We start from the raw sequence: 72,089 nt of genomic DNA, 5'->3' as shown, positions 1-72,089 counted from the left end.
TAAATGTACCTTACGTAAGATTGTGTACAGCACGGTGTTCTGAAAACAAATTAGCACGGTAGAACATAATCCAATCATATAGTTAGTACTCACGAGCTCCGGAATCTCCATGCGTAGCAGGTCAAGCAGGTCCAGCTCACAGTCAATGATATCCACACAGAGGTGTGTCAGCTGCTGGGTGGTGTGTTGGACCTGGGTGGTGAGCCGAACACAACTGCATACACTAGCCCAATGCAGCTGATGCTACTGCAGGGGTTATGAGGCTAAGGGGTTCGTAGGAGGGATATCTGAATACTGAGAGTCCCCTGAACTGGGGTATTACTGTGAGAGTCTGTTTATTTGCAGTCTGCTGCTAATTCCCAAATCCCCATAGGTTTTTTTCTGGGGATTGTGGCTGCATTTCAGCCACTATAATGTCTGGAGGATTCCTGAGTGGTCTGTAGTATTTCTGTGGATCTCATAATTCCTTATGGGGTCAGAAATAGGTTTACTGGCCCAATTGGAATCCGCAGGCCTCTCATAATGAAGGTGATAGCAAGCAATCACGTGACTTATCAACAAGATATTACCTGGTAAAACTGATGATATGTGCTGTAGGAGGAAATGTGGTATTTTATGCTTCTGCAGCATACAGAAGTCGCATGACATCCGTTTTATGTTTCGTCATTTGCATTCCAATACAGAATGACCCTTTTTTTATTTATTTTTCCCAACAAGGACAAATACTTTTCCCACTGGAGAAACCCCTACCGTATTGGCCCACTAGAGGGTACCTGGTTACTCTTTCATTCCTCTTGACAGGGAAAAATCTCCAGCTATTTCTAGGGTGGAACAGGGTCATAAATGTGTTTGTGAATGTTGTATAACTAACAGGTTTTTGGTAGTTCACAAACTATTGAGACTGACCATACCTTGAAATGCCCACTTCTCAATCCTTTCATGTGATTTTCTTCAGTGTAATATCACTCAATTGCTTAATATGATACAACAACTAACTTAGCAGTCAAAAATGAATTCAACTTGCAAAGTTCTTTCTTTATATTGATTGTTTATATTTTGCCGACATCAACCCTAAGAACTGAAACAAAGAACTTTCAGTGAAAATTAAAACAAAAACTGCTAAAAAACAGATTGTCCATTTAAGCGTAGCACTCCAATAATGGATATCAAATTCCCACTAAACAAACCCCAGAAGAGATGCAGGGTGTAGAAACATCCTTTCTCATAGGATACTTATATATCTATTGTAAAAATGGAATCCTTACAACGACCTAAAAAAGTGAAAACTATATAATTGAAAAGCTATTGTGTTATGTAATATTGTTAAAAAATTAAATGCAACCACACAGAAGATGATTGAAGGCATTGAGCATCATGTTAGACACGTAGGGCCTATAGATATCGACTAGACATGGTGCATTTTTGTCTTTTCAACCTGCGCTGGTGCAGAAATTGCTGCCATGCGCTAAGGGTGCAAGGGTGCCTACTTTGTGGAGGTAAATGGGACCCTTAAGTGTCTCACTACTTGTGCCCTAGATTTCTCTCCATTAATTCTAGTAATCAGTGTCAATGTTTACAGGAGTTGCATGTGGAACAGTGAGGTTCCCTTGAGTAAACGAGGAATTAACAGGGAAATAAGTATATGAAGTCCCTATTCACCCACTAATTCCTAATTTCCCCATGGAGCATCTCCTGAGATTTTTTAACTTCTTTTATCAGTCACAGTTACTGGGTGAAACAATACTAATTCATTGTTTCCCAGGGATCTCTTATTTCCGATGGATACGATGGAACCAGTAGAACATTTTGCCTTCCCCATGAGCTCACAATCTAGGCTTTAGTGGGAGAGTCACAAAAGTATTTTCCTGATCGTTCCAGGTACAGATGAGGGAAAATAAATCTTTACGTCTCCAATTAAAAATTATCAAATGGAATCTGTTTGTGAATATTATGTGTGGTGGATGTCAAATTTGTATTTCCAACGTACAGTTCCTTCTTGTGCAAAGTTTTTAAGATATTTATACATTTTTGTGGTATTAAAATATGCTGTAACTAATTCTGGGTATAAAGCAAATCGGTAAAAGAAAAATATAACTATGCCAAACCCACTTTTTAAGGATATTAACCTTTGGTATGCTTTGAAAATACTCATTTGGAAAAAAAAATCTTTAAACAGCATAACAACTTAAACTTACCTCTGGATTTTAAAACACTCAAAACATATTAAGGCTTGTAGTATCCTGTTTCATTTTTTAAATAACACAAATTTAAAAAACTCTGCAAATTTAAATGAAACTCTTCATTAAACAACAGCATGGACACCAGTTCTGAATTGGTTTGTGAAAGAGGACAGACTCCTATTTGAGAAGATTTTGTCTTCCTTCATGCCTGCCCTTTTCCAAGTTGTAAGAAACTGGGCTCGTTGCAGTTACCCTCCACACTTTTTGCGTTCATTTAGACTACTGGTGCTGTAATTTTGATCTGAAAAGTGCACTGAGGTCTGCTAATCGGACCTCAGTGCCAGTGCTCTTTCCCTTAAATTGTAGTGTGATTTTGAAAACCCAATTAGCAAGGACTTTATCAATCCCATAACGCCCTAGTAAATGCAGCCAGTGGTACCCAGGGCAGGGATGGTAATGGGGTCACCAGGGCTGTAGCACTGATTATGCCACCCTGCTTTACCCAAGTGAAAGGAAACTCAGCAGAGTTGCAATGTCAGCCTGCATGAGCAGTTTGTCTGCTAGAGTTGAACTCTGTCCACAACTGGTGCAGGCAAAGTATCTTAGTAGACATCAGTCACCCCTAAAGCAGGCCTCCTATAGCCCAGGAGACAGGGTGCAGTGTGTTATGAGTGAGGATCTATATGCATGAGCATTTTTGGCCCTGAAAGAGCATTTAAAACATAATTCTACCGCAAGTGACCAGTGGTTTATAGGATAACATGGACAGGCTCCCGGGCAAACTCCAGATGCCCAGCTCCACGATGGCCCGACTGATTTCCCCCATGTTTGGTGTCAAACAACATGATTTTTCACCCTGAGCATGAATCTTGTGCCCAAGGTTACCTAGCATACACCCTGGTGGCATCCTTAGAAGATGCCCACCAAGTCGACCATTTTCTCTTGCCTTTGGGTGCTCCTCTGAACTGGTTGCCACCAAGACAAGAGTCTGCCCTCCTGCTGCTTGTGCTAGCATGCACCCCAGGACAGAGCCAAAGGACGTGAGCAGGAAGTAGGTCACACCTCAACCCCCCATGATGGCTAATCAAGGTGGTGAGCCTCAAAGGCTTATATCACCCTTGATATGCAATCTATTCTCCCCTGCTCAAGTACAAAGCCCTTCCCCCGTCCAGGCTGCGAGGCTGCAAAATTAGTTATGCAGGAGGCGTACACCTCCAAGAGGCTAGCCACACTTGTAGAGTTGGCTAGGAGGTCTGTACAGCCAAGAACATGTTCTGCTATCTTGACAAACCCTGAATTGGGGGTTTCTGGGTAGAAAAGTAAGGTTCTTTCAGAGGAAGTCATAACTTAATGGGCAGACTCACCGCAAAGGACCAGTAGCCCATTGGCCACTGTCCGTCACACCCTTAAAGCCCCAAAAGTAGAATTTAAGTAGCAGAACCTCAGATTTGCATCCAAGAGGAGGCACAGAAAAGATACCATCGCCGACAACAGAACTTTGGACTCCACCACAGAGCAAAGAAAGGTCACTTAAATGCCCTGAAAAGGCCATATATGTGTGCCTGTGACAAAAGCTCATTGGTCCTAGCAAGAGGGACTCAGGTGGACCTCAGAAACTGAAGAAGACTCCTGTGACTGGTGGGACCAGTTACCTGCCACCTGCAGAGGAATGGCTATGCTGTGTCATAAGAAGTGCAACTCATCGGGCCCCTTTTGAATGAGCCCAAAGAAAATTAGTGACCTGTACCCAGAAATTGTTGTGAGGGTCACACCGTTTCAAGCCTCTATACTACTCTCCTCGACCTCCAGTCAATGAATTACCCTGGGTAAGGTAGAAAGGTACTCTCTATAAAAACTTGTTCTAGTGACCCCTCAGACCTTAACTCTAGGTAGGTTCCATGGAACTCACCCCACAAGTGATCAATTGCACACTGTGCGTTTCCCCATTGACTTCAATGGTATTCCTTTGAAAATTAAAAGGGCATCTATTTTATACACTTTAAAAATCCACAACCCCAGTTGTATGTGGGATACAAAGTTTTTTTGTTTCCAAATTAGGATAAACATCGCCTTTACTTTTCTGTATTGGTGTTGGATTTCTTTCGAGTCATGTCAATTAGTGATCGTCCATGTTGGTATTGTGAAATGCTTTACACATGTTCCTCTAAGTAGCCTGACAGGTCTTTGCTACTCTACCAGGACTGGGCTGAGGGTTACTGTTCTGTGTAATGTATTAGTATTACATGGTAAGAAATCCCAGTCATACCTCATAATATTACCACCTTGATACAAAAGTCCATAGCCCAATTAGACCATATGATCAGGCCCTTGGCATGCACATTATCCAGTTCTAATGACTGAAGAACATACTGTGTATGTCCTACCTTTCTATAGACATTATGCATGTCATGACTGCAATGAATGTCATTTAGCTAAGTCTTGTGAGAACTGGAAACCCTTGTGCCTAAGATGCCTTAGCCCATAATAATAGTTTTTACATTCACCGACTGAATGAAGGTCCCTGGCCCTAAGAAATGTGTTTAGCCACTGTAAAGCCTTTACTACTGAAGGTAGAGAGGGTGCTCACACAAAGCAATGCAAATTAGCACTGCACCTGTGGAACTTTACAATGATTCTTGAATTGAGCACTGTTTGAAATGACCATCTTTTGTGTGGTATTCCCCAGACTTTTGCTTTGACTGTTTTTGTTGGCTATAGAGTTCTGTACACAGTACCCCTGCTAACTAGAGGTACAGTGCTTGTGCTCTCCCTTTTAACATGATGAAGTTGATATACATCATGCTGGCCCTTTACTTTCATATACGTCCCAGGTCAATGGTAACAAATATACCCAGAGTCTGTAAGTTAAATGTCACCAGTGGGCTACAGCACATATTGTGTCATCCACTGCAGTGATACAACAGGCACTTACCTGAGACTTCCGATTGTGGCCTGGCAGAGAAGTTTTTAAACAGCCAAATCGACCTGTCAAAATAAACACTTTTGACAGGCCTAAACTTTCCTTTTAAATATTAATGTCACTCTTAAGGTAGAGCATAGTGCCCATAAAAGCAGGGTACATTACACTATAAAGCACTATAAAGCTTGACAAATAAACGTTTAATGTTGCATTTGTCCATACAGCGAAATAGTCCAAATGCTAATGTTAGAAATGGGGTTTCAGCTGTGTCTATGGAGGAACCACAATCCTAGTCAGGGGAATTTACAAGCATATCTTAATTTTACCTGTGCTCACCCTCTGGTATCTAGGCACAGAGCAGTCAGGCTTAACTTAAGAGGCTATGAGTAAAGTATTAGTACAACACTTCAAACAGTAAAACCATGAAAAAACCACACAAAAAGACACCATACCTGGTTAGAAAAGTAGAACTTAGGTTAATAAATAAGACAAGGATAAAATGACAAAATTCCAATACGTAGAACTTGAGTTATGGATTTTTAAAGAATAAACTGTAAAACATTGCTTAGAAGCAAAGAAGTAACAAACAGTTAGACCAGGGCAAAGTCAAAAGTTAGGGCCCACCGTGACGGGTGTGGGCCAGCTACAGGGCTTAGACTTGGCCTGCTGAAAAGTACCTGAGTTGCATCATCATCAAAGATGAGATGCAGGGTGCACAAGAGGTGCTGCAATTGTGGTCCATACATTTAGGTTGATGTGTGGGTTCGAGCAATTGCGGCAAGGCACTGACGGCGATGCACACAGTACAAGCAATGCACTGGTGCTGATCCTTGCAATGGCAGTGATGCATCAGTGTTGATCCTCGCAAAGGCGGCAAGGTGTCCACAGTAGAAGTGATGACCAGGTTCTGGGCTTCGTATCAACAGCACTGTACTTGTTCTGAGCTCTGTGTCAGTAATGATGTGTGGATTGTGCTGGCAATGCATTTTAGGCCCACATCCAAAGGTCCAGGACTGGATGGGCACCACTTGGCAATACATACCCACAACTGGCAGAGCCCAGGCAGAGCCCAGGTGCAGAGGTAGATGAGTTGGAAGTCTTTTATGTCCCTGAGTCTTTAGAAAACAGGAGACCAGTCATCAGGCCTTCGCAGACATACTGGGTGTTGGGCTCAAGTGATGTGGGTCTAGACCTTCTTAGCCAGGCAAAGAGGGCAGCAGGCAGCAGGTAAGCAAAGCAAGAAAGCAGTTCTTATGGAGCAGTGGTCCAGCAGAGTGTGAGTTCTTTGGAAGCACATCAGACCTTCTTAGCTGAATATCCAGAGATCCTGAATTATACTGAAGGGTCTGAGGTCCAGTTCTTATACCTAATGGTGACTTTGACATGGGGAAGATTTCTAAGGAGTCTTTGAAATGCACAGAGGTCCTCTCTTCCTGCTCTGGCTCCATACTCACTTCATGGAGCGCATACAGCCCTCTGTGTGGGAACACGACACAGCCTATTCAGGTGTAAGTGTGATGCTGGAGCTCACTCCTCCCTCCCATCCTGCCAGGATGGCCCATTATGTCACACCTAAGCTCCCATTGTGTGTTACTGTCAAGGCCCAGCAAAGGCCCATGCAAAGCCTAGTGGTCAACCACCCAGACAAGTGATCAAAGACAGGCTGCAAACACACAGGGCTAAGAACAGGAAAATGCCAACTTTCAAAAAGTGCAATTTTCAAAATTGTAACAATAAATCTGACTTTACAATTAAAGAGTAGATCTACCTCATCCCAATCAGGAATTACAGTTTATTAAATTTAAAAAGGAATCCCTGATGTTATTCTATGGGGGTGGTCTCACAATAGTCAAAAATGAATTTGGGAGTTTTTCACTACCAGGACATGTAAAACATAAATGTAAATGTCTTACCTTTTAATTCGAAAGCACCCTGCCCTAGGGGCTACCAAATACCTACCTTAGGGTTGACTTATATGTAATGAAAGTGATGTTTAAGGTTTGGCAAGGGGTTTTAAATGCCAAGTCTACATGGTGGTGTCACTCTGCACTCAGGCTGCAATGGCAGGCCTAGGACATGTTTTATAAGGCTATGTAAGTGGGTGGCACTATCAGTGCCTTGGACCCACTAGTAGCATTTAATTTACCAGCGCAGGGGCACATGTGGTGTTCTTTACTAGGGACTTAAAAGTAAATTAAATGTGCCAGTTAGGTATATACCAATCAAACCATGTTTAGGGGAGTGAGAACAAGTACCTTAGCACTGGTTAGCAGTGGTAAAGTGCATAGAGTCCTAACGTAAACTAAACAATTTCAGCAAAATTTGAGACAATCAGGCAAAATGTTTAGGGGAACCACTCTAAGGCTGACAGGTCTAACGTATATTTCTGTGGCGGGTCTGGTTGCTTTCATGAAGGAACAATTGAATAAATGATTACACCTTCTAATGCAAAGTTCAGTTTGGTAGTAGCTAAAGGAATATTTCATGGGTTCTTTTTAAGAATTAAATGAAATCCAATTTAATGATAAAGTGAAATTGTGCCTAACTATTAAGCAAACAGTATTTTAGGAACATCACCTTTTTCCCTGCCTAAGGCATCTAAGGCCTTTCGGTAAGTAGTCCAACTCTCACCTAAAAGTAGATGGCTCCAGTGTAATGAGGTGTGAATTGCTCTTAGGACAGGGACAAAGGGTGTTGGGAGGTTTTGTCCTTTCCTTGACAGAATGTTTTGGGGGCTGTTCCCAGGTGGACTTCAAAGTAGATCTACTGTTGTCATAGGCAGATGTGATTCACACGGAGGCCTGCCCTCTCTATTGTCCCTTTAGTTAGGCTGGCATCAACCCTGCAAGAGTGGGAGCTGCCGCCATAACTGGCTTAGAGTGACCACAGGGAAGGGTTTGCCAGTTTCCAGTGCCATACTTCTGGGTGGTTACAGGGACATCAGACCAGAGGAAGGAAGTTTCTGCCTTGATGGATTCAGGTAGAAAGAAAAACTGTGGGAGAGTTAACTGAAAACATAACGAAAGTGTTGCAAAAGTGAGTAGGGTTACCCTTAACACAGTTTACCCCTTTGGTTAGGAAGTGGGCAGGACTTTTCCTGTACCCACAGACTGGCCCTGAGCAGAAATTTGGAATTCCCAATACCCTACTCATTACATTGCTAGACCTGAGAAAATATCAAAAGAGGGCTGACCTACTGCCTGAAGACCTGGGAAGACTGAATCGGCTTTTCCTGTACCCAGGACCCCAGAAGTAAATCCAAGGGTCATAGGGCTGTATTCCTGTTTGAGCTACAGGAATAGAACAGGCATCAAGAGGCCTTTTCCAAGCTTATCTCCCTGGATTCTGCTGATGGGCTATGGTACAGTGAGTCTTGGCCTCCTAGTGCTGTCTCCAAGGTCCTGGACACTTGGCTGTGGTCGAAGTGCACTCCCCTCTGCTAACCCTGAAACCTGGAATGTTTTTGCCAACTTTTTCCCTGCAACCCAATGTGGGATTGGAACCAACCTCCCAAGTTGATCCACAGAAGGAGCATCACAAGTGGGACCGAATTCCCTGCAGCTCCTGTTACATTCTTCTCTTGATGCCAGAGTCCACTGACACCAAGCCTTCATTTGCTCCAGCCTGCAGGACATCGATCTCCAGAACACTTTCTAAGTCTGATGTATAAAGCTTCATCAGTGCCAGCATCCGATCAATGGTGAGAATCTTTGGGACAAGAAAGTTAAACTTTTCTCTCTCAGAGCTTTTCCCACCAGAGCTCCACCCCAACTCTGAAGTGTGTCAACACCAATTGCACAACATTAATTGTGGAGATAGTTTTTTGATCTAGGCAAACCTGGTCTATGTATCTGATCCAATCTGCACACTGTCAGCATTAGAACTTATCTTTGTACAATACTTGTGCAACCTGATGACAGCAGTTGGCACTTAAGGCCTTTTGGTGCTATTTTTAAATACAAAATAAAAATAAAAATCATAACCCCAATTCTACCTTTTGGAATTTTGTCTTTGTGTAATTTCATTCATTAAAACATTCTCTATAATTCTAAATTGGTTTGGGATTTTTTTGTGTTTTGACTTCAGTACTGTTTGAGTAATGCATAAATACTTTTCACATTGCATATAAGTTAAGCCTGACTGCTTTGTGCCATAGCTATAGGAAGTTGAACGCAGATTTAATTAACTGACTTTAGTGTTTCACCTGAACAGGAAATGTGGTTATTACTTGAGTTGGTTTCTCATCCCTCTCAGCTAATAACCCAATTTCTGATGTGTTTTTTCATTGGTGAGATCTAGGACTTATGTTTTGCAGTACCACTCAGTGGTTTAAGCTAAAACAAAAAATCCCTTTTTATAATCTGACATCAAAATACATTTTTGATGTTTAAAATATTCTTTCATTTTTTTTGGTCCTTTTTAATTTTTTCCTAAATTGACACCTTTGCTCAAGTCCTTGCTGCAACTTTTGTGGAGGAATAGATGTGTATCAGAGAAACACAGAGAGCCTGAACACAACAGATACGAGGAAGCTATGTAAGGAAAGAGGGCTGAAGGTTGCAAACTGGCCTACAAAATTGGGGTACCAGACCATGGAAGGAATTCTGCCTGCTACTATACAGGAACAAGAGGATGATGAGGGAGAAGACAAGGAGGGAGAGATAGAGGAAGAGAGGTATGCCTCTACAGAGGCTCCAGTGACAGGGGAAAATAAGACCATACTCTGCCTTGTTCAGAGGAAAGAGTGGTTTGTCTTTTTGCAGCCTGACTTCGGCTGAGCTAGAGAACAGTCAAGAAGAGGGTTCTTAAGGTACAACTGGCACATCTTGCCCTGAAATAAAAAAAAAAATGTTTCCTGTTAAAGAAAAGAAGATGGTCTTGGCAGCTGGGGAGAAAAAGACATCTGCAGAAATAGCACTGGAGGAAAAAAGATTAACCATGGTCTTGGAGGAGAGGAAGGCTTGTCTGGCCTATGAGGGGGTCAGAGAGAGCTGAACCTGAGAACCAAGAGGATATTTGAGTCCAGTGAGGATGCTGGATGTGACAATGAAGTGTCCAAAGGAGTTAAAAGGGTCCACATCCCCAAAGACATGGTGCCTAGCTTTCTGATGGGAGATGACTTAAACAAGTTGTTTGAGGCCTATGATTTGGGCTTGTGCATGCACATAGTCCCAGAGGAGGACTGGGGAAGCATATGGCCACTACAGGGCGGGACATCTTATTGTCCCTTGAAAAAGCTGACAACATGAGATATTTTTAGTTACCTAATTCTGATCACAGAAAGGTACCACCCATGATCAGTGATAGCCTGAAGCAACCCCACCGGTCATTGGTTGTTTTTGTGGATTATTCCAGTAAGGCACTAGATGGTTGGGTTAATAACAGCAAGATAAATAATTGTGATGGGTTTTACAATTTGATAATGAGGGAGCAATTTTTTGGTAATTGTTATACAGAAGTGCGTAAAACGTATTGATTCTAAGCTCACAGTCTCCGGAGATTTTGGAAAGAAAGCTGACGTCTAGATTAGTGCCAGAGTGTCCAAAAAGGTATCTGAGGGATGTCCCAGGAAGGGTGGACAGGGTCCCTAGCCACAGAAGATGGCAGGCTGTGAAAAACTGAAGGAGTTCTCTAAATGCCCCCAAGATAGTTTTCAGAGGAAGAAATCACATTCTAATCCTGACCATAAGAAGCAAGGCTTTAGCTGTAAGAAATCCACATCCTTTTCCAGCCCAAGTGCTATGAGTGTTACCAGTCAGTGCAGAAGAAGTGGGGTGCCATCTTCTGCAGCAGGAAACGGAACCTGACTGCTGGGCCTTCCCCAGATAGTACCAGTGTAAGGTGGGTGAGGAGATAGCCCCAGTTAGTTCCTGGTGGGGAGTACAGAGGTTATCCTAGTGTCCCTGGTTGACGGAGACATGGTGCTTAATCCTCACATGCCTTATAACACTAAAAAGCAAAGGCGGGAGATCACCATTGCTGCAGCGCCATGAAATCCTAGCTATTACTTTAAACTGAATAGTGGATTCTGCGCAAGAGGTCAATGGATTGACATGACAACACATTGAGGGGATGTCAATAATGAGTAATGTAATAATCAACAGTAATCAATATATTCAAGGATCTGAACCTCAAACAATAATCACACCAGTTTCTTAAGAAGAATTATACATTTATTTCCCTAAATTAACAATGCTAATGTCACGAAAATAACTCTCAAACACAAATGATAAGCATATAGAATCAATAGTGGCTGATTAGAACGTCTTATATATCTGAGTTTAATCAAAACAATCAAGCAAATAGGTTCAAGTATCATAACACTGAATAATAACACTAGAATTGGCAACAAAGGTAAAGTATACATTAATACAAACAAACAAAGAGTGTCAATATGAATCTTGAGCATATGAAGGTTGATTCCCTCACTAACCACAAATTAGCATGAACATGTTGGACTTCATGTAAAAAAATGTAGAAACACAAATTTAGAAAATCACACTAGCTCGGATTATTATAAAAAACATTATTGTCATTATTATGCAGCAATTAAACTATAACTTGCAGCTGGTGCCTGCAAAAGAGACACATATATCAATGCAATTTCATATATTACCCATAGAACATCAACATGCAGCAAAGGGACACCATCAGGTAAGTCTTTAGAGAATCGGAACTATCGACAGCTAAACCCACACTGCCAATATGACTCAAACCACCATCAAAAATAAGAAGAACCCACTCTAGAAAATCCTAGCCATATTAATCTTCAAGAAGTTTATGATTGGTCAGTACATGGGTGGTTTACTATTCAACCAATAGTCGTTCTAATTGATACCCTAAAACACAATGACATTGACAATAACCAAGACACATTCATAACAGTAACTTTTCCTCTTCTGTCTTCTCTTCTCAGGAAGAAACGTCTCATCTTGCAAAATTTACTTTGATACTCGAGGGAGAAACCACATATTAGTGACAATTTCAAACAATAGAACATTGAAACTTGTGTAATGACTTAATAAGTCTGACCTTGTAAGACATAATGCAGCAACCCACTAGGGGTAGCTGTATACACATTTATTAAGCTATTAAGCACACTCTTTTATGTAGGCATTCAGCAATGGAAAATAACTATAACTTAAGCTAGAATTATGCTTAGCCAGAGAACAAAAATTAATTTTGGCAACCATTTACAAACGTCACCCGTTTTCGCATGTTAATTCACCAAATGATTAATACATTGGAAATCATTAATAAAATATATTAGAACATTCACACTCTCTCACCATCAACAGGAAGAGGGTGGAGGCTCTTAGAGACACAGGAGCCAGCATGACTACTCATGTTGTGAGGTGTCATCTGGTTTCCTCAGAACGGGTTAATATCCGTGATTTAGTCCACCAGGTTAAGATATCTGATAATCAGACAAGACATGGCCCTGTGGCTTTGGTTTTCCTAGAATAGTGGGGGTGAATCTGAAGTTCTCTAAGAGTATCTATGAGCCCAGCAATGCAAGTTGATTGTCTGCTGGGGAACGACATTGTGCACACAATAGGGAATGACATAGAGCACACTTTCTGGAAGGAAGTGGAGCTCCGTTCTCATCTGCAGATGTTGGGATTGCCTAAGTGGGTGCTAGTGACCATATAGTAAATGGCCTGCCAGCAGGGCCCAGATATCTGCCAGGAAGAAGAGGGGCAGGAAGCATATGAAACCCAGACTGGAGGTTTCCACAGTCAGGTGAGGCTGACAACCTACAAATAAAAACATTACTTCCCTGGGAGACATGTCTGAGCTAGCTGGATGACAAGCAGCAGGGGCACAGTCCCAGGCAGAGTTGTGCACGATGCAGAAGTGTCCCACTCCTGAGGGCCTATGGTGACAGGCCAAGGACCAGAGAAATGGCAACACCTCTCTTAATCAACACATCTATTGGGAGTATAGTCCCCTGTGCACCTAAGATAACTGTGCCTGACTCAATCTGTGTGTTGGTGGTCCACAAGTGCTATCAGGCCTTCCTACTGGAGCTTGCTCATGATATCCCACGGGCAGGACAGCTGGGGCAGGCCAAAACCATTGAATGACTGGTCACCAACTTTTTGTGGCCTCAAATGATCCACTGAGATGAATTCTGTAGGTCCTGTGTTACCTACCAGGCCCGTGGTGAGTCTAGGGCAAATGATGAGGAGCCTCCTGGTACTTTTCTCATGGGTAGAATACCTTTTGAAAAGGTGGGAATTTACATTATTGGTCCTCTAGAAACCACGACAACCCTAGGCAACAGATTCATGCTGGCCTAGGTGAACCATGCCACAAGGCACCCTGAGGGCATATACCTGAGGTGTGTGACTGTGCACATGGTGGGCCGGCACTGGTGGAGATATATGCCCATCTGTGTTTCCCAAAGGAGGTTGTGTATGACAGGGGCACCAGCTTCATGTCTGTCTACATGAAGACCATGTCAGAGGAGAGTGGGGGTAGCCTAAAAGTTCTCCACTCCATACCCCTCACTGACCAATGGGCTTGTTGAAAGGTTAAACAATACCATAAAGTGCACAATTATGGGTCTCTTAGAGCCCATGAGATATACATGGGATGTCTAGTTGCAATACCTTCTTTTTGCCTACAGGAAACTGCCTCAGAAGGGAATGGATTTCATCTCCTTTGAACTTCTGTTTGACCATTCTGTCAGAAGACTTTTCAGTCTTGTCAAGGAGGGGTGGGAGCAAGCTTCCAAGAAACCTGCTCTGTGGAGAGCTTATGGAAACGGGCTACTGAGAATCTAGAGGCCAGCCAGGAGGTGATCAAGCAGTGGTACAACCAGAGGTCAAAGAGAGGAAATGGGAGGTCATTTTACTGGTGTTGTCTTGTGTTTGACTTTATTACTGTTTAAGCACTGCGTACTTTACAAAATGCCTCTAAGTTAGGCCTGACTGCTTTGTGCCATAGAGATCAAGGGATTGAGCTTAGGTTCATTTTATGACTTTAGTGGTTCACCATGACAAGGACTGTGGTTAGTAGGTGAGTTATGGTTTCACCCTTCTCAACTAATAACCCAGTGTCTTACAAAACCATCACAAAACGTTAGTAAAAGAACATCTACATATGAAAGAGTGCACAATACATCTCATTATTGTATATAAACTGTTATAGGGTAAGGAAGGACCACTATAACCCTACTGAGTCTACAGATCTGATTTTGTTTCCCATACACCTCAGAATATCTGCAATAGTAGAAACATTACTTTGCAGGTAGCCAACCAGGAAGTCAGCCTAGATTTAAATATGATTTCACAAACCATTTTATGTACCAAACAGTTATATTAATATATTTTTGATAATTTGAGTAAATGATTTATATTAAGCCATAAATGGATATTCCTCTCAGTTATTACTTCTTTAATGTAAAGTTACATATTGATGTATAAAATACTTTCTATTGTCTCGAGAAAATATATTTTACAAGAACGTGAGCAGCAAATGCAAATTTGGTGACTGTTAGAAATGGGGTCTCTGGATGGCAGTCAGTTTGCACTCTGTCCAAGCAGCGACCCTCACTCTAGTCAGGGCAATGGAGTATGCAGGAGTGCACATTTTCTAATGTTTTCTTAATGATTTCAAATGCACTAATCATTGGTGAATTAACTTGTGAAAACAGGTAACTTTTGTAAATGGTCGCATGACTCATTTTTTCTTCTCTGTCTCAGCAAAAGTTAGTTAAAATTGTGATTATTTTCCGTTGCTCAATGCTTACAGATAAGTGTGATTAGTAGCTTATAAATGTGTAAATAGCTACCTCTAGTGGGTTGCTGCATTATGGTGGTCATTACAACCCTGGCGGACGGTGTTAAAGCGGCGGTAAAAAAATAGAAATTACAACCGTGGGGGAAACCGCCAGCAAAGACAGCCACTTTAACACTCCGACCGCCACGGCGGTACAAACAAACAGCGCGGTGGTCACCACCAACAGACAGGCGGAAGACAATGTACAGCCCAAACTATTATGAAAGGCCAATCCGCCACCTTTTCCGGGGCGGTTACACCGCGGATAAAAACACGGCGGAAACAGGAATTTCGAAGGGAAAACGCTCACCTCTACACACCCCACGAGGAACAAGGACACCATGGAACCGGAACTCCAAATCATACCTGCGATAGTCTTCCTGCTCCTCTACCAGGAGCACGAACGCCGGCGGCGAAGACCACGGTGAGTACTGCACCTACGACACAGGGGAGGGGGAGGGAAAAAACAGGGACACACACACGCAACACCCCCACCCTCGCCCACTACAACACACACACTAATGCATATCAATACATCACAGTTACACCCCCCCGAATCCCCCCCAGAAGAATGCAAAGACCAAAGAAAATGAGTGTAACCATCGGAATATATTACAAACAAGTAGGCAGAAATATATATATATACACCATTAACAAAATATATACCAGGCATAGTAGTCCAGGTACTGCACAAAGAAAGTCGGTGGAACACTGGGACCACACGGTATGGGCGAGGTCCACACAAGATCCCCGACTATGATGGAGAGAACACTGCAGGGGCATCAGACAGCAAGAAAACAGGCACCTCAGGGGGAGGGAGAGGGGTGGCACCTCAGCCGCTTGAGTGCACAACGCCAAATCCACGAGGGGGCCACATGCCCACTGTTCAATCTTGGGGAGTGCAAAGCCACAGTCTCTCAAGTCTCTACAGTGGGTGGGTTGCCCACTGTTCAATCCTGGGGAGTGCAAAGCCACAGTCTCTCAAGTCTCTACAGTGGGTAGTTTGCCCACTGTTCCATTCTGGGGAGTGCAAAGCCACAGTCTCTCAAGTCTCTAGAGTGGGTGGTTTGCCCACTGTTCAATTCTGGGGAGTGCAAAGCCACAGTCTCTCAAGTCTATACAGTGGGTGGGTTGCCCACTGCCATATCCTGGGGAGTGTAAAGCCACAGTCTCTCAATTCTCTACAGTGGGTAAGTTGCCCACTGCCATATCCTGGGGAGTTCAAAGCCACAGTCTCTCAAGTCTCTCAAGTGGGTGGGTTGCCCACTGCCATACCCTGGGGAGTGCAAAGCCACAGTCTCTCAAGTGCATAACAGTCTCCACTGGTTCGGGAGGGGGCATAGTGCCCAGAGTGCTTCATCCTGTGAAGGACAGAGGTAGTGGATGGATGTCTCCACTGGTTCTGGAGGGGGACTGGTGCCCAGAGTGCTTCATCCTGTGAAGGACAGAGGTAGTGGATGGATGTCTCCACTGGTTCTGGAGGGGGACTGGTGCCCAGAGTGCATCACTCACCCCGTAACGGACCCAGTTGCCTCAGTGCCCCTGCCGCTCATGGGCTAGCGGTGCTTGATTTTGCGGTGCCCTGTTCAGCCGTGCTTGAGTTGGCGGTGCCCTGTTCAGTGGTGCTTGAGTTGGTGGTGCCCTGTTCAGCGTTGCTTGAGTTGGCGGTGCCCTGTTCAGCGGTTCTTGATTTGGCGGTGCACTGTTCAGCGGGGCTTGTGCTGGCGGTACTTCATGGCCCAGCGGGGCTGGTGCTGGCAGTCCTTCATAGATCAGCTGGGCTGGTGCTGGCAGTGGCCTCCTGGGCAGCTGTGCTGGGGCTGGCGGTGGCCTCCTGGGCAACTGTGCTGGGGCTGGCGGTGGCAGTGGCCTCCTGGGCAGCTGGGCTGGGGCTGGCGGTGGCCTCCTGGGCAGCTGTGCTGGGGCTGGCGGTGGCCTCCTGGGCAGCTGGGCTGGGGCTAGCAGTGGCATCCTGGGCAGCTTGGCTGGGGCTGGCAGTGGCCTCCTGAGCAGCTGGGCTGTGGCTGGCGGTGGGCTCCTGGGCAGCTGTGCTGGGGCTGGCAGTGGCCTCCTGGGCAGCTGTGCTGGGGCTGGCGGTGGCCTCCTGGGCAGCTGGGCTGGGGCTGGCGGTGGCCTCCTGGGCAGCTGAGCTGGGGCTGGCGGTGGCCTCCTGAGCAGCTGTGCTGGGGCTGGCGATGGCCTCCTGGGCAGCTGGGCTGGGGCTGGCGGTGGCCCCCTGGGCAGCTGTGCTGGTGCTAGCGGTGGCCTCCTGGGCAGCTGGGCTGGGGCTGGCGGTGGCTCCTGGGCAGCCGGGCTGGGGATGGCGGTGGCCTCCTGGGCAGCGGGGATGATGGCGGTCTTCTCCACCATGCAGCTCTTCCCAGACTTGCTGGGTTTCTTGTGGCCCTTCCCCACCTTAGAAGGTGTCACAGCTGACTTCACACTCCCAACTGGACCCCTGGGAGCGGCTTTGGTGGCTGGAGTCTTCCCCTTCTCCCGTCGGGCACTGGCCAACTTCAGATGCTTCACAGGTGGGGGACTGTCTGTGCTGTGGCTCCGTGCCACACTGGCTGTCCTGGTGGCCGATGCACTCCACATACCGGTGACTACAGGCACCACTGGTCCCGAAGTTGTTGTGGCTGAGGTGCTACTTCGGGAACTATGAGATGGACGGGTCGGGGAGGTGTGGGAAAAAGGTCAAGGCTGGACAGGAAAAGGTTTTGGGACACACTGGGACGGGTAGCTGGAGGGGGTTTGGGAGTGGAGGAAGAGGTGGTGGTAGTAGGAGGTATACGTTTGGTGACTTTGAGTGCAGGTGCATGTGCTGGAGGCTGTTGTGAGGTGGATGGCTGTTGGGTGGGTGTGTGTCTGCGTGTGTGTATCTTGGGAGGGGGCGTCACAGACACACTGGGAGAGGACACAGGGGATGTGTGAATGGTAGTGGGGGTGGTGACTGCACGTGAGCGGGGTGTGCTGGTGAGGGACGTAGTGGCTGTAGAGGTAGTGCATGCAGGTGTGAGTGTAGACGAGACTGGGAGGGAGGAGGGAGATGACGAGTAGGGGGACACAGTGGAGGCAGTGGATGTTGGGGTGTCTGCATGTGTGTGTTGCTTGCGTGAGTGCCTGTGGGATGTGTGGTGCTTATGTTTGCCTGAGCTTCCCTTGTGTGTTGACGTGTGTGCAGGCTGGTCTGATGGTGTGCTTGGGATAGGCAGAGGTACAGGGGATTGGGTCTGGGTGGAGGAAGTTGGAGGGGGGAGGCTAGAGACGGGGACAATGGCTGCCATCATTGCTGAGGCCAGAGTTTGAAAAGCTCGGTGAAGGGCCGCCTGACCAGAATGAATGCCCTCCAGGAATGCATTAGTTTGTTGCAACTGCCTTTCTACACCCTGGATGGCATTCAAAATGGTAGACTGCCCAACAGTGAGGGACCTGAGGAGGTCAATGGCCTCCTCACTGAGGGCAGCAGGGGTGACTGGGGCAGGGCCTGAGGTGCCTGGCACGAAGGTGATGCCCACCCTCCTGGGTGAGCGGGCACGGGGCGAAGGCTGAGGGGCTGCCAGGAGGGTGGTGCTGGTGGGGGGGGTGGCAGCTGTACCTGTAGATGCGGGGGAACAGATGTTGCCGCCACCACAGGGAGCTCCCATCAGAGGACGAGTCCGTGTCGCTGGTGTCAGCTCCTGTCCCCGCCGTGAAGCTCCCCTCGCCCTCCGTCCCACTGGTGAATTCCGAGTCCGTAGTCTCGCCTCCAGTGCCATGTGGGATGCAGCTCACTCGTGCTCCGGTGCCACTGCTCCTCCACCTGATGATGCTAATGCACACAAGAACAGGGAGACCACAAAAAGGGGGGGACGACAGAAGAAAGACATGTTGAGTGCATGGATTACCGCTACCATTGGCGGACAAGACAGGCACAGAAGCCCCCTGCACTACGCCTCGCTCTTGGGCTCCACTGTTCAATTCCTGGGAAATGGCCTACAAGGCTATGGACGACATCTGCACACATAGATGACACAGAGGCATGAATAGCTGTACTTGCCACTTTACAGAGGTGGGCTGGGGTGCCACATGGCCTGCCTTACGGAGGGACCTTGCCTACGAAACTCGCCCTGGCCTAGGGAAACCCACAGCCCTCCTCCCCCACCCAGACAACTCCACTGCGCGCAAAGTCAGCAGAATGAGAGTTCACCTCCCCACTTGTGTCTGCTGTGATGCCCTCAAGCGCCCATCCAACTCCGGGTAGGCCACCGCCAGGATCCTGAACATCAGGGGGGTCATGGTGCGACGGGCACCCTCCCACGTTGGGAGGCCATCCCCAGCTGAGCCTCCGCCGTCTTCTTGCTCCAACGGCGAATGTCCTCCCATCTTTTACGGCAGTGGGTGCTACGTCTGTGGTAGACCCCCAGGGTCCGGACGTCCTTGGCGATGGCACGCCAAATATCTTTCTTCTGGTGGGCGCTGACCTACATGAAATGTACAGGGGAAGAAGAGAAGTCATTACCAACTGCACCGTCAAAGTGATTGGCCCCCATCCCTACCCTTGCCATGTGGCACATGCATTCACCGTCTTTCATGCACGCAGCACTCTGCCCCCTTCCTTCTTACATCCAGCCCTCTCCACACAGGCATAGCCCATACAACATGCTCCCTGTGTACTTACCTGTTTGTCTGGAGGACCGTAGAGTAGCGTGTACTGGGGGAGGACCCCATCCACAAGCTTCTCCAACTCCTCCGATGTGAACGCAGGGGCCCTTTCCCCAGACGCACAAGCCATTGTCTCTTCCAGACCGAGGTCACAGCAGCACTTGCAGTGTAGGTCCTCTCCTGTTGAAGATCAGGTATCGAGTGATTGAACAGATAGAAAATGGGGGTCACGTCCGCGGCGGTGCGTACCGTCACCACCGGCGTACATCGTCATTGGCTCCTGGGACCCATAGGGTCCAATGTTAACCAATGCAGCATTGCGCTGCGGTCTTCGACCGCCTACCGCAACAGTGTACAATGCCAGCGCAGTTACCTCACATCCCATTGTCCCACTTTACAGGTCAGGCAGCCGCCATTTCAGGGGCCCACATGGCTTCATTTTCAACTGCGTCACACATACCTAGGCCTAGTCTCAACACACATACAGGCCACCTTTTGTGTATGGTTGGTGTTCTGGGTAGACTGTGGGTACGTACCTCTGAGTTGTTTGACTCTGTGCTTGCTGTTGTCCTTCATAGGCACCGTCTGCTGGGACATGTGAGGAGATAGCGGCATCCTCCGGTGTACCGACCGTTGGAGGACCTGTCGACAATGGAGGAGCGACATTTGATAATCACCTACAGGCTTGATCGTGCCACAATCCAGGAACTGTGTACCCAGTTGGAGCCAGACCTGATGTCAGCAATCCGCCATCCCACAGGAATCCCCCCTCAAGTGCAGGTGCTGTCAGTGCTCCATTTCCTTGCAAGTGGCTCTTTTCAAACAACTGTGGCCATGGCATCTGGGATGTCCCAGCCTATGTTTTCCAACGTATTGTCCAGAGTGTTGTCTGCCCTTCGGAAACACATGCGGAGCTACATCGTTTTCCCTCAGGTGGAGGATTTGCCTACAGTGAAAGGTGATTTCTATGCCCAGGGACATATCCCCAACATCATAGGTGCCATTGATGTTGGACAGGAGTGAACAGGTTTACAGGAACCGGAAGAGTTATCATTCTATGAATGTATAGATGGTATGTTTGGCAGACCAGTACATCCCCCATGTGAATGCCATGTTCCCTGGCTCAGTGCATGATGCCTACATCCTGCAGAATAGCAGCATCCCTTATGTGATGGGTCAACTCCAGAGGCACAGTGAGTGGCTAATAGGTGAGCACCTGGAAGCAAGTCAGTGGGAATGGTTGTCTGGGTCTGGGGTTATCCCTCCAGGTTAGTGTGTGTCTAACAGTTGCCCCTCACCATTTGCAGGTGACTCTGGTTAACCCAACCTGTCATGGCTACTGACCCCAGTGAGGAATCCCAGGACCAGGGCAGAGGAACGCTACAATGAGTCCCATGGGCGAACTAGTAGGGTGATCGAGCGGATCTTCGGCCTCCTGAAGGCCAGGTTCAGGTGCCTCCATATGACAGGTGGATCCCTATTCTACTCACCAAAGAAGGTGTGCCAGATCATCGTGGCCTGCTGTATGCTTCACAACTTGGCTTTCCGATGCCAGGTGCCTTTTCTGCAGGAGGATGGTCCAGATGGCGGTGTTGTTGCCGCTGTGGAGCCTGTGGACAGTGATGAGGAGGAAGCAGAGGAAGAAGACATGCACAACAGGGACTCAGTGATCCAGCAATATTTCCAGTGAGACACAGGTAAGAATACAATCCTGCCTAGTACATGTACTTTAACACTACTACCTCTCTCCTGTCTGTCGTTTTCACCCAGTGTATGGTCACTGAGTTGTCACTTTTCCTTACGGTTTCACAGATGTGGGTCCCACTGTGTGACATCTGCTTAGATTCCTCATGGACTAGAGCTGTGTGACATAGGTTTGTTGACATTACTATTTAAAAAACATTTTGTCACTGTAATTGCTAATACACTATTTCGAAATCACAGACAGACTCCAGATCATTTTGTGCTTTAGGTGTGTTTATTTAAATGCTCAAAATTGGAGGGGGTAGTGAAATGGTGAGGGGTGATGGCGGACGAGTGTCCATGGCAGAGTCCATTCTATTAGTCTCACAGGTGCATTGCCCATATGGGCATAGGAAGTGGAGCTGGGGCAGTTTAATTATGGACAGGGTGACAAAGTGGGACAGTATGATGACAATCAGGGTGGTCTCATTTCTTGGCGGGGGTCTTGGCATCGTTCTCTGTCTTGTTCCTGGATCTCAGGGACCGTTTGCGGGGTGGTTCTCCCTCTGCAGGGGGTGGGGTGCTGGTGTGGTGGTCCTGTGGCGGGGCGTCCTGTCCACTAGCGCTGGCGGAGGTGGTGGGCAGTTCATCGTCCATGCTAGTGTCAGGGGCCCCTTGTAGTGCCACAGTGTCTCTCCTGATGTTGAGTAGTTCCTTCAGCACCCCTACGATGGTGCCCAGGGTGGAGCTGATGGTTCTGAGTTCCTCCCTAAAGCCCATATACTGTTCCTCCTGCATGCGCTGGGTCTCCTGAAACTTGGCCAGTACCGTTGCCATTGTCTCCTGGGAGTGGTGGTAGGCTCCCATGATGGAGGAGAGGGCCTCGTGGAGAGTGGGTTCCCTTGGCCTGTCCGCCCCCTGTCACACGGCAGCCCTCCCAGTTCCCCTGTGCTCCAGTGCCTCCGTCCCCCGGACCGTGTGCCCACTATCACTGCCCCCAGGTCCCTGTTGTTGTTGGGGTGGTGGGTTATCCTGGGTTCCCTGTAGTGGTGGACACACAGCTGATTGACGTGTCCTGGGGACGGAGGAATGGGCCCGCTGGGTGGGTGCTGTGCTGGTGTTTCCAGAGGGGGAAGGTCTGTGGTGGCCTGTGCCTGTGTGAGGGGAACCGACTGTCCAGAGGTCCCCGATGGTCCGGGCTGGTCATCTAGATCCAGTTGGACAGAGTTGCTGTCATCACTGTGGGTCTCTTCTGTTGGTGGTGTGGACATGTGTGGACCCTCCTGTCCGGTGACATTGGGTAGGGGTCCTGCAGGGGTATAAAAAGATGTTTATTAAATCTGTGTGTCTAATGGTGTGCAATGGGTGGGTGACCATGTACCCCAGTGCTAGCATTCCTGTGTGGGAGCTTGTGTGATGATGGTTTAGGGGGGTGTATGGCTATGTGTAGTGGACATGCTTTGGTGATGGGTGTCCATGCTTTGTTGTTGCATGCAGGGCTTGGTGTTGGGATGGGTGGTTTGAGATGTTGGGACATTTGTGAGGAGTTGGGGTGCTGAGGTTGAGGGTGGGGGTATGTGATAGCATGCAGGTAGGGTGGGGGATGTAATAGTAAAGCTTTGACTTACCAGAGTCCATTCCTCCACCTACTCCTGCGAGGCCCTCAGGATGCAGAATCGCCAAGACCTGCTCCTCCCATGTTGTTAGTTGTGGGGGTCCGCCGCCAGTCTGCTGAACCGCCAGGTGGTATCTTGAGACCATGGAACGCACCTTCCCCTGTAGGTCGTTCCACCTCTTCTTGATGTCCTCCCGATTTCTTGGGTTCTGTCCCACTGCGTTGACCCTGTCCACTATTCTTTGCCATAGCTCCATCTTCCTAGCTATGGAGGTGTGCTTCATCTGTGATCCGAATAGCTGTGGCTCTACCCGGACGATTTCCTCCACCATGACCCTGAGCTCCTCCTCCGAGAACCTGGGGTTTCTTTGCCGTGCCATGGGGTGGTGTAGGTGATGTGTGGGGTGGAGTGTGTGGTGATAATTGTGGTGATATGTAGTGGTGTGTTGTGTGAGGTGCGTTGAAGTTGTGTGGGTGATGGTGTTGTGTGCCTGTGGATGCTGTTGTTTTTGCTGGTGGTGTCTCTCTCTGGCCTTCTTTCAGAATTTTTTGTCGTGGGGGTCTGTGGGTGATGTGGGTGTGTGTTTTATATTGTAATGGGTGTGTGGGAGTGGTGTGTGTATGTGTATCAGGTGTGTGTATTTAGAATTGTCCAATGTGGCTGTGTTTTGTAAGAGTGTGTGTATTTTGAGCGCAGCGGTGTGTACCGCCAATGGAATATCGCGGTTGAAAGACCGCCGCGTGGATTTGTGTGTCGTGAGAGTGTGGGCGTATTTCTGTTGGCGTGACGGTGTCGGTTTTGTTTTCGCCAGTTTATCACTGACCTTTGGTGTGGTGGACTTGTGTGGGTGTCTGACTTTTGGCGGATTCCGAGATGTGGGTCATAATAGCTGTGGCGGAATTCCGCGGCCGCGGCGGTGTGTTGGCGGTCTTCTGCACAGCGGTAAGCGCCTTTTACCGCTAATGTTGTAATGACCGCCTATGTCTTACAAGGTCAGATTTATTAAGTCATTATATGAGTTTGAATGTTCTATTGTTTGAAATTGTCACTAATACATGGTTTCTTCTTCGAGGATGGAAGTAGATGTTGCAAGTTGATATGTTTCTTCCTGAGAAAAGAAGTTTAGATGAGATGGATCAATGGAGTCACAGACAAGATGGAAGAGGAAAAGTTACTGTTATGATTAACCCCTGGTCAATGTCGACTTTACTGTATTTTAGGTTATCTAATAAAATATCTATTGTTTGAATCGTAAACCACCCCATGTACTGACCATTCATAGATTTTTCAAAATGTAATATAACGATCTGAGTAGAATTTTCTGGGGTCATTCTTTTTTTATACTTTTCTAAATGGTGGTTTGAGTCATATTAGCAATGTGGGTTTAGCTGTCGATAGGCCCGATTCACTGAAGAATTACCTGATGGTGTCCCCTTGCTGAAGTGGACTGCATGTTGTTTTTCTATGGGTAATGTATGAAATTGCATTGATATATGTGTCTCTTTTGTTTTTGTTTTGCATGCATCAACTGCAACTTATAGTTTAATTGCTGCATAATAATAAAGTATTTTTTTAATAACCTGAGCTCATAACATTTTTCTAAATTTGTGTTTCTAAATTCTTTTTACATGAAGTCCAACATGTTAATGCTAATTTGTTGTTAGTGAGGGAATTTAGCGTCACATGCTCATGAATTATATTGACATTCTTTGATCGTTTACACAAATGTATACTTTTCCTTTGTTGCCAATCTTAGTGTTATTAATCAGTGTTATGATACTTGAGATTATTTGTTTGATTGCTTTGATTAAACTCAGAAATATCAGAAAATTTTATCAGCCATTATTGATTCTATATGCTCATCATTTAAGTTTGAGAGTTATTTTCGTGACATTAGCATTGTTAGTATAAGGAAATAAATTCACAAATGGTCTTAATAAACCAGTGTTGTTATTGTTTGACATTTAGATCTCTGAATACTTTGGTTATTGTGGATGACTATATTATTTATATTGACATCCCTCAAACCTATGTTGCGTTGATCCATTGGCTTCTAGCGCAAAATCCACTATTCAGTTTGAAGTAATAGCTAGGATTCCTTGGCACTGCAGCAAGTAACACACTTAGATAACCCCTGCTTGCCCCCTTGATAGCTAGGCACAAGCAGTCAGGCGTATCTCAGAAGCAATGAGTAAAGTATTTGTACCAACACACAGAGGAATGCAGTGAAAACACTACAAAATAGACACCATATCAGTTTAGAAATCTAGGCAATATTTAACTAAATCAAACAAGAACAAAATGACAAAAATCCAACATACACTAATCAAGATAATCTTACTCCATCAAAAACAAGGGACACGTTGATTTTACACAAAATACCTGGTTTGCGTTCCAAATAAAGCTGCACGACGGGCAAGAATGCATCGGAAAAGTCAGCGATGTGTTGAATCCTTACTTGCAAGTGAGGCCGTGAGTCATTTCTTCTCCAGTCAGGTAGGCGATGTGTCATTTTTCTCTCTTGCAAGAGAGCGATGCGTAAATTTCCAGACAGGGCACCTCAGATCCACACCGATTTACGATGACTTCGACACCCAGGGATTATGCGTGTGAAATCCGGTTGCACAGAGTTAGAAAACCGCGCTCGTGGGGTATGCATCATTATCAGCAGCCGCATTCTGTGCATGGATTTCAGCTCTTGTTCTGCCAACTTCCCCTTTCAAGGTCCTAGGGACTAGATAGGACACCATTTGATAGGGCATGTGTCTCAGCAGAGAGTTTAGGTGCTGGCAGAGGAAGGCTTTGATGGCCCTCAGACTTCAAAACAGGAGGCAAGCTCAGTTTGAGCCTTTGGAGATTCTTCACAAGCAGGAATACACAGCAAAATCCAGAGTTTGTCCCCTTTCACAGCCAGAAGCAGCAACTGCAGGATAGCCCAACAAAGCACAGTCCCAGCCTGGGGCAGCACTTCTCCTCAGTTCTTCAGCTGTTCTCCTTGGCAGAGGTTCCTCTTTGTTCCCAAAGTGATCTAAAGTCTGTGGTTTTGGGTCCTCTAGTTATACCCCTTTCTGCCTTTGAAATAGGCACACTTCACAGGAAAGTCTATGTTGTTCACAAGATCCTGGCTTGCCCAGGTCAGGCCCCAGACACACACCAGGGGGGTGGAGACAGCATTGTGAGAGGACAGACACAACCCATTCATGTGTGAGTGACCACTCTTTCCTCCACTCTATCAGATGGGCCATCAGGATATGCAGGCTACACTCCAGCTCCATTTGTGTCACTGTCTAGAGGAGATTCACAAACAGCCCAACTGTCAGTCTGACCCAGACAGGGAATCCACAAACGGGCAGAGCCACAGAATGGTTCAAACAAGAAAATGCCTAATTCCCTAAGAGGCATTTTCAAACCAACAATCTAAAAGCCAACTTCACTAAAAGATGTATTTTTATTTTGTGAATTCAGACACCTCAAACTCCACATTTCCATCTCCTCTCAAAGGGAAACTTCACTTTAAGGATATTTAAAGGCAGCACCATGTTAATCTATGAGAGAGCTAGGCCTTGCAACAGTGAAAACCCAATTTGGCAATATTTCACTGACATGTAAAACACATCAGTACATATCCCACCTTTAACATACACTGCACCCTACCCATGGGGCTACCTAGGGCATACCTTAGGGGTGCCTTACATGTATAAAAGGGGACGGTTTGGGCCTGGCAAGTGGGTTCACTTGCCAGGTCAAATTGGCAGTTTAAAACTGCACAAACAGACACTGCATGGGCAGGTCTGAGCCGTATTTACAGGGCTATTACTGTGGGTGGCACAACCAGTATTGCAGGCCCACTAGTGGCATTTGATTTAGAGGCCCTGGGCACCTCTAGTGCACTTAACTAGGGACCTACTAGTAATTCAAATGTGACAGTCATGGAAAAGCAAATTACACATACATTTTACACAGGAGCACTTGTCAAAATATGGGAAGCACAAGCAAAAAAGACAGGGGAGAACAGCCAAGGATGCCAGGTCCAACAGTGACACATCTGGTAATGTTTCCCTCTCTTAATCACTGTACACCTCACATTACAATATCACTCTTTTGGAATAGCTATCTTATGGACTAATTTATTGACTATAACTGCACCTCGGTTTTTATTTAAATTAAATATCTAAATTAAATATTTTTTTCAAAAGATTAACAATATAATGTATGTTGTATTTCCTCTTCATGACATTGTTTTCTGTGCTTATTCACATATTTCATTGTTACAAATTGCAGAAATATGGTATTTATTCCTGAACATTTCGCAAGGGTGAAATTCCAAAAGCACTAAATGTACTCCTCGACCTGTAAGTGCGAATTTAGCTGTGAAAACAAACCAGGAAATGATTTCATGTTGTAGTGGGTAGCTCTATAAATCCAACAGATTACTTTAACATTTCACACTCACATCATTCAACACTGTGCAATATGAAAATGAAAAGCCCTACAATGCAGAAACAAAACCTGAGCCTGAGTCACGCTAATTTTGCTTGTGTGTATTGGATTTGACTAATTATCCTTTTCAAAAAGTAAGACCATTTTACCTTCCAGTAAATGCACAGTGTCAAGAGCCTGCGTGAATGACGTATTTACTTACTGGAATCCTCCTTTATTACGAGTCCTTTAGTTTACTGTCAGAACCTGTAGGCAGTGAGGCCTGTCATCCTTCACGCGCTGCTGTATTGTCCTGTGATACGCTTGTTCAAATGTCTTCCCTACAGTGTGGCGCAGAAAGCAGACAACCCCACCGCACACCTTTCACGTAGTCCACCAAAACTGTTCTCAAGAAGAGATTTCAAACTCATAGTGATTCTTTGAAAATAACCAAAATAATCGAGTTACTCCCAGGTCGCCCCTCTCATCACTTTCATCACAGTGTTAGCATTCTAGAACTTTATCAAATGTCTTTAAATGCTCGGAAAAAATGTAATTTATGAAATCTGGTTTCATGCGAAAAAAAATGCGTCCTGGATGTTATGACCTACCAAACCTTGAAGCAAAACATTAGACGGCGTAGGCTCCTCTGTGTACAATCTGCAGAAGAACCATTGACATTGGTAAATGTTTCTGATTTATTAGAGGTGGCTAAAACATTCTGCTTTGCCAGTTTTGCCCACTTTGCGCTCTGCTTGGAGTTCGGAGTTCTGGCAAAACTCTGCCAACTGCCACATGATGTTGTTTTTTCTTTCATGCAGCACAAGCCAGGAATTTTCATCTGCTTGTGTGATTTTCGAGTGCAAGAACGTTTCCTGGTGATATTTCACAACATTGATGGTGAGCACAGGTTATTGACGTTTGTGTTGAGAAAGCTGCCACTCGAGTAGAAAATCTACTTGAGCAGCAGAAAGAAGCAGCACCCTCTGGCATGCCTTTTGTGCTGATTTTAAAGGCTGTCTCTAGCGCAGGTGTCTTTAATAAAATTTCTTAGTGAGTATGTGTTTTGAATAATACATTTATGTAGACAATGAAATAACGTGGAAAAATAATGCATGCATTTGAAAATGTGACTTTGAAGAATGGCCACTGTTGTTAACGAAATGTACTGATCAATGACTAATACTTAAGAAATATTAAATATGTGTTAGACTAATGCAGTAATATGTCATATTAAGGGTTATGAAGTATGCTTTAAACTTTAATAATTGTAGGCCTTAACTTAGCAAATGTCTTGGCCTATTTTGTCAGGCCTCATGAAGAAGCTGTATTTCTTAACATTTAATAAAAAGTGAATTAAACTGTGAAATGTCCATTGTATTGTTAAATGTGCTCATAATGAAAGCTTTTCCTGTGAACCGACTGCTAAAAGATGATGTTCTTGCTGATGCAACTGAGAGAGCGTAGTTTAAATATTACATATTAGATGTGAAATACTTATACCTAACAATGCTGCATACAAGAACGATCACAAAATATTATTCGCTTGGATGTATTCTTAACGCAATTATAAGTATGAAGTTGCTATTGTACACATACACTAATGTCGACTATAAGAAATAATTGCTTGCATTATGATTAATTAAATATGTTAACACCTACGAAGATTACGTTTATTAGAATCCATAAGTCTTAAGTTAGCGTGAGCCGAAAAACTGAGTCGTGTAGCTCTCATAATAAAGCATATTTTTCTGTTTCTTCAGTGTGCTGACTCGCAAAAGGCCATGACCCAGTATGTGTTCTTTTCTTTGTTTTATGTTGCAAGTCATGCTCCGTTCTCATCCGCATGCTAGCTGTTTTAGTATAAGTTTTATACGCTTTGCAACAAATATGGAAACTTTCAAGGACAATCGACCATGGAAAAGAGAACTTTTGACCTGAAGAACGTGCCAGAGAATGAAGTAACCCCAGATGTGCCACCTACGAAAAACGTCAATTATGAAGACCAATCAAAGAGTTATAAATTATCGTGGGGTGACAATTGTATTACCTAATGTATAATTTGATAGGCTAAAGATATTGGGGTATAGCGATTATCCAATAGAATTTTGGGGGAAGGTATTGCGAAAAAGGGATTAAAACCCATGACACAGAAGACTCAAAAAAGGAGGTAGGGAATGATATCGATTGCATCCAGAAACTCTGTCACTCTGTTTGGTGATTTGAGACTTAGACAAAACCATCCTCATCCATAGACTGCCCCATTACACTTTCCCTCCTTATGAGGGAAGTGCCCCCTGTCCTTAGATGAAATAGACTGTTGGCGCTCTAACTGATGTCCTGAAGACGAAGACTGATCCTGTATGCTGACTCATTCCGAGGAGAGTAATTATGACAATTGCTATCGTAATTTGTCTATCTGCTTTTCCTTTCTAGGTACCAACTGCTGTATTTTTGGATAGAGACCTTAGTCAGATGTTTTCCAAATTTGTGTCCAAAATTATTTTGCATGAAGTCCAACATGCTGATGCTAATCAGTGGTTAGGCTAGGTGATCACTTGACTGACGCAAATAGACATGACTGACATTGTGCTATGCTGAACTGAGACGTATATGATATCCTATGCACTCTGATCTATGCATATCTGATTCTCTTATATTTGTGATCTTTGCATTATTGAAGTCTTATCATAGCCGTCGAGTTGTGATTTTGCTCATTTGCTTCTTGGTTTTGATATTGACACTTCTATTATTAGATTGTAATCAATAGGGAATAAAATTCACAAAACTTCAAATACAGGTGTGGTTATTCATGACTGAAAGGTCATGGTTGCGTCAACAGTTTAATCAATGTCTAAAGTAAAGTATATTGTGGTGATATATGTTGATAACATCATTGACATAGTGCTTGACATATTGATCAGTTATCTCGTTCTACGGTGTCTCACCACTGGGTCAAAAGATTCATCGGCCTAAAACGAGTCCTAATGTGTATAAATTTAACATAAAGGGACGCGTCAACAGTTTGGTAGCAGAGCGACGGTTTGGCCCTTGGGGGCCCTAGGACGGAGATTCATTGTTTAATTTGTTTTTTTGTGATAATGCATTTTCGGAGGTATGATGGGTTTCTAAGTTCACCATGGCTTTCCCGGGATCTCGGAGCCTGCCTAAATGAGTTGGGAATGTTCTCGGCGCCATAGAGTGTGTGATTAGGGTCTCTGCGCTTGCCTAAGCTCACGCATTTTTGCAGGTGATTGTGAAAATATGTGGGTATTTAGGCCAAATTAAGTGTTATTTAGCAGGAGCGGGCGTACTCCATAGTATGAGAGTAGGGAAGTCGGCGTACTTCGGCGTAGTTTGAGCTATAATGTGTGTATGAAACCTTCGATGGAGATTTGACAAATTCTAAAGTGCACTAGAAGGAGTCATTGACAAGTCGAGAGTAGAATTTGCGGGTCGAATTCTGCTTGAGTATGCAGGAACTGATAAGGAGAGAGTAGCGGCTGAGGCTTCAAGTGAAATCTCTGTAAAGTTGTGTTGTCATTTTAAGGTGCTCGCAATAATTTGCATTAGTCTGTGTGAATTATAGGGGTTTAGTGAGGAGCGGACAAGCCGCAAGACTTTGTCAGCTGCAGTGTGTGTGAGTGTGACGTCAGTGGTGCAGCGCTGAGATAGGTCAGATGTCGAGAGGGGTCGCGCACGGATTGGCTGCCGTCCCTGAGAGGCAATAAGTTGAGAAAGGCAGGTGAAGAGTGTCCTGGGAACTAAGCCATTTCTGGTTAAAACACTAAATAAGAAAATTGCAAAAATGAATTTTGTCAAAGCATTCAAAAGCGCTCTAAAGGGAGATGTATATATTGTTGCAACTGATGGGGAACCTACACCACCTGAGGGTACTCCAACTTATGCAGTTATGGAAGAGAACAGTGTTGCACCTTGTTTATGGATGAAACAGTGGCGCAAATTAACAGAAAAGGAGGGGTGTTTAGCGTTCCCAGAACATGGGACGTTTAACCCAAAGGTACTAGAAAATTTGAGGTGGATGTTAAGTACGCAGAAACCACCTCCAAGACCGGCACAATATGAGGCTTTGGAGATTTGGGACTTGATGGCTCTATAACATAGACAAGAAAGGTTTCAGAGAAGACTGAGAAGGACAGAAAAATCATATGCAGAGGCTAGGTGGGAAAATGAGAGCAAAATGTGGAGACGGGGAATTGTAGACGGGTTGAAGTTATTCCCAGCGATAACACAAGGAGAAGAAACGCAGGGAAAGAAAGCCTGCTGTAAAACCGACAAAGACTCAGGCAAATCTAAAGAGAATAAAAGATCCTGGGAAGAGGAAGATGATTCAGACGATGAGGAATTTATGGATAGATTGTTACATGATCGTCCGCCACCATATGCGGTGAGCGACAGTGCTCCAAGTACTAGCTTGGATCCTGGGAACCAGACGCAGGAAAAGGGAGTTACTGATACGGTACAGACTAGCGATACAGCTTTGATACAGAATGGTGTCAGTGTACCCACTGCACCAGACATGCCGATACAGTTACAGCCTCCACCACAGATAAAGAGAATCTACCCAGATGTTCCAGTACTTGAGACTACTACGAATTTGATTGTGCCGCCAGACCCGATATATACAAAGCCAAAGCTAATACAGATTGAATCGACTCCGAAATTAATGTCTCAACCACCACCACAGCTGATACCAGGGTATAACCCTGTAGCGGGACCACCGTTAGTACCTGTTCCGGGTACATTGGAACAGACCTATGGTGTTGAGGCTCCAAGAGGTCTGGGTCCAGGTCAGACACCTGCCGCAATATCGTTACCCATTACTGTTGGACCCCCAGTGCCATTATATGCACAAGGTAAAACAGGGGTGTGTGACCAGGGAGTGATGACTCAGGAGGCAATAAGAGGAGGGTCTATGGGAACCCCACAGATAATGTCCCCTGGAGAGCAAGTAAATGAACCACCGAGACCCTTAATGGACCTTAGTCCAGTGGGGGCACCTCTCGAAGGAATGCGTCAAGCAGGGTTGGGAGTTCTAACTCCCCAAACCATGAGTACGAATACCTCACATTCTCCAATGATACATGCAGGGAACATTTCACTACAGGGTTTTACAGTTCCACAGTTAAATGAATGGTTGGAAAAAACGTATACTTCACAAAAGACTGCAGGGACTACGGTCGAACCTGAGAAAGAAAAACAAGACGAATACCTGAACTTTGTACGACTAGGGGCAGAAGCTGCCGAGTTAGTGGAAGGAACAATGGGAGTAAATAGATTGGAATCATACACAGAGGCAGAATTAAGATACTTATGCCCCAAGATTACCAAGGAGGTAGGCAAAGTACATCAGAGATTAACAAACTTAGCCGACAAATACAATATCGATATCGGAAACACTAAACATTTGAAAAGAAGTTACCGACTAGATTTTGACTCAAAATATTTTGAACATATGAGATCTGCAGGCATGAAAGCACATCTGAGAGAACTGTTGCAGAGTGCACAAATTTGGGGTGCATTGGAGAAATGGAAAGGCCGATGGGCAAAGAAAAGAGATAAGGGAAAGGGTGATAGCCCAGGACCTAATCAAGCTAGAACCTCACCTGATTTGGAATCGGTAAAAATATTACCTATGAGAGAGACAGCTGGTGGTGTTTTAGTACATGTGCCATGGACTAGAGGAGATATTCTATCCTTTACTAATGATTATCCCAGATTGAGAGAGAAACCGATCGAGTGGTATCAACAAACGGACAGGTTTGTGAAACTTGCAAAGTGTCTCTGGGAGGACTTGAATACTTTGTTTGAGATTATTGTTCCACCTGATTTGTGGCTCGAGTGCAAGAGAGGGGTAGATTGGCCGACGAAGGAGCCGGCGAGAGATAAGGTGACTGGAGCACCTTCTGAAGAGGTGATGAAATATTATCATAAAGTGATTGAATTTTTTAAACAAAAGGTGTCGCCGAAGGTGACTGATTGGCAGAAAATCGACCGGACTTCTCAAGAGGTTAAAGAGTCAATACATGCTTATTATGAGAGATTGTTGAAGGTGTTTAAGCATTACAGTGGTACTGAGACTATTGAACCGAAAGACATGAACCACCTTGTGTTTAGATTTGTTGAAGGATTGAGACCAGAAGTTAGCCAAATGATTAAGAATCATTTGATTTGTTGGCAAGCTAAACCTATTGATGAGGTGTTGCAGTATGCAAAGTGCTGTAGTGATGAGATTGAGTTGATGCAGAAAACGTTGAAGGAAAAGGTGATGGTGATGCAGATAAAAGCTGCACAGGCTGGAATACAGGGAAATGGAGTTTCACAGATGATACAGCTCCAACCGCAAATGAATGGTGTGTTTCAGTCCCAACCGAGGGGCCGAGGTCGAGGGTTTGTGAACCGTGGTTCGGACATGAATAATGTTGTTATTCAAAATGATGTTCAAGGATCAAAAAAGATGTCACCATGTCACACGTGAGGGGGCGTGGGGCACTGGAAGCGGGAGTGTCCAAATATGGTGCAGGATGGTGCAGTTCAGCAAAGTACTAATGTTAGTACCTTACAAAATTCACGAGGTCCGAAAATGAGACATCAAAACCCGAATTTTCAGAATAATCTGGTACAAATGCAAGGGGTACAGCCCATGCAGCAGATGAAAATGCCACGTTTCCAGTCAATACAAATGCAACCAGTACAACAGCAGATTCCTATGGTGCCTAGACAGCAAATGCAATTACCAATGGCTCCGATGGGACAGCAACAGGTGATGCTTCCTCAGCAGGTCTCAGGCCAGGCAACAAATCAAAACAACACTGTACAACAGTTCCCACTACGAGGTGAAAAAGGGATGGATGAAGATTGGTCAGATGATAGTTCAGATAGTGAAGAGTGTAGGCTTGCAGCATCCCTAGAGGTGGATCAGAGAGGCCCATACGTCGTGGGAAAGGTGATGGGCTATAAGGTTTCATTTCTGGTTGACACAGGAGCCACACGCTCTACAGTCAGAAGTACAGAAGTTCCGATATTACCACTGTCAGGGCGTACCATACGAGTAGTTGGAGTAGCAAATCAGTATCTGACTAACCCGATTACAGATCCAGTACAGGTTGAGATTGGAAATTTCCAGGGACTACATAGGTTTGTAGTATGTGACTCAAGTCCGGTATCCCTACTGGGAAGGGACTTACTGTGCAAGACAAAGTGTTCAATTACCTGTTCCATTGACGGAATTGAGGTGCAGACAAATAGTGACGAGGAGGGAGACGAAAGTCAATTTTTAGAGGAAGAAACAGGGACAAATGAAGATTACCCTTTGATTACACTATTCCCAATGCATACTTTGATTGATCTGACTGTTGAACTGCAAGGAACGGTAACAGAGAAAGTGTGGGATTTGACCGGGAAAGAAGTAGGATTGATAAAGGGAGTAGAACCAGTCAAAGTTCAGATAAAACCGAATGCAGTATTCCCACAGGTGCCACAATATCACATGACCCAAGACGTCCTTATTGAGGTGTCACAAATAATTGCAGTCTTTCTCAGACAGGGAGTCCTGAAAGAGGTCTTGAGCAGTCCATGTAACTCTCCCATAATGGGTTTAAAAAAGCCCTGTGGAAAAGTTCGAATTGTGCAGGATCTGAGAAAAATAAATGAAATTGTGATAAAATGTTGCCCTGTGGGACCTAACCCAGCAGTAATAATGTTCCATGTTCCCTGTGATTCTGAATGGTTTACCGTAGTAGACCTATCACAAGCCTTCTTTTCGATACCTCTTCATGAGGACAGCCAATTTTTGTTCAGTTTCAAATTCCTGGACAAGGTGTACAGTTGGTGCAGAATTCCTCAAGGGTTTTCTGAATCACCATCCATCTTCAATCAGATATTGAAAAAGGATTTGGAACCTCTTGTGCTGCCTTTTAATTCAACTCTTGTGCAGTACATTGATGATTTGCTAATTGCGTCCAAAACAAGAGACAGTTTCAAATACGATACCATTGCATTACTAAATCATCTGGGAAAGAATGGGCATAAGGTGTCACCCAGAAAACTACAATATTGTCAGAAAGAAGTAAAATAGTTGGGACATTTGATTGAGAAAGGGTCCAGAAGAATATCAAAAGAAAGGGTAACAGCTGTTTTGCAAATGAATCCCCCAACAACAAAAAGAGATGTTGTGATGTTTTTGGGAATGGTGGGCTACTGTCGCCAGTGGATACCCAACTTCTCAATCATTTCAAAGCCATTAATAAAACCGACAGGAAAGGAAATCAAGGATGAGCCATATACTATAACCCTATCAAAAGAAGAACTTGAGTCATTTTTGGAATTGAGAGAATGTATGTGCAGGGCACCAGCATTGGGAATGCCAAACTACGAGAAACCTTTTCTGTTGTTTTGTCATGAACGTGATACTTGTTCTTTGTCTGTCTTAACACAGGTCCACGGAGATGCAAATCGACCTGTTGCATATTTTTCAGCTACCTTGGACCCTGTCGCAGCAGCCTTACCGGGTTGTTTGCGTGCAGTTGCAGCAGTTGGTCAAAGCCTTTTACAATGTGAAGGCATAGTCATGGGATATCCTATGACAGTAATGGTTCCACATTCAGTTGAAATTCTATTGACACGAACTAAGACGCAGCACATGACAAATGCACGTCTCACTAAGTATGAGACAATCATACTGGGGTCGCCTAATATCACTCTTAAAAGATGCACTGTACTGAACCCGTCAACTTTGCTTCCAAATAAAAATGCAGAAATTAAAGATAGCAAAGAATTTGAACATGATTGTCTTGAGGTGACTGAGTTGTGAACCAAGCCCTGTCCAGATATTCAGGACACTCAATTGAAAGAAAATGACTGCATTATGTTTGTCGATGGGTCCTGTCTAAGAGATTCTGCAGGAACACTGAGAGCTGGTTATGCAGTATGTACTATAACTGGCATTGTCGAAGCCTCCTGGCTCGAAAAAGTGTTTTCTGCGCAAGTGGCAGAATTGATTGCTCTTACAAAAGCATGCCACGCAGCTGTAAATTTGAAAGTCACTATCTATACTGACAGCAGATACGGATTCGGAATTGTGCATGATTTTGGTCAACTTTGGTCACAGAGAGGTTTTATGACCTCCTCTGGTTCTCCTGTGAAGAATGGTGAACAAATAAGAGATTTGTTACACGCGATTCAGTTACCTCTTGAAATTGCCGTGGTGAAATGCAGTGCTCACATCAGATCACAAGATTTTGTGTCTATGGGCAATGGCTATGCAGATCAAGTCGCAAGATTTTGTGCATTGAACTGTATATCGTTCAAGGAACAATGGAAATTGTTACCACAAACTGAGAATGACACATGTTTAAACCTAGCATTGCGGGTAGTTGACACATTAGATGAACTAAAAACATTACAAAGTCGTGCGAGCAAAGAAGAAAAACGCTCTTGGCAAAGAATGTAATGTGTACAAAGAGCTGATGATCTATGGGTTTCAGAAGAGGGAAAATTAGTCTTGCCAAATAGCCTTTTGTCACAGTTTGCCCGGCTCTATCATGGGCAGGCACATCTGGGAAGAGATGCCATGATCAGATCCTTTAAAATTGATTGGTTTAACCCAAAATTCAGACATGCCGCAGAAATCACTTGCCACAGGTGCGTCATCTGTCAACAGATGAACGCCGGAAAAGGAATTGTAGTAACATTGAGTCATATTGGGAGAGCTGGAGGTCCGTTCAACAAAATGCAAATGGATTTTATTGAAATGCCTGTTTGTGGAGGATTGAAGTACGTGTTGGTGATTGTGTGTGTTTTCAGTCATTGGATTGAGGCATATCCCATACCTAGAAATAACAGTCTTACAGTTGCAAAACTACTACTTAGGGAACTGATACCAAGATTTGGGTTTCCGGTTTCTATAGAATCGGATAGGGGTAGACACTTCGACAATGAGGTGATTAAACTCCTGTTTGCCGCACTCAACATTGAACAAAAGCTGCATTGTAGCTATCGCCCTGAAGCATCAGGACTAGTAGAGCAGATGAATGGTACTTTGAAATCGAGAATGGCAAAAATGTGCGCAGCAACTAATATGAAGTGGCCAGATGCCTTACCTCTAGTGTTGATGTCAATGAGAAACACCCCAGACAAGAAAACTGGATTGTCCCTCCATGAAATCCTCATGGGCAAAGCTATGAGATTGCCAGCAGTACCTGCAAATGCACTAGTGAATATTATAGATGATATGGTGTTGGATTACTGCAAAGGTCTGGCTGACGTGATTCGCTCTTTTTCTCACCAGGTGGAAGCTAACACGTTGCCGCTGATTGGCGATCCAGGACACTCTCTACAAGCCGGTGATTGGGTGGTTGTCAAGAAGCACGTGAGAAAATCGTGTCTAAAACCACGTTGGAAAGGACCATATCAAGTAATATTAATGACTACTACCGCTGTAAAGTGTGCCGGGGTTCCCAACTGGATACATGCCAGTCACACAAAAAAGGTAACGTGTCCTGTTGAAGAGGAACTTGAAGCTTCCGGCACAGTAACTTTGGAGGGAGAGGTCTCAGGGTCAGAGAACAGTCAAGAAGGAACTGAGACTACTGGAGGGCCCACTGAGAACAGTCTTGTCCCTCAAACAGTCAATGAGTTTGAGAGAGGTGACAGAGTGCCTATCTCAGTAGAGGTAGCAGGAGAACTAAGTCAAGGAAAGGTTCTCCCAGAAGTAGACGGATACGGGTTAGAGCCCGAACCCAACTTAGAACCGGAAGAAGAAAGAGAAGGAGAAATTGTAGAGAGAAGTCAAAACGTGTCAGAATCTCCAGAACCAGTTGCAGGTCCGTCAAGAGAAAACACCATATCACCAGAGGAGGGTGCTGTCCAACGTCCTGAAGGAAAACATTGAGAAAAGACACATAGAGGCGACAATTGGCCAGACATGCAACTCCTTAAAATAAGGGAGATATCAAATGACATCATAATAGAAGAGAGTGATACTTCTCAAGCAGATGACCTGAGTGAAGAGAACAACAAGGTGAACGAAGGTTAAAAAGAAAAAGAATCGCAAATAGAAGATATACAGGTCCTGAATGGGCATACGCTACAACCTCTGAATGGCAACAATAATTCCTAGCATTCTGTTTTGATCGAGAAGTACCAGGCCAATATTACGGTACCTGAAAGAGTTTAAAGGAAAACTTGGCTAAAATTTGAATTTGTGAAAACTGAAAGGAGAGAGACACTAGGAAAACTACTGGAAGTGACACTAAAACCTGATTTGACTTTTTGAAGAAACCTGATTATGACAAGCTGCTAACCTGAATTGACAAAAGAGGTCCTGGAGTGAGTGAAGACGCTGTAATATATGGAAAAATAAAATAAAAATTATCCTCAAGTTGATTGTTGATCTGCTATTCTGATTCTATATACACATGGCTTACAATAGAAATAGTAGCAAGGGAGGTAACGTGTGTGGTTGGTTAGGTCTTATAGTAGGTGTTGTGTGTGCAGTAATAATTGTGGGAGTGATTGTAGGAATGCCATGGATAGAGAAAGAAACTATTAATGCTACCTCAAAACCTGAAACTACCACACTAACACCGTGGGAGAGATTTGAGCAAGACGCAAGACATATGCAGGGACCTAATGCAAAAGGGGAACTCTCTACTAACGTCTTCTATCGATTATTGAACGAGTATGTGGAAACTATGGATGCGAAAGATTGTTATGTATGTACTAAGGGCCAGATGTAGGAAAATTGCAAATTGCGACTTGCAATTTGCAAGTCCTTCTGACTCGCAAATTGCAAGTCGCAATTTGCAATGCAGAACGGTGTCTCAGACACCGTCTGCGAGTCGGTATGGGGTCGCAGAGACCCACCTTATTAATATTAATGAGGTGGGTCGCAAATTGCGGCCCCATACCGACTATAGGCACTCGCAAACATGGAGACCTGCTGTAGTCAGCAGACCTCCATGTTCGTGACTGCTTTTAAATAAAGCAGTTTTTTTTTTTTTAAGTGTAGCCCGTTTTCCTTAAAGGAAAACGAGCTGCACTTAAAAAAAAATCCGAAACCTTTAGTTTCGGTATTTTTTCAGGGTAGGTAGTGGTCCCTTGGACCACTACCTGCCCTGAAAAAATAATTTGGGGTCCATTCACAACGAGGAAGGGGTCCCATAGGGACCCCTTCCAATTTGCGAGTGGGTTACCATCCACTTGAAGTGGATGGTAACTGCGACACCATTTGCGACCGCATATGCGGTCGCAAATGGTATTGCATACCACTAGGAATCGCAAATAGGAAGGGAACACCCCTTCCTATTTGCGATTCTGAAATGCATTTTGCGAGTCGGTCCCGACTCGCAGAATGCATTTCTGCATTGGAAACACACATTTGCGAGTCGCAAACAGCAGATTTTGCCATTTGCGACTCACAAAGTGTTTCCTGCATCTGGCCCTAAAATCCCTTCATCTGTGCAGGAGGGGGTTACTTATCATAGCCTCCCTCTTACTTATGGAATTAGTTGCAGCTTGCTACTAACAAGATTCTATAATCAAGAGCATGTGCAGTACTTTTATTCAAATCTGGATGTTGTGTTTTCTTTTGTACCTGTGATTGAATTCTTAAATAAATTAGCTAAAGAGCACGATATAAAGATAGTTAGAGGATTCTTTGAGCCAACACTTACATTTGGAACTGCCTATGCACACCGCAATAATTTGACTTGCTTATTATCGCCTGTAGAGAAAAGCTTCTTAGATCACACAGATGATAGATGCAAAGCACTGAAAGAAAGATTAGAAAAAGGATTAGAAAAACGTACCTATGCAAATGATTATGCTTACACTGCAATCAAGACAAAAGGCAAATTAGCTATAGATGCATTACATGTAGGTAGGCTTTGTATATATAGGCCAAAATCTGATCAGGATAATTTGTTTTTGGGAACGAGTGAATGCAGGCATGTGTTTTTGTTTCAGAGTAAATGGACCTTTATGCTGAATGGACAAGATCCAGCGATTCCTGGAATCTATTACATCTGTGGGCTAAACGCTTATTACCGTCTCCCTAAGGGATGGTATGGAACATGTTATTTGGGGATAGTATTCCCAAAGATATACCAAATTGATGACTTAAAACAAACAAATACCTAAGACGTCTGAATTACAACATCCTAGACAAAAACGAGAATCAGTGGCGGCTGTCATTGGTGATATATTTGGAGCTATAATCCCATCAGTAGGGGTTATTTTAAATTCCATGAAAATTCAAAAGTTGTCTACTATAGTGGATAACATGTTGACAAATTTTACGGGGGCTATACTCCTGATGGATACTGAACTTGCTGCAGAAAGAGCTATGACTCTTCAAAATCGGCTTGCTTTAGACATTCTTTTAGCTAAGAGTGGACGTGTCTGCAAGATGCCTAATGAGCGTCATTGTTGCTCATTTATCCCGGATAACAGTAAGAAAATTAGAAGCATGCTTACTAACCTTACTAGAGATAGTACAGATTTGAAGGATTTGAAAGAACTTGGGGGCATATTTATACTCCGTTTGCGCCGAATTTGCGTCGTTTTTTTCGACGCAAATTCGACGCAAAACTAACTCCATATTTATACTTTGGCGTTAGACGCGTCTAGCGCCAAAGTTCATGGAGTTAGCGTCATTTTTTTGCTTGAACACCTTCCTTGCGTTAATGATATGCAAGGTAGGCGTTCCCGTTTTAAAAAATGACTCCGATGCATATGCGTCCTATTTATACTCCCGGGCAAAAATGACGCCCGGTAGTGGGCGGGTCTAAAAAACCCGCATTAGCGCCGGATTTTAGCGCCTGGGTCAGGGCAGGCGTTAAGGGACCTGTGGGCTCAGAATGAGCCCAGAGGTGCCCTCCCCTGCCCCCAGGGACACCCCCTGCCACCCTTGCCCACCCCAGGAGGACACCCAAGGATGGAGGGACCCACCCCAGGGACATTAAGGTAAGTTCAGGTAAGTATTTTTTTTTAAAAAAGATTGTGGCATAGGGGGGCCTGATTTGTGCCCCCCTACATGCCACTATGCCCAATGACCATGCCCAGGGGACAGAAGTCCCCTGGGCATGGCCATTGGGCAAGGGGGCATGACTCCTGTCTTTGCTAAGACAGGAGTCATTTCAATGGGGGTTGGGCGTCGTAAAAAAATGGCGCAAATCGGGTTGAGGCGATTTTTTTGCCTCAGCCTGACTTGCATCATTTGTGGACGCCCATACGCCATTTTCCCCCTACGCCGGCGCTGCCTGGTGTACGTCGCTTTTTTAACGCACACCAGACAGCGCCGGCGGCTAACGCCGACTAACGTCATTGAATAAATACGGCGCCCGCATGGCGCTTCAGAATGGCGTTAGCCGGCGCTAAATTTTTTGGCGCAAAACTGCGTTAGCGCAGTTTTGCGTCAAAAAGTATAAATATGGCCCTTGGTGTTTGGGAGAAATTTGGAAAAGAAATTGCCCGAGTAGGAAGCTGGTTTACCAACATTTAGAATGGGGTACTTGCAAAAATATTGATGGGTCTATTAATTCTTCTGGTCTGTTTATTAGGATTATGGGGGGCATGTAAGATTAATGACAAAATAAAAAGAAATTGGACTAAAAGAACCAGAAGAAATGAAGAGAGTGAAAGAGAGAAAATGTTCAGTGAAATATGGGAAAGCTCACATAAAGGGCAAGATGTTGAAATGCGTATTATGCGCAAGGTGAAAAATTAAGATCAAAGAAAGATTTGTGTGATGACGAGCGTCATCAGAGGAGGGACTGAGAGAGCGTAGTTTAAATATTACATATTAGATGTGAAATACTTATACCTAACAATGCTGCATACAAGAACGATCACAAAATATTATTCGCTTGGATGTATTCTTAACGCAATTACAAGTATGAAGTTGCTATTGAACACATATACTAATGTCGACTATAAGAAATAATTGCTTGCATTATGTTTAATTAAATTTGTTAACACCTAAGAAGATTACGTTTATTAGAATCCATAAGTCTTAAGTTAGTGTGAGCCGAAAAACTTAGTCGTGTAGCTCTCATAATAAAGCATATTTTTCTGTTTCTTCAGTGTGCTGACTCGCAAAAGGCCATGACCCAGTATGTGTTCTTTTCTTTGTTTTATGTTGCAAGTCATGCTCCGTTCTCATCCGCATGCTAGCTGTTTTAGTATAAGTTTTATACACTTTGCAACAAATATGGAAACTTTCAAGGACAATCGACCATGGAAAAGAGAACTTTTGGCCTGAAAAACGTGCGAGAGAATGAAGTAACCCCGGATGTGCCACCTATGAAAAACTTAAATTATGAAGACCAATCAAAGAGTTATAAATTATCGTGGGGTGACAATTGAATTACCTAATGTATAATTTGATAGGCTAAAGATATTGGGGTATAGCGATTATCCAATAGAATTTTGGGGGAAGGTATTGCGAAAAAGGGATAAAAACCCATGACACAGAAGACTAAAAAAAAGGAGGTAGGGAATGATATCGATTGCATCCAGAAACTCTGTCACTCTGTTTGGTGATTTGAGACTTAGACAAAAGCATCCTCATCCATAGACTGCCCCATTACACTTTCCCTCCTTATGAGGGAAGTGCCCCCTGTCCTTAGATTAAATAGACTGTCGGCGCTCTAACTGATGTCCTGAAGACGAAGACTGATCCTGTATGCTGACTCATTCCAAGGAGGGTAATTATGACAATTGCTATCGTAATTTGTCTATCTGCTTTTCCTTTCTAGGTACCAACTGCTGTATTTTTGGATAGAGACCTTAGTCAGATGTTTTCCAAATTTGTGTCCAAAATTATTTTGCATGAAGTCCAACATGCTGATGCTAATCAGTGGTTAGGCTAGGTGATCACTTGACTGACGCAAATAGACATGACTGACATTGTGCTATGCTGAACTGAGACGTATATGATATCCTATGCACTCTGATCTATGCATATCTGATTCTCTTATATTTGTGGTCTTTGCATTATTGAAGTCTTATCATAGCCGTCGTGTTGTGATTTTGCTCATTTGCTTCTTGGTTTTGATATTGACACTTCTATTATTAGATTGTAATCAATAGGGAATAAAATTCACAAAATTTCAAATACAGGTGTGGTTATTCATGACTGAAAGGTCATGGTTGCGTCGACAGTTTAATCAATGTCTAAAGTAAAGTATATTGTGGTGATATATGTTGATAACATAATTGACATTGTGCTTGACATATTGATCAGTTATCTCGTTCTACGGTGTCTCACCACTGGGTCAAAAGATTCATCAGCCTAAAACGAGTCCTAATGTGTATAAAATTGACATAAAGGGACGCATTTTATGTGTAATGTGAGTGAGAATGACTTTCCCAGGACAAGAACAAAGAAGATACTGACTAGAGTGAAAGCTGCAACAATATTGTTACTAGACAAGCCAGTTGATGAGAACATTGTAAGGTGAACCAATCATCAGTATGAGAACGGAGAAGTATTAGAATTCATAGAATTCATAGATTTGGTATAGTAGTGTTATTGGACTGAGTGTGAACATATGAGTAATTTACCAATAGGGAATTAGGGGATGGTTTAGGTGACTTTGATAACGCCGTAGAGGGAGAAGGGCCCCCAGACTATTAATTCCGACATTCTGGCTCATTGGGCTCATATTTTCCTGACTGAGAGCCTGATGCATTGTTGATCGATTGATGTGCAGAGGACCAATACTGATTCTGCTTTGCTGACCCATACCGAGGATAGGTATACACCAAAATGTGATTATCATGCATATTTGCTTTTCATTCTAGGTACGAACTGCACTGTTTTGATAGAACTATAGTTAGCTGTTTTACAAATTGGTGTTACTAAATTGTTTAGCATGAAGCGCAGCATGCTGATGCCAAACTGATGTTAGTTGAGGATCCTGACTTATGACAATAGAGACTAATGCTTGATGGATTTATCTGCTTAACTTCATGTATTTCATCTCGTTGATGCAGCTGACTCTGCTATTGATTTGCACTGTAACTTTAGAATGTGTTGTGGTTCAAGCTTTGATTAGATTGCATTTCTTCCGCCACTTGGACAACCAGTTTTGTTTCTGTATGTGTTTAATTTGATTTTGAGATTATTCTACATGACCTTAGTGTTGTTAATATAGGGAAATAAACATTCAAAACTTTTACTAAAGGTGTGGTTATTCATGACTGCAAGGTCATGGTGCTTGACAATTACTGACTCTATTGATTATTGATTTATTGATTACTAATGATTACTGATTATTGTGTATTGATTATTGATTATGTACTGGATATATGGTAAGAACTTCTTAGTTGCGAGTCAAACGGTTCATTGACCTATTCGTGTCCCCTTTTAAGTTTGCTTATTAAGGTCAGGAGCGCTAACAGCTGTAAGGAGCTTCCAGCTGTAAAAATCAGCACGAGCAGCCCAGAATGCCTGATTCCGCGCAACTCTGAGGAATCTAGCAGAGTTCTTCTGGCTCAGTGGAATTCCCCAGAGTGAAACTACATGAGTTACGCTCAAGGCTAACTTTTATCCAATATTGGAAATCCCCTGCATCTCCATCCTCATCATTGACATCCTTTCATAGGCTCGTTTGAGAGGAGGGGCACAGCTGAGTAGAAAACCACTCAAAACCCACAGGAGATTGTGGCATAATATTCTTAATAACCACAACAAAAATGACAAACAGTTACACAATTGCAAACACTTGTTATAGACAAAAAGATTGGAATCATTCTTAATGTAACTTTGAGGTACCAAGGAGCGTAACCCCCTGCTGCTAAATGTACCTGCAGTAGAACGTTGGCACATAGAAAGAACTACAACAGTAAATTAGATATTCTGAAGCAACAGTCTTCACTTGAATCCAAAACATTCAATGCACCAAAACACCACCCCCTGTAAAGAATGAAGAATAGGGGAAATGTGCCGTACAACCATTGGTCACTTCATTGAAAAAGGATTCATCCCACATAACATACGATTTAGTTTTCATGTGAATTAGGACTCAGCTCCAAAACTTTACAAGAACCACAGAAATAAATTGCTTGAAGTAAGGGGCAATCGGAGGTCCATTTTGTTAATTAACCTGAGAGCCAATGCACAAACCAGAGACAATAAGTGAGGGTTATGTTCAGGGCCACTGGAATTTTGTGGCAATGGAGGGCCAAATTATGCAGCAGGGCTGACTAAATTATACAGCAAGAATAGGTAAGATATGTGGTGTAATGCGGCAGAGTCTGCCTAGCATTTCCTCATTATTTTCTCATTTTTACACTTAATACTGTCTGGGCATAGGTTGCACGTCATCAGTACTGACAATAAGCAACAGAAAGGTGACCAGTCAACTTTTGCAAAGGACCTTCAACTGGGCAGCAACACCTTCTTGTGTTTTTATGAACTTTTAAACCATTTAAGATAGACATTTTTTTGTTTGTTATAATCTGCAGATTATACAGCAGATGATAGATTTTGTGGCAAATGCAGCAAATTCATAATTATGAAAAAATCACCTCATGATCACCAGTTGCCCTGGTTGTGTTTAACAGACCAACCCTGCAACAGAATAGTTGAAAAACATTTTTATTGACTTTATTAGCTTTTAACAGAATCAACAAGATAAAAATAAGCACAATATAGCATAATGATTCATTTGTGTACAGCAACAATTTGTCCAATTTAGCAGACAAGATAGAAAGGAATATGCTACATAATATAACTGCAGGTCACACAAAACCATTGCTGAATAACAGTGCCAGAAAACACATCACACGCTCTATGTTTATGCTATAAAATACCTTTAGTACGCACATAGTGAGGATTACCATGACAGGTTATGTTATAACATAATCAAAAGCAAGTCTTCTTGACATAGCAGATACGTTTTTAAGGGCTTCCAGATATCTCTGGGGCAAGAAGAAAAGGGGATTCTGTATATATTTCAAGCTGTTTGCTGCACTAATTGAGGCCTCTGTACCATACATCACAAGTAGGTTTGCGACTACACACCCATTGTATGGACAGCCATATTATTACAAATACTACTGTGAATCTTCTAACCCCTCTGGAACGCCTCTAACAAAGCTCAACAGCCATCCACTCATCTGACTCAATGGGGTGATTTGTCAGTTATTATCACCTCACTCCAGAATTTTTTGATGTTCAGGCAGAGCCATCCTAACTATAGCACCTGTGGCCATACATCTGGAGCATAAATCATCTTCTTTGTGCCTACTTCTCATCATACTAAGTAATGAGTAGTAGATTCTGTGAATGAACTTCAAATGTATCTTGCACAGTCTACTACTAAGCAATAAGGCACCAGTCTGCGCATTTCACTAGACACAGTCTACGTCTGCTAAACAGATGTAGAGCTTGAGATTCTTTTTTCCCTAGAAGAGGGTCCCCTTACTTTAAAATAGATCAGTTACTTGATATTGATGCATACAATATCGAAACATATTGGAAAATATTGTTAAGATAAATATTGCCTTCTTATACTTAACTAATAAAAGCACAACTATCGTTATTAAAGAAATCAATTTTTACTTACATCGAAAACACAAATATATCAAAAATTTAACAATTCACACAATTTCAAATACAACATCACAAATATAATTACAGTATCAATAATATATATTTAATAAAACACTTTTTGTGCAAAAATCAACATAAAACCATTTATACAAGTTTAAGTTAATGATAAACTTATTTCATCATGGACATATTTACAATAAACCCCCTAAAATAACTATTTTTTTATAAATGTAACACAAAATATTGTCATTAACCATACATATTCATAAATCAACTTAAATATTAATAGACATTTATTTATACATAAAATTATATTCATAATTAAATTATATTCAAAATTATCAAACAATATCAACAATATCAACATTTAAAAATTAAACCTAAATTAGCATGTAGCATAAAAGTACACAACTGATAGAAAATCGAGCTACACATAAACAAGCCAATAAAATCAAACTATAAACAACCATAGCCAATCAAATCAAACAGAAAATGAAATCAACATTATAAATGGCACATTAATTATACCAACTAAATACTTAAAACAAAAAAAACTCAGCAAGGCCAGGAAACTCTACCAAATTCTCTAACTAGACCCTTAAAGAAGAAGTATACAGATTTCTCTAACTACCTAACCAAGTAAGTAAAACATATAGTTAAACTAACAGTAACTCATAAATAAAGTTACAAATGTAAAGTGGAAAAGAATTAACAAAACACTTTTCAACTTCTATATCTTTATATATAACTCATTAAAAAAAGACTACAACTTCCAAAAGTGATAAGCTGTCAGAAACAAACATTCATAACAAACCAGCAAAAAAGATATAACAACATTTATTCAAAAATATAAACTCACCCCAATAGTGAGTAACTATTTGAATATTAAACTCACTTTTTTTCTTTTCCAACTGAAAAGGAAACACCTGGACCACATTTAAACAACCACACCTAAAAAGCTGGAAAACAGTATGAAGCATTGAAAAAGAGCATAAATGTACGCATAAAAAAGTAGAAATAGTTAAGTGGTTCAGTTAGAAATTAGGGGGTAGCAAACTTTGAGCAGATATACACTCTAATTCTGCAACATCACCCTAATTGTGGCCAGGTGAAACGTCATTCAAATATGGTGGAGGAGTAGCCAAGGTCCCAACAGTGGACAGGTGAAAAGTGAATATGGATTGGTGTATGAGAGTTGAGCAACAAACTTATAAGGTAAAAGCATGTCCACATGCTTTTACCAAAATATCGGGCCTTTGGCAGGGCATAATTAAGAACACAGTTTAGGTAAATTATCCCAGGAACATGAGAACTGATCCCCATAGCAAAGATGGAGCCCTTGGGCGGTGTAAATGCATCTGGAAAACATACAGAGCAAGCTCTGCCCCCCACCACCCGTGCTAGGTGTGTGGCTGAAGGGGAAGCGAACAACACTTTCAAAATTAATCACCATTTCTTTCCATCCAGTTGGCTGGCATCTTGCTGGAGGTTTGCCGGGCGAGGGCAGACAAGGTATCCCAAGTTGTTTTTCTGTTTCTGTATGTAGTGCCATAACAAAAAGTTTGACTAAAATGAGGTAAAAAAATATAAGTAGTTGTATAATTTTTATGTAAATAACAAACATCGAAACTTTACCAATTAATAGTTATTTATATTATTACACTAATTTCAGATACAGGGACACAGCAAGCCAACTATATAATATCCTAGAAAGGAAAGCAATTACTAAGTCACATGGGTTACACCTACAACCAAAAAGTGCTTCAACAGAAAATGTAAATTGGAAATGTACCAAATATTATTCTAATCAATGCAAAGGGAGATCCACTACAAAAGATGATGCTGTGATTCATATCAAAGAACACAACCAACCCTCAAATGTGACAGAAATAGAAGTCAGGGAGATAGTGGAGGACAAAAAAGAGGCAGGTACTAGCTCCTAGGAACCACAACTAAAATCCCCAAAGAAAATAATGCCTAAAGTCCCCAAGCACATCACAGTGCAACTACCATCTACGTCCATGAACTAAAAATGCCATGAGTGAAACTCCTCATGCAGCCATGATTCAGTTTTACAAATTTACCCCCACACAGACATACAAGGCTGTTACTATCATTTCAATCAGAGCATATGGAGATGCCTCCACCTCCAACAATCTGAGTTGTAGAATATGCTACAAACAGCAAATTTACCTTTGAAATTAGAGGCACCAACCTATGTCCCTCTAACAGAGGTAGCTAACCGCTACAGTTTGCTACTATAAAGCTACCTCTACCAAAAAATAGAGATAAACTAAGCCCCCTAATGGATTATTTCAAAGACACTTGGGTGGGCAGACTGCATTGCACTAAACTAAAAATGCAAAAAACATTTATAAACATATAGAAACAATCACACTACATACATTGCATACAAATGAAACCAGCAAACAATATTACATACGCCAATATATTTGTATCTTCAATATTTGTGTCTCATGCTTAATGACATATGGAATTGCTATGGCAAGCTAATGCTATTGTCCTCCTGATCCTGTCCCAACTTTCCCTGAAAAACATAGTACTCACATGGTCAAGCAGAACTATTTTGCCATTTGCCTAAATTGTTTTAACACTATAGAATGCCACACTATTATTTTCATATAGCTATGCTTTGTCTCTGTGCTCAACAAGATGCAAACACTTGTAGCTGTACTGTGGCTATAGTTTGTCCTTTGTAATCCCTTGAAACTTTAAACATATTTTATTTACTTATGTTATTGTTTGTTGTTTGTAAGAGAATACTAGCCACTCTACTCTATAACAATATCATCTATGTCTCTGTTCTATGTTCTCTGTTCTATGCCAGGCTTCATTTCCAGGGTGCAGTATGAAACCGTGCCCCACCCTTCCAAAGATACGAGCTACAATGGCCTAGTCAAACACTTTACCCAGAAAACGGGGAAAATCCAAATCAGAATTATTCAGGGATGACATTGACCACTTCACATTCCAGTTGAATCTAAACAAATTTCTCTCACCAGGAAAGCACCCTCTGTGCCATGGCACTCTTTTAGCCCCATTTCCAAATTTGACAAAAACAAAATACAGGCATTGACAACCTCATTTGGAGAGAACTGGAAATCCTCCTAGTTCTGGAGGAAACATTCAATACAGAGCTGGATTTTCTCCAGATTCAAATCACTGTGATAGAAGAAGGTAACCAGGTAGATTATATTATTTATATTTAATTTGCTTTATAAAGGTTTTCAGTTTCCTCCCAAAAAAATTTATGCAGGTCTCAAATGTCACCTTCTGCTGACTGACTGACTTCTTCCTTTGCCAAAGATCATGTTGATGCCTCTTGCCTCTGTTGCTTCAAATTCAACATTCCAGCCTTGTTCAAGGCAATTTCAGATGTTCTTAATGTGTTTACAGTAACAGAAAAAATGCCCCCTTAAACTTTTAAATATAAAGAGCTATTAGAAGATTTCCCTACAAGGTTAGAACCTTAAAGAACTATGTAGAGACAAAATAGAAGAAATATATATTGACAAAAGTTACTGGGACTCCACCAACCTATGCTTGAGATCATAGATATCTCTCTATGGGAATTTGATCAAATTCCTAGGTTCTAAAAAAAGAAAGAAGACATGGGGAAGCGTAAGGATACTCTGATCTCTAGGTTTAGAGGTAGAGTCAATTCTTTTTGTAATGTTGCTGCAAATTTGCAGAGGATCTGCACAATTGTGGTAAAATACAAAATAATCATGGGGTCCTGTGGAGTAAAAAAGACCCCACCATGCGGTCCCCTCCCTAGCCTAAAAAAGCCCTAGGGATGCCATACATCGGGGATGACATCTGTGTAAAGGGGAGGGAGGTGCATGGTTCTCCTTTTCAAACCTCCAAGAGTCCCTGGGGCACACAGACCCCTCCCTAAGCCTTTAAAAGGGTGTGGTAACCCTATTTCCTATGCCAGCTCTATTACTCTGTCCCAGGTAGCCCACTTCAGGGACGGAGTAGTTTCTCCACCCACACATATGTGAGGAGAGAAAGAGAAGTCTGCTCCCACCTGGTTGGAATACTTTTGAAATCCCCCAGAACAGATATCACTCCTGTCTGAAGGGAGGAAGCATATAGAGCAGTGCTGGCTCCTACACTATTCAGGGCAGCTGACTAGGGCTAAAGGGACTCTAGGGCTCCCACAGTGGGCCCTAAATATAGGTTTGTGGGTGCTTCAGGTAAGCACCAGGGGCACCAACATGTGGCCCTCTGGGTTGGACCCTTTGGCCCTTCCCCTTATTAATGTTATGTGGCCTTGGGGGATGGGGGATCCTGGGGCCTAATAAGCCTTGAGGTAGGGACCACATGTCTCTTTTCCCTCTTTTTTGTGGATTTTGGCCCCCAGGGATGGTGTTCCCCAGTTCCTTATAAGGCTCAGAGAAAGGGAGTCATGTGACCGCCCTCTTGTTTATAATGACATGCAACCCAAGGGGATGGTGCCCCGAGAATTTATAAGGCCGAGGGAGGGAGAATGCTCATCATTTTAATGTCATGTGATCCTGGTAGATGTGGTAACTGGGTCCATATTTGGTTCAGGCAGGTTGACTTCCCGCGGTGAAGGTTGACAAGAGATTGTCAGGAAGGGAGGCCCTGCGGCAACCCCAATATGCACAATAGCAAATGCTGTGCACAGAGTGGGGTTTGCTGCCTGGGGCATCGCGACAACAGTCCAGTTCATGAGGCCAACCCCTTGCTGCACATGGCAAGAGTTATAGTTATCTTAGGGCAAGAGTTATAGCTACATAAAATTTGCCCCCAAAAAGTGTTTGGGCGATTCTTGCTGCACGTGAGAAGTTTCAGGGTGATCCGTCAAGCAGGGGCTGGAAAAAAAAGAAGGGTAAAAAATGTTGCATTTCCCATGTTAATTCCCATAGGACCTTCAGACACATCTACAGCCTGAAACACTTGGCGGAATTACGCCAAATTTGGTAGAAAGCTAACTTTCAGTACACAGATTGATCTTTTGCTTATTTGGTGTAATCTGTTCAGTAGTTTTTGAGAAATTTAAGGAAATCCAAAGTTGTATATCTCTGGCCATGGCCTCTTTGCAATTACTTTGTGAAATTTGCTAATCTTCCTGAATTTTTCGCAACTCTGTCTGCAAAAGGAAGCGCTGTAATTTGCTGTCCACAACCTGAATAGAAAGTTGCGGCCACCATTTTCTTTCAAGGGCACTTTCCCCAGAGGTGAAAATCCTAATTGAGGGTGCAGGTACCCTGACCCCAGGGGTGTGATATAGGTGTGTTTTAGGGGCGAATTATGGGTTTCAAATAATTTTGTGTTTCCATGTGCAGTATTCACAAAAAATGGTGAATAGTCATGGATTATTTGCAAACTATTTGCAAATATGAAATAATGTGAAATACATACAGTAATTAATTCACTCATAAATGGACTAAGAGACTCATGCACACACTCACACACCCACTCAGATCCTCATGCACCCACTCAGACCCAAAAATAAATCTCTCTCTCTTTTTTTTTCTCCTTTCCTTTTTCTTCCCCTTCTTCTTTGTGTCCCATATGCATTGCTCCTCTCTGTAAATTCTATATTTCTAAAAAAAAAAAAAAAAAAAAAAGAGAGATTTCTTCTTTCTATGTCTATTAATTAGACTAGTGGTTATTTAAATAGTAAGATGGGTCACATGACTTGAACACTTGGAGGGCCAGGAGGAAGACCGTGATGGTTGAAAACGCGCAGCCGTAAACCTGTGAGTCCTTGAGGTTTTTGAATTTATAAGGAATTCCTGACTTAAATAAGGGACAGTAAACTGCATGGAGTGCCGTCGTTTGAATTTTATGTGAAGCATATTTAGAATGGGTCCTGTGCCCATTGTTTGAGAACCCACCTCGTCAGGCGAGCACAGGAAGAATGACAGGACACGCTTGGATATATATATATATATATTCACTTAAAAAAACAAAAGTTACAAGGACATTATAATTAGGCTCACATTTTAAATGTACAAAACCATAGAAATGCACCAGTTATAGCTACATTTACCTCAAGTAACTATAACTTGTGTCCTAAGATAACTATAAAACATTCCCTCACAGTTTTTCTTGTCAAAAATTTTACTGCAAATATCGCATTGATATTATCAATGATGTTATCAAAGATGTAATGAGTACTGTAATTTGTGGGGTCATTAGCAGTGGCTGGCAAGAGCGGAAGTTATAGTTACCATAGGGCATGAGGTATCCTTACTTGTGGTGACTATAACTATAACTTACGAATTTCTATGGTTTTGTACATTGAAAATGTGATCCTAACTGTAGCATTCCTCTAACCTTTGGTTCTTTTACGTGAATATCTATGTTTTGTTTAACATTTATTAATTTTCAATACTACGTGTTATCCAACCACTTCCACACACAGCCTTTAGCTGAGAGTGGTGGTGGTTGGCCAAAGGGCCTGGTCTGTGGCCAGGCCTTGAGGCCAACCCCCTATAAGTATCCAACCTTGTACCGCACACGGTCTTTGCACATGCGCAGCAGATGTTACCCACTATACCTGGCCTGCAGTCAAACCCTGCGGCCAACCTCCTTAACCTCCCAACCTAATGCTGTGGACAGACACGGCGGAAGATGGACATGGCCTCTCTGGGTGTCAGAATAGGTGTGAGAGGGTATATCTGGGCATGAGAGGCTGTGAGAGTGTCCGTCTGGGTGTGAGAGTGTGTACATCAGTGTTTTAGTGGATGTGTCAGTGTGTGGGGGGGTCTGTGAGTAGGTAAGTAACTGTCTGAGTGGGTCTGTGAGTGGGTGTGTGAGGGTCTGACTAGGGCTGAGAGTGGGTGCACGAGGCTCTGAGTGGATCTGTGAGTAGATGTGTGAATGTTTGAGTGGATGTGTGAGTGGTAGAAATTGATTGAAAGAGAGACAGAGAGAGAAAGAAAGAAAGTGAGAGGGAGAGAGATAGAAACATTTTTAGGCAGTAATGTATGATATACTTAGAATGAGATATTTCTGTACAATTTTTAAAATAATCTGTACTCCGGCTGGACTCAGTGTGAAGGTTGCACTGATCTATTGGTTTCTTTTGTTTTTTAGCCCTTTATGGACTATCTGGAACGGCGATGGACCCTTAGGGGCTCCCCTGCGGTGCCTACATATTTATTTATGTATTGATATTTAATTTTGCAAAATGCACTTTAAGGGCTATCTGGCACCGCAGAGTAATACCATTGGTTCAGCAAGCAAGGAGTTACTTTTAACAGCAGCTCCCTGCTTGCGGAATCATTTAATCTCTGTTCCATGCATGTGTGCAGGGGTCAGAGATGAAAACGTTGGTTTTTGACAGGGGGACTAGTTTGACAGGTCGCATTGTCAAAAAACAAAGGGGCATATTTATACTCTGTTTGTGCTGGCTTTGCGCCATTTTTTTGGTGCAAATCCAGTGCAAACGTAACTCCATATTTATACTTTGGCGCTAGACCCATCTAGCGCCAATAATTTGGAGTTAGAGTCATTTTTTGGATGCGGGAAACTACCTCGTGCTAATGAGATGCAAGGTAGGCGTTCCCGTCCAAAAAATGACTCAAACACCCGTGCGCCATATTTATCCATCTGGGTGAAAATGGCGCAAGGGAGGGAAATGGAGCTAAAAAAATGACTTGAAACCAGATTTGCATCAAATTTTAATGTCTGGGTCAGGGCAGGCTTTAAAATGGGGCAAAACACCACTACTAAAGGAAAACTCACACAAGCAACATCATTGACCAAGAAGGAGGACATGGAGGTGATATTCATGCAGTATGCCAGAAGACCAACAGCAACAGCCACCACCACACCAACGTTGACCCCAAAGGGAACGCAGAACGCAGGGCAGGATATTCCGGACCAGCACAACCCTCATGGGTCTCAGGGAACACAAGATCATCCAGAGGTACAGACTAAACCGGCAAGCTGCTGCACAACATTGAGCCACAGGTGGCACCCAGCTTGCTGACAACCCACATCATTCCACCGGAGACCAAGCTGCTAGCTGCTCTCCACATGTTGGCAAGTGGCTCATTTCAAACCACTGGTGCCCTGTTTGCTGGGATCTCACAGCCCTCATTCTCCGCCTTCCTTACCAAGGTATTGGATGCCATCATCTCCCTCACACCCTGCCACATCTACTTCCCCAATACACAGCAGAAGCAGTAGGAGACCAAACAGGGCTTCTATCAGATTAATGGCTTCCTGCACATGCTTGGTGCCATAGACTGCACACTTGTCCGGATTGTGCCACCTGCTGCAACCGAGCACCTATACCGCAATAGGAAGCACACACACTCCATCAATGTGCAGGCCGTTGTGGATCACCAGGGATTGTTCACAAACATCATGGCAAAGTATCCCGGGAGTGTCCATGACTCATTCATCTTCCGCCACAGCACCATCAACCGCCACTTCCAGGATGGACGATATGGCAATGGCCTCCTTGTTGGTAAGTACAGAAACCTAATAACTTATACTCAGCACAGCAACCCTGTACGACATACAACACATACACCACTACATTGACATGTGGCCAGGAACACACTGAGGTGTGATACTGCTACTCATCTGTGATATCCTGACCTATTGCAACACACACACCGATGGACAAATGATGGATGCAAATAACAATCAATGCCACACTAGAGCCATACGGGACCAATCTCAAACCACACTGTGACAATGACATGGCCTTAACTGGCAGTACAACTTGGAAGATGAACCTTCCAATATCACATAAGGCTACAGTCAATCCCACACACTTACAAGCAATACGTCCTCTGTAAGGGCTGTGTAATGTGTGTTGCTGCAGCTCAAACACCATGACACACATAGCATGATGCCATTGACTCAAATGAAGGTGACATGGAATGATGCAGGCAGTAACAAGATCTCACATCACTCCTGGGGTGACATTTGCAGCTAGCAATAAGGGAGTGGACTGTACCATTTAAATATGTGGATGTGACACTAATGCAAAGTGCACACAGCTACGCATACTGATTGCGACAATTACCCATACACATAACAGATGTACAGGGAGATGGATCTCCTAACACTGAAACCATCACCCCCACAACCAAGTGAGCCAGTTCACCTGGAGCAAGTTCAAGAGTGTAGGTGCACGGTTGCACATGAGCCAACTGGCTGAGTGTACTAAAATCGCTTTGCAGAGAACTTGTCACACATGGGATAATTGTGCATTATGAACAGTGAACACTTCTGTGCTGCCAACGTATGGAGATGTGTCCTGCAGAGGCACCTAGCCAAACACAGGGCCTCACTGTTCCATTCCACCTGCAATTTCAAATATCCAATTGGATGGGATGTCTAGGCTATATAGTGCAACCATGTCACCACCACAGTGGAACCTATTGTGTGTTTGCAAGTATCATGTCACCTCCAGTGAAAGCACACAGACACATCTTCCTCACTCCATAACGCATGGGAGAAACACACTGAATAGAAAGTTTACAAATGTAACACGGGTACTAGCCCAATCTGCCAAACTCAATGCAGAAAGCACATCACAGAAGCCTAGTATCCCACACAATACCACAAACACATATGAGTCACAGACTACACAAGAGAACAACTGCCATGTGACCTGACAATCATCGTGCAAACAACAAAAAAATACTTACACACTGTTTCTCTTTCAGCTGATCAGGGTTACGGGATCCAGCCATGGATCATGACCCCATTTGCCAACCCAAGCACAGCAGCAGAGGGGGCCTATAATGAGTCACATCGGAGGACACGCACCATTGTTGAGCAGGCCTTTGGCATCCTGAAGTCCAGATTCAGGTGCCTGGGCATCACCGGAGGCAGCCTCCTATATTCCCCAGAATTGGTCTGCAAAATCATTCTAACCTGTGCCATCCTGAACAACATTTGTGTGAGGAGGAACATACCCCTCTATGAACCAGAACCACAAATGTCTGACAAGGGGGAGGAGGAGGAGGATGCTGGTTGGGAACATGAGGGGGACCAGCCCAACACAGCTGCAGGAATGCAGCGTAGAAAACAGATTGTACAGAACTTCTATGAACTCTGATCACCATCACCACTTTGTCATCATATGTAGTTAAACACCTTACTTCATCACTAAATCATGCTCTGGGGAATTAATGATGCATCACATGAGCTCTAGGAATCAGAATCAGGGTATTACCTCATGGAGCATTGCAGGAATACAAATTTGCATACTCCAGATGACACTTCACATTTGAGGGGTATGGATGTACAGCAAACATCATATACAGCTTAAATGACATACATCCTGTCCATATCACATTTGAACGGCAACATCATAGGTACACAGCTATGAGACACTTCCTTTTTGCCAACATGGTCCATTGCAGCATATGACACACAACTAAGACACATCTATCCTCAGGGAGAAAAGTGGCAAATTAAATGCAAGTGGCAAAGTAGAAAATCATACATGAGGCAGTTGATGTGCAATAGCATTGGCAACAGGAATGTATGACCAGACCCTTGACAGAAGTAAGTGTGACATCAGCTATCTCTGCAAGGAACATGTGTGACAAAAAGTGCATCAAACATGGAAATGGTTAGCACAAGTGCCCCAAGCATTGCTCACAACACATGCCCTGCACAGACCATCCCAGGTAATAACTCCGGCCACTGCCATGTATTAAGTCCCTGACCACTCTTCTCTAGGATGTGCTGCAAATGGACTATCTGGACTCTGAGAATCATCATCTACACTCACCCAGACTCCCATTCTCAGTCCCGTGTGCTTACCTCTTCAGTATGGCATGGTATAGTTAGAGCACATCATTCTGCATGGACTTCAGGTCTGAGAATGCACTGCCTGGTAGTTGGTAAAACCTGTAATCTGCTGTCCATTGCTTCCCATGTGAAAGGTCCGGTTTGTCCTTTGAACTGGATGATCAACTCCAGGACTTCAGAGAGAATGAAGCTACACACATCTGTGAACACTCTCATGTAGCCCAGCCATTAGACACTGCCATGCCCATGTTGATGCCTAGAACTGCTCAGAGGCTGCCATTTCCTGAATCTCCTTGTTGTGCATTGCCGTACAAATCATTTGTGTACCAGAGTCCCTGGGGGATTGCGTAACAGTGCAGAGTACTGTACAAACTGATCTTAGTACCCACAGTGTTGTTCCATCTTGTCCCAGTCAGACTCTGCTCACTGTGTATTTGCCTTCTCCATGCTCCTACCTGACAGAGCCTGCATCCTGTTAGCCAGACTGCTCCCAGTCTTTGTGTGAACCAGAGACGTTTCCTGTGGGTACATTTGCCTCATAGTTGCATTCCATGCCCGCTGTTTCCTCTTGGGGCATTGGGTCTGATAGGTCTGCAATGATCCCACAAATGTATGGTACAGTTACATTTGTTGGCTAATTGTATCATGTTCTGGGACATGTATTCAAATACATCCCTTGTCTTGCCCCATCCCTTGTCTTGTTTAGCATGTTTTCATGGGTACCAAACAGTGACAGTGTGCAATGGCTGTATGCATGGATTTGGTACTGTGCCTCCAGCCCAACAAACAAGGAATGCCAATGTGTTTGTAAGGACAAAACATGTTTGTGCCCTGCGATCCAGACACAGATTCACTTCTCCCGCAACCTTTTGATGGCGCATGCATGGTGACTAGCTGTGAGATCAATCAGCACAGAGGCATTGATGTTCCCTGGTGCAGTGGGAATATCAGAAGCCAACCTGTGTACAAATGTAGGGATGGAATCCGCATGATGCAACATTACTGATCACTAACGTATCTGAGCACACCAAGGTTTCCCTTTCCTCAGTCTCATGAAGTTTTTGCTGTGCCAGATCTGGCCTATTCCCATGTATGCTTTACGCTGATCTTTGGCCTTTGGTCATATCTGCTTTGAAGGAAACTATGTTGATTCAAGGTTTGGCTCCACGGGCTCATGACTAGACCTGCACGTAACTGTGATACCATGGAGGCCAATACTGACACAAAATACACATGGTCACACCCTTGAACCGGACACCTTTGTGCAATGAACCAGTGCAAATATGGGAACACATGCAGCATGGTCTGCTGGTGCTCCACACCTAGAGGACAAACATAGGTCAGTTACATGATTCAAACTGTGGTGTACATAACAGCTATAGGATTGGCTTTGTGACTCTGTGTCACAAACACTGTACCTACGTATCATGGTCAAATGCCTGACTCATAGAAAGTAGACACACAAGTAACCATGAAGTGGTAGTCAACATTTCATTACTTGTGTGGGCTAACATATCTGACATGGCCATAATCAACCGTCTCCTATCTAACATGTGTAAAATCAGTCATGGGAACTAATATGTGCATGATATCCAGCAATTACACACAGCATAAGAGGCAACAGATCTTACAAACACAGATCTTGACTGTGGACCTCATTGAATGCCTTCTGATGGTTATACCCATTTGTAACAAAAATGTCCAGTATGCCGGTCACACCGAGTCACAACAAAAATTTGAACAGAAAATAAACACACATAAACACACAGGCCATGAGTCTATCTCATTAGAAGCATAGCCTTGCTGTCCTCTATTGTTGCAACACCTGCTCAACCTTCAAAAATAAATTAAATTTTGAAAGTTTTAGCAGCTGTTGCGTCACTGAAGAAAGCCCATCCTGCCCAACAACATGAGTATCATGAGCCGCAGTAGTAAGGTCTGCCACAAGTGCCCAAACACTAGAACGCACACTGCAGGTCAGACCATCATAATCATGTATAGTAATAGGTCACATGCATGTTAAGAAAATAGTAAAATCACTCAAACACAGTGTAAGTCAGAAAATTTGACCCAAACGCGTCAAAAATAGACGCATATGCGTAAAATTTTGACACACATACATAAAAAAATTACGCTTGCACACATCAGCCACCAATTGGCCCCTAGAGTGATTTCCACCAATGCACACCAGGCATGCGGTCAACCATTGCTAATCTATTGAACCTTGAATGCGTGTGGATTTTCATACATATGCGTCAAAATTCATTGACGCAAACCCCGTTAGCATCATTACATTTTTACGCAATACAAAAGAAAGCCGCGAGTGAGACAGGAAGTGATGTAATAGGATATCCTGTTTCCTGAAATGGTACAGTGGGTGTACTTTCACTTTCACTTTGCAGTCTCAGATTATTCTAGACTGTGTGGCTGTGTTTTGAGTTGTCTCTGTGTGGAAACTGTGATGTTGTCTCCTGTGTGCCATCTATATTGTATTTTTGTCTGTTTGTAAGTGTCTCTGGTAATCTGTGTAAGTGTATATCTGTAATTTATTGTATTTGTATTTGTCTTTGTACTGCTGGGAGTTTGTTTGTGGGTAGCATTAGTTGGGGTAGTGTTGGGCTGACTGGGTGTTATATAAGTTTCCTTTTACAATCCTTCTTTCCATGTATCTCCCTCTTTCACCTGTCCTTTTATTGTCAGAATGTTGCGTGGGCCACGTCTGGGGAGAATGGGTGAGGAGGAGCTGGGTGGTTTAATTTGGCTAGTGTGCCACTTCCGCCCCCTGATGTTAGAGGCTGGTGGCAGGGTGATACAGGAGTATCACACGGAGGCGAGGAAGCTCAGGTAGTCCAAGGTGCTGCATCACCTGAAGCGTGTCTACAACACCTAGCGCAATCACCACCAGATCTAGCATCGCTGGGCTGACCTGGTTGCCAGGGAGCAAGACCTGCTGGACCACCTGGGTGTGATGATTGGTGGGCCTGTTGGTGAGTACAATGCAGACTAAGGTGCACATTGAAATGCTCTGTACTGACAGTAGCAGATTTGTTGATATGCAGCATGCAATGTTTGGGGACATATGGAATGCAAGTAAAACATTTAGCCCCTGTGTCATGTTTATTTATGCACCGCATTTTATTCATTGGTTGACGCAAAAGTTGCACAAACTTACAAAACACAACTTTATTTTGTCAATTAGTGCTGCAGTGACATCAATTGATGATGGTAATGCGTCTCAAAGTAATGGTTTCTTCATGGTCTGTGAGTGTACTAGGAATGAGATGTATTTTACATGCCATACCAAGTAATGAATGTAGTCCACAATATTTCAAATACATGTCTGTATTCATGGACATACTTACAAAGTTCTCCCTATCTTCGGGTAAAATCCCAGGCAGATACCTCTACTTGTTCTGTTCAACATTTACATGACATTTTGATGGCAAAGGAATGCACACGGGCAAAAAGCTAAATGCTTGCTGCTACTTTCCATAGCTGTAGTGTAAAACATGAATCTAATGCTACACATTGAAGGATAAAATATAAGTACTAAGCCTCTGTTCACTGTTTGTGTGTGTTCAAATTTGCATTCAGCACAATTGTAGGGACAGAGCTGATGCATTTTCCATCTGTGTAACTTAATAGCCATGCAATTCTCATGAGTCTATGGGTCATCACGGGATACCTGAACTTTGTGAATGCATGGTCACAATTTCTTCATTGCATGATGTTGTGCAAGTGACCCCTGCCACTTCCATCATACATATTAAGGCCCGTATTTATACTTTTTGACGCTAAACTGCGCTAATGCAGTTTAGCGTCAAAAATGTTTGCGCCGGCTAACGCCATTCTGAAGCGCCATGCGGGCGCCGTATTTATTGAATGGCGTTAGCCGGCGCAATCATACCGGCGCTGCCTGGTGTGCGTGGAAAAAAACCACGTACACCAGGCAGCGCCGGCGTAGGGAAAAATGGCGTTAGGGCGTCTTAAAAATGGCGCAAGTCAGGTTGACGCTAAAAAATCGTCTTAACCCGATTTGCGCCATTTTTTACAACGCCCAGACGCCATTTACATGACTCCTGTCTTAGTAAAGACAGGAGTCATGCCCCCTTGCCCAATGGCCATGCCCAGGGGACTTATGTCCCCTGGGCATGGTCATTGGGCATAGTGGCATGTAGGGGGGCACAAATAAGGCCCCCCTATGCCACCAAAAAAAAAAAAAAAAAATTTTTTTATACTTACCTGAACTTACCTGAATGTCCCTGGGATGGGTCACTCCATCCTTGGGTGTCCTCCTGGGGTGGGCAAGGGTGGCAGGACTTTGGACGTGTCTAACGCCAAAGTATAAATATGGCGTTAGTTTTGCGCCGAATTTGCGTCGAAAAAAACGACGCTAATTCGGCGCAAACGGAGTATAAATATGCCCCTAAGTGAGGAAAGAGTTTGCTAGGTTATGTTTGGTACACCCCTGCTGAACTGGTGCAGCGTATGTAGAATGGTAATCTTCACAGTATGTAGGGTATCACAGACATGGGTGTATGCTAAGGTCAGCAGGCCAGCATTCCTGACACTGCAGCCATTCCGAACGGGCATACAAATAGAGACCTCCCTGATCAAGATTGCCGCTGTAGGACATTTGCTAAACCATGTTTCAATTAAAGGACAGTGTCAGTTACTTGTATACCCACAGATCACCCAACTTGGCATATGTGAGATGATGGATGTGGCTAACTGTGATTTGCAATTCCTGATTTAGGTACACAGGGCAATGAGTAAAACTTTTCTGGGGCAATGATTACACCTGTTCCCCTGCAGTCTGTAACAGATGATACACATAGGTACATTTAATTCTATGTCATCTAGATGTAGATAATTGGCCAATCCATGTCCAGCTTAAGATTGTCATCATGTAACACACAGGATCCCTGCCATCATGGTGTCATACGGCTCTGGGTACACTGGCAATGTGGCATATGTAACCTACAGACAACACATGCACACATATTATGGACCACGGTAAGCATAATAAATCACCATCTAAATGCAACCCACATGAGCAAGACACAGTAACTTATTGTCCCTTGATGCACAAGCCACAATCCCTGAGTGACTGGTACAGCAGTGCACCAGGAATGTGGCTTTGCATGTCTCTCATGACAACAAATGGAGAAACGGAGTACCCTCTATCAATGATCCTGCACCCAATGGAGTTATCATGTTTGCCACCACATGATTGTTAGGCCCACTACATGTGTGCTTATGTGTGTGTATCACTCACTGGAGTGACAGAGTTAACACATGTCTGCAGTGGTATGTCTGTTGGGGTGTATACATGGCTGAGGTGCAGCTCTACCATGTACAGTGTCACACACACTGAGTTTTTTTTCCCAAGTGTTTTTACAGTGCGCAGACATTGATCACATTTCTTCATTCCATGTTTTACCGGTGGACCAGCCACCTACACAGTCGAAGAAGTGGCTCGATTTGCAGACCCAGACACATACAGTAAGTGTTGATATGTTAGTTCTGTGTTGTGTTTGCAGCTGTTGTGTCATTGACTCCTGTGTGTCGGACATATAGCAAGGTATGATGTGCTGGGATATGATATTTGACTTGACTGGAGTGTGACTTGTTTTCCGATATGTGATTTGGACAATCTGTGGTGTGGAGTCATATTTTGGGAATGTAGTGCTGCGCTGTAGGCATGGGCAGGTGAACAGGGTGATATTTGTTGCTACATCTCTGCCAAAATAAGTTTTTGAGCTAACCATATTAATGATTCCCTCAGCAAGTCATACCCTGAGTGACACAGACCAGTGATGCCAAAGTATTACCCAAAGACTTGGCCCTCCCTGTTTACTGATGAACATGTAGGACTGTATGTTTGACTTCCTATCAGCATCTAGCTTCACATGTGGTGCTACGTTTATGTGGCACTTGAGTAGAATGTCATAGGTGTACATGCAGCTCAAACCCAGATGGGTACTTGCATCTATGTGCTTGTGTTTTTGAAAGGTATTAGTGATATCCAATGATGTGGACAATTGCCCTTAACTGGGAACATAACTGTGGATGTGATTGTCCAAATTTTGGGGGTCATTCCGACCCCGGCGGGCGGCGGGCGCCGCCCGCTGGGCAGAGACCGCCGAAAGACCGTACCGCGGTCATTTTGACTTTCCCGCTGGGCAGGTGGGCGACCGCCAAAAGGCCACCCGCCCGCCCTGCGGGAAAGCCCCAGCAATGATGAAGCCGGCTCCGAATGGAGCCGGCGGAGTTGCTGGTGTGCGACGGGTGCAGTGGCACCCGTCGCAATTTTCAGTGTCTGCTTTGCAGACACTGAAAATCTTAATGGGGCCCTGTTAGGGGGCCCCTGCAGTGCCCATGCCAGTGGCATGGGCACTGCAGGGGCCCCCAGGGGCCCCACGACACCCGTTCCCGCCAGCCTCTTCCTGGCGGTGTAAACCGCCAGGAACAGGCTGGCGGGAAGGGGGTCGGAATCCCCATGGCGGCGCTGCTTGCAGCGCCGCCATGGAGGATTCCCTGGGGCAGGGGAAAACCGGCGGGAAAACCGGCGGGAAACCGCCGGTTTCCCTTTTCTGATCGCAGCTTTACCGCCGCAGTCAGAGTTGCCCCTGAAGCACCGCCAGCCTGTTGGCGGTGCTTCCTCCGTCCCCGGCCCTGGCGGTCCATGACCGCCAGGGTCGGAATGACCCCCTTTGTGTCTATCCTAGTTGGTAGCCCTCCTTACCTGTGGTTGACTGACTAAACCCATGGACACCTGTGCAACAATCCATGGCTGTTCTTGATGTTTGAAAGTATGTTTTGCATGTCCATCACCCACTGAGGCACAGGGTTAGGCTTATGAAATATGTGTACCTAGGTGTGAGGATCCCAGTGCAGGAGACAGACATGTAATCCCAGCAATAATTTCTTCCAACCTAGGAGAACCCCTCATGCTTAGCAAATGCATAACGTCCTGCCAATTCCATATAGCTGTCACAGATGATGTGGCCTTTGTTTGTCATCCATAAGTCAGTAATTAGTTGGCTAGTCACATGTGGACTACTTGCAACATTTGTTGTGTAACTAATAGGCCGAACAATGATGCCTAGATCACTTATGTGGATACACACCTTTTAGAGCATTACTGTGCTGTTAGATAGGAGATGTGTAGGCTGCATTGGCATGTAATTCTATGATCTGTACTTTGATTTGTACAGTTTAAGTGGGTTTGAGGAAGTGTTTGAATGTCATCAGTAGATGTATCACACAATGATGGGACTAATGTTTGGCTTCCTCTCTTCTTTACAGCTGCCAACATAGATGCCACACAGATTGACCAATTCCAGAGGAGGGCAATGTGTTACCGCCACATTCTGGAGGTTGGGTCTGGGTTCCGCAACATGGCACGGTGTCATCAACATGAGAGAGTCACAGGGGTCTGGAGGGCATTTTCCCAAGGGGGGATATCTGTGCCCACAACAGCTGCCAGCACCGCCACCACCACCCAAATGGCACAAAGGATGGTAACCAGCATTGCAGGTCCCTCAGCCTCTTCTGCTCCTTGCCCACTGACAGCAGCTCCTGCACATCCACCGCCAGCAATGGCACCAGCACAACTAGCCACTAGTGCGATTTACCGCAGGACGCGTCGGGACACAATCTCTGTTCGTATTTACTTTAATTGATCTGTATCAACAATCGAGACAATTTTGTCAGAAGATTTTTCTTCTGTATTGAATATGCCTTGAGAAAGCCCTTGCGTACTTGCAATATAGTGCGAAACACGTGTTGCTTTCCAATTTCCTTTACTGCAAAATAAAAGATTGTTGAACTTCGACTAACGTTACGTATAGTGTATACAGTGCTTTCTACCAGAAGATATTCTAGATGTGGGATCTTACCATTCAATAACACGGCACATAGACCACCCCTGCTGCAGTCATTGACAAAGGGGAATGGCAAGACATGCGCCGTGACATACAACGGATGTTGCGCAGGATGGACAGGCTGCAGCAGGAGGTGGCCCAAAATAGCAGGCGAATGCGTGCAATAAAGAGGATCCTGCGGAGGGCCAATCTATGACTCTTAGCCCCTCAGCCATGATTCCCTCCCCTCCCTCCTCTTTCCTGGTTTTCTAATTTTGTGGGTTCAGGGGGCATAGTGTTAGGTTAGTATAGGCTGTTAGTTTAGTTATTATAAGTGGGTTTGGGGGATGGGGTATAATATTTTTAGATGTCTAGTGTTTTGTGTTGGGGGGTGATGTTGGGGCTTTTGTGTTTAAAAAAAAAAAGAAAACATTTTAAACAAAAAATTAGCAACAATGTATATTTGCTTAGGATAAGATTGTATGTGTTTAGGTTAGTATATGTTGTCCTCCATGTGTCCCGTCATATAAGGGGGGATGAGGGTTTGAAGTTTAGAGTGTTTAGTTAAATGTGATAAGTAAGTTTAGTTTAGTTTAGTTAGTGACAGTTGTGGGTAATGTGTAGTTAGGATAGGTTAGGTTAGTTAAGATGTTTCCCCTAGTTATTTTATCCTTTTTTACTGTTAAATAAATTATTTAGGTATTCCTTTGCAGTATGTGTCATCTGGTTGAGGATCAGGGCCTTGGCATGGGTCTATAGTGTTAATTTAGTATTAGCATTTGTGTTCCATACTGCATCCAAATTATGATTGACATGGTTATTCCCAATTCCAATTGAGCTATCACATTGGCAGCTACACCAAAGCAACTTCTCATTGCATCTGTCATCCATTACAGCCACCACTCAAGGTTACTAGGGTTACCACTGTGCTGTTTAGTTTGGATGTGTGTTTTCAATCTGTCATCGTTGGAGACCTGATTTGGGATCTTGGGCAATGTGGTACGTCTTCCTGCAGCCTGATGTTCATGTGAACCCTGATAAGGTGAGTGATGGTATAATCATATGTAGTATTGTATACATTACTCACGCCTATCATGTCTTACATTGAATTTCCAGGACACATTTTTAACCATACACTCATACACATCCATTCCTGCTGTATGGTGTGTGTGTGTGATGAAAGTGTATAGTCGGATGTCACATACACAAAGATTGTTTTGAAAGGATTTTGGAACACATTGATTTTCACCTTGAACATCCCTTGAAGCTGAGTGTTTCTGACCAACACAGCATTATACATTTAGATTCCTATTTACTACAGAAATGACCCTCATGAAGCGCAGATGATGATACCATCCAGACCCCAGTGCATAGTTATCAGCCCACATTGTTTCAACACTGTTGTATTGACATTCTATAGCCCTTTACGTGTGACATACATCACTCATCTCCTACACAGTTGATGTGTCACATTACACTGAGACAAAGTGGTTGTGTAAGTGCTATTTATTGTAAAGTGCTGTACTGCAATATTTACAAAGTCCAGGATTGTGAATCCATTAGTGTGACGCATTTGATTGTGATAGTGCAATGGTGCAATGGGACATATCATAGGACATGGTGGGGTGAAGTATCATACAGTGCAGAGGAACAAAAATTGCTAATGAGGTAGTGAGAGACAATCACAGAGCATCGTGTCAAGGTAAACAGTGGGCTGGAGAACAGTCCATGTGAGCAGCTGTTGCAAGACTGGCATGTTGACAAGCACAGGACCTAGATTGTAAATAGCCATTTGGCATGGAGTTCGGCTACCGAGTACTCTTACGGGTGAATATGATCTGTTCCACATTTTCTTCTTCTGATGTGTGTGTTGTCTCCTCTGGCCTTGGTGGTGGTGGGTTTGAAGGGGTGACACACACTTCAGTGTTTGAAACGTGGAGTCAGGAATCCCGGTAGATGCCAACTGTGGAACAATGTAGGGCATTACTGCAGCAAGGAGGAGCTGCTGGTTCTTGAGAATAGCAGTCACATCACTGTGGTAGGCAGCCAGGTCGGCCCTGAGGGGCTCAATATTACATTTGTGCAAGCGTTGAGAAGTATGTTGTTGGAGGTGTTGTGTCAACTCTCTTACAGCTTTGCTGATTTCCTTCACACTTTTGTCAAGTTCATGCATGATTGTAGTTAGCCCTTGCATGGCTGCTGCCTGTTCTACAGTTGACATCATGCACAAATGCACCCCCTCTAGGCTGGCTGCCATATTTTGCATACTCACCTGCACCTCCCTGGCCAGCTGCAGCTGTACTCCAACTACACTCCTCTCAAAACTGGTGCCAGTGTCCTCAGAGTCCACATCTGGGTTGGAGCTGGCAGGTCGTACAATTGGGGTGATGGGTGGGTCCTCTGTGACGGCTGCTACTTCTGTGCTCCTCCTTGTGACTGAAGGTGGGGTCAGGAGCGTTCCAAGCACATCATGGAGGGTCTGCTGACTGATGGTTGTCAGCTCGTCATCCATGTCATCAGGGAGGTCCAGGACAGGCATATCCCCCCGGAGAGCCAGCGTCCTCTGAAATGGGATATGGTACAATTAGTGTGTCTGTGTTGTGGCATTTGTAATGTGGCATGCCTGAGCTCCTATTAGTTGCACATTGTGATCTTGGTTCCTGTTCATTGTTCCTGTCATTAAGATTAGCAGTCTCCCAGTCCTATGCCCCACGTGCATGTCACATGTAGTGTGGGCAGTTTGGTGAAATGTGTGCCTCACATCCTCTAGGTGTATGTTCTGGCCAAGGTGTATGTTGCCACTTGTTGTCCTACTCAACCCTACATCTGCTTCCATTATCATGGTGTGGCCTTGCAATGGCTGTGGGTATTCTGATGGCACTTCCACCACACTTCACAATCTGGAAGTGTCCCAGTCTTTTCACATCCACCTATATGTTGCTGAGACCTAGCATGTACTATGTATAGCATTGTTGGGCAATGTGTGCTACATTGGATTGCACTTATGGTCCTAGCAGTGTTCCATTTGTTCTTCTGACTGTGCGGGTGTGTTTCACTTGCTACACACATATGTCCTCCCACTCAATGCTGTCGCCTTGGAAGTGTGAGAGTTGAGATGTTGAAAGGTGACATTGCAGCTATTGTGACGCAGGCACGGGGTAGACCCTGGAAGGGGCAGCATTGGTGTGACATTACTGCTGTGTACTTCATCATGTCAGTGGCAATACCTGATGCTTCTTGTACCTATGGACATGTGCATTTGACAGGAGCTACACTTGGTTAGGAATTGAAGGGGATTGATTAGATAGTCATCCTGATACCTAATTTTGAGTGTGTTTGTTCCATTGGCACCCAACTGGTTTTCCAAAATTTACCTGCACACAAAGCACAATGGGCCTGGGCTGTGCAGGATGAGTCAGGGGCACAGCACACCAATACACCTACAACCTTAGCATGGGGGTACACCGCCATGCCAAGGCTGCTGGTGATACGGTAGCAAACCAGGAGGGTAGGGTGGAACGTACAAAAGGGCTGCCATCACAGGACTGCATGTATTGTGAGGATGTGAACACGGGGACAGTGCCCAGGACCAGGCCATTGCCTCGAGTGGCAGTCACAGGCAAATGTTGTGAATGGTGGATGGCGCTTGAGGCGATGGCCTGGTCCTGGGCATTGTCCACGTGTTCACATCCTGCCAATACCAGCTGTCCTGTGATGGAAGCCCAGTTCTACATTGTACCCTACCTCCTTGTCTGCTACCGCATCTCCAGCAGCCTTAGCATGGCGGTGTACCCCCATGCAAAGGTTGTTGGTGTTGTGCTGTGCCCCTGAATGTCCCTGCACTGCCCATGCACCTGTACCGTGCCCCTTTGCCCTTTCCTGTAGCTAATTTCCATGGCTGACATGCATCCCTCTGGGATGACGGCTGCAACCATCTTCTCCATGTCATCCAGGTCCTCCTGCGAGGCTGGACTCCCACCTCCAGTCTGCAGTGCTGCGGCCATGTTCCTGGCCATTTTCTCTTTAGTCCTGCGCTTGCAGTCATGCCAGCATTTCTTCAGGTCGGTGACTGTTCTCCTGACCTCTGCCACACTGTTTACCTTGTTGGCAATTTGTTGCCAAATTGCCTCTCTCCTCCCAATTGACAATTCAGAGGTGACGAAGAGTTGATGCTGATGCTCCGTCACCTCCCTGACAAGTATTTCCTGCTCCTCTAAACTGAAGCAACACTTCCTTTTTTTCTTCTGTCTCCCCTGGGTGTTGTTTGGGTCCTCCTGGCTTGGTCCTGCTAAGTTGGGGTCTCCCTGGGGTGTGCATCAATATGGGCCAAAGTGTCTGCTTTAGCTTGGTTGCATCTTCAAAGCTGCAGCCAAGCCATAGTAAACAGCTATGTCTGCGGGGTGGGCACCCCAGGGCATAGCAGGAGCTGGCTCTGGAGGCCAATGAGGGGGGCTCTCCTCCAACAAGACATAGCCCTGGGGAGGTGATGATCCCCAGGGATGAAGGGGGTCTGAAACTGACCCCTTTTACTATTTTTTTATCTATGCCCCGGGTTATTTCCCGGGTAGGTCGTGATCCCTCCCAAATTAAATACTAATGAAGCCCTGGGAAGTGGTGGTCCCTGAGGCAGGGGGAGGGGTCGGCCCCCTATTTTTTTTTATATATTTCGGGGCGGTGGTGATCCCAGGTGCAGCGGGGGTGCCAGATGATTCCCCCCGCTTCTTAGGTAATTGAAGCCCCAGGGATGTGTCGGTCCCTGGGCACGGGGGGCGTTTGGCTACCCCACACATAATTTAAATTTCACCCCAGGGAGATAATGGTCCCTAGAGTTCCTGCCTCCCCCACACTCAAAAAAAGAATTACCCCAGGACTGGACCCACCCTGAGACTTAACAAACACGAAGCGCGGGAGCCCACACTTTGTTTTATTTTTCAATTTTCTGCAGATCTGCAGTGTATCTGACCCAACAAAAATGCTTTTAGCCCTGGGGAGGTCCCTCTGGGACCCCACTGCCAGATAAAAGGGGTCAGGGTGTCTGTACCCTGGCCCCTTCTCTTTTTTTTTTTTTACTTTTTTTTCTGGGACTCAGCTAATGAGTCCCAAGATGGCTGCCAACACTTCCTGGTTGAAACCAATCAGATCTCTGCTCAAGATCAGGAGGGGTCGTGAATCTTTTGCGCCCCTATACATACAAATATTTTTCACATTAATACCTCAAAAACTAATGAACAGATTTGCACCAAAACTAAAATGTCACTTTCTGGACCAGAATCTACCTTCATGCCAAATTTGGTGTAATTTTGTCCAGTAGGTTTGGCGCTATCACTGTTCAAAATTCCTATGGAAAAATGAATGGGGAATATGTGTTTTGGGATCCCTCTTTTTCTCGGTTCCCCTTCACGGATCTCCCCAAAACGTTTCAGACAGCAGCTGACTTGACTGGCAAATTTATTTGGAAAGTTTTGTCAAGCGGCGCCAAAGATATAGGCAAGTAAAAAACCCTTTTTATATAGAAATTAGTTCCTAACTATAACTACCAAGTGGTGACCGCCAGAAGGAGGGAGCTACTATTCAAAGCAGCTCCCTGATTCTGGGAGCAATGCCACCTCCTGCAGGACGTGGGGATCCGGCTAGGACTGAGGGACAATTCAGGCCCCTGCAGTCCTGTCACTCTCATACTCTCATACTGGGATAAAAGAGAGAGAGAGATTGTCACTGCAATGGTCTCTCCATGCAATGACTTCAAAGAGTAAGACTAGCAAGATATTTGGTACGAATTTTAAGGTTATGTTTGGGTGCAGATGGGAACAGAGTCACTTCTGGACTAGTGATCAAGGTCTTGTGCTGTCACTCAGAAGACAGAAGGTTCAGATCCATCTATTGCTTATTTACTAAAGTTTTTAAATATCACTTTCCAAATATGTCTTTCATCAAATGCTCTATCTATCTTCCTCTCACAATCTTTCTCTCTCTTTCTCTATTTCTATTTTTAGTCTTTTTCTCCTACTCGTACACCCACTCAAACCCTCACTCACCCCTCACAGACCCATTCAGACTCTCACACACCCACTCACAGATCCACTGAAACCCTCACACACCCACTCACAGATCCACACAGACACTGATTCACCTACTCACAAACCCACTAAGACACTGATGCACCCATTCTCACACCTGGATGGACACTCTCACACCCAGACACACCCTCTCACACCTATTCTCTAACCAAGAAAGGGAGGACATGGAGCATGGTTAAAGGTTGTGTGCGGCACAGGGCTGGGTGTATATAGGGGTTGGCTGTAGGGCCTAAACACAGTCGGTGGTTGGATTAACATATAGTACTGAAAATTACTTTGCTTTAAAAAAACATAGAAATTCTGTGGAAAAAACAAAGTTTACAGGGACGTTATAGTTAGGAAATACAAAGGAAACATAGAAATTCACTTAAAAAAACAAGGGTCAGATTTAAGACCCCCTAGCGCCTCCTTGCGCAACATTAGCGTCATGTTTTTACGCTAATGTAGCCCAATGAGGCCAAAATAACAGAGCCAAATTTACAAAGTTATGCATTGTGCCACTTTGTATCCCTTTGTGCTACATTATGTC

Source organism: Pleurodeles waltl, chromosome 2_1 (genome assembly GCF_031143425.1).
Source record: "Pleurodeles waltl isolate 20211129_DDA chromosome 2_1, aPleWal1.hap1.20221129, whole genome shotgun sequence".
Taxonomy (NCBI): domain Eukaryota; kingdom Metazoa; phylum Chordata; class Amphibia; order Caudata; family Salamandridae; genus Pleurodeles; species Pleurodeles waltl.
The sequence above is the reverse complement of the archived record's forward strand: the minus strand, read 5'-3'. Positions refer to the sequence as shown.